Below are 71,354 nucleotides of genomic sequence, written 5' to 3'. Positions count from 1 at the left end.
CTACAACCAGGGCTTTAAAAGTTGAATAAACTGGGCTATGAAGTTTTGTCTCATCTGCCATATTCATCTGACCTCTCACCAACCAACTACCACTTAAGCATCTTCACAACTTTTTGCAGAGAAAACACTTACACAACCAGCAGAATGCAGAAAATGCTTTCCAAGAATTCATCGAACCCTGAAAGCATGGAATAAACAGGTTTATTTCTCATTGGCAAAAATGTGTTCAATGTAATGGTTTCCTTTTGTTTTTTAAGACTGAGTCTCACTCTGTCGCCCAGGCCAGAGTGCAAAGGTACAATCTCGACTCACTGCAACCTCTGCCTCCTGGGTTCAAGAGATTCTCCTGCCTCAGCCTCTTGAGTAGCTGGGATTACAGGCACATGATACCACACGCGGCTACTTTTTGTATTTTTAGTAGAGATGGGATCTCACCATGTTGGTCAGGCTGGTCTCAAACTCCCGACCTCCTGATTCACCCACCTCAGCCTCCCAAAGTGCTGAGATTACAAGTGTGAGCCACTGTGCCCAGTCCATTGTAATGGGTTCTATTTTGATTAATAAAGATGTGTTGCAGTCTAATTATAAAAATTTAAAATTCACAGTCCAAAACCACAATTACTTTGGCACCAACCTAATAATAGAAGAATTAAAAGAGGCCTTTATGTTAGAGAGCCCATGGATGATAAAATAATAAAGAATATTACAATCTCCATAACCCATAAACTTGGTAACTTAGACCAACTGGATGAATTAAAAGACACAATCTATTAATACTAAAACAGAGGAGAAATAGGTAATCTAAATACAATGATATCTATTTTAAAAATGAAATCAATACCTAATAACCTTAGAGAAAACCTGTATATTCCAAAAATCTGACATTCTGTCATGTTGTTCTAACTGGTGGGATTCAGGGATTTCCATTTTGATAAGAACATAGGTGAGTCGCACACACTTACTTTTAGTGCTCATTGGTCTGGAAACCTATGTCCACTATAGGATACTGCAGAGCGATGCGTTTTGGAGAATGTAGGCAAGATAATATTATTTTCAGATTTAAAGGAAGACAACTTGTTTTATGTACAGTAATTCCTCATAATATCGCAGGGGATACCATATTTAAACTTTGGGGTATCCCTAGATACAATTCTTATTTGAGCCACATGTGAATTTCAGACACGGAGGCTGCCGAACTTTGGTGGCTTTCAACAGATGTGGAAGGTAATTCACAACCTACTTTGTGAAGGCATAAAATTCAATGAGCCCTCATTTAGCATTTTATTTTAAATATTATTTTTGTAAACTTTGCATTTCCAATTAGGTGAAATTTTAAACCTGTTTCAGTTCTTATCCACTTTTTTTTTTTTCCCCCTGAGACGGAGTCTTGCCCTGTCACCCAGGCTGGAGTGCAGTGGCATGGTCTTGACTCACTTCAACCTTTGCCTCCCAGGTTCAAGCAATTCTCCTGCATCAGCCTCCCAAGTGGCTGGGATTACAGGTGCCCACTACCATGCCCGGCTAATTTTTGTAGTTTTAGTAGAGATGTGGCTTCCCCATGTTGGTCAGGCTGGTCTTGAACCCCTGACATTGTGATCTGCCCACCTCAGCCTCCCAGAGTGCTCGGATTATAGGCCTGAGCCACCGTGCCTGGCCTCTCCACTCTTTTTAGGCAGAGGGGAGTAAGGGTTGATTTAAGTTAGGAGGGACTCCTGTGTACCCAACCCATTTGTGTAAATTTCTTCCTTCAGAGTTCTTCAAATCAGCATCACCATTGTTAAAGGCCTCCCACATGGTAATAATTGTGCTACAGAGTTTTACACACATGAAGTTGATGTTTGGCTGAATGAACCTCCTTGCTGTGTTACAAGGGGGGCATAGGTGTTTTCACCAATTATGAAGCGGGTTCACTGTGCAATGGCTACCAACTTTTCTGAGTACAATGAGACCAAACACATTCATACATAAATTCCATGAAGTGAATTTATTACTTACAAATAGCAAACAAAAGACAACAGAAGTCTAGGATTCAATATGAACCGCTACCCCAAGATCAGGAAGGCTACCCAGAGCAGATGGATGGAGTTTTGATGTAAACGCTACACTTGCACTACAACTGAGGGACCCCAGAAAGCAGCCCACGATGTGGTTTGCTAGACACAAGCGTTAAAGGCCATTCTGTTTCGAGCAGGGATTATAACAGAGCCTGGGCTGTTCTGACCAATGTCACCTGATTATCAGGATATTGCCTTCCCAGCATATCATACAGTTATCTTGAGAACTACCAGTAAGAAAGGGAGGAAAATGGCCCTACACCCTTAAAATTGAAGGATCAGGATATTTGTTGTGACAGAAGCACAGACAGTAGCGACAGAGTGTTCTTGTGAGCCATCTACTAGTTCTCTTGAATGGAGCATGGCACCTAACTGCCTTTCTCTTTCCTTTCAATGGAAACTGTTTCAGAATATTTTGAATATTTTGAGTTTCGACATCTACAGAGTTGAGGCACAGGATCGCTGGCAGTGTAGACTCTCTGCATGGTTACAGGAAAGAGTTCAGGAGCCCATCAAGCCACATTGGAGGAGACCACCTAATCCTCCAGAGACTGTCACTCCATCTTCCTGGGGTTAGCTCCACAGGCAGTAAGGGCATTATGTCTAAGGCCGGCAAGACTTGCAGTCCGAAGATTCGACTTTTGACATGCTGATAAGCAGCAGTGATAAGAGAAGCCCACACACTCGCTAGGAGTTTTTCAATGAGAGCAGCTGAGACTCTTCTTCATCTGCTTTGATAGGGGCTAATATCAAACTCTTTCTTCCCATTTTCTTTACTCATCCGTGACTGAACCATGAGGCACCATAGATGTACACCTCATCAGGAGGGTGTAGGGGACAGTGGCAAGGGGAGCAGCAGCACAAGAAACAGACAAGGCCACTACTTCTGCCTACATAATAACTATTGTCTTGGAGTGTACAATAATTAATAATGTTCACATGGCTGCCCTGAGCATACAGAGATGGTGACCAGAGTAGATGCAGGGACTACAGAGATACAGCCTGATCCTTGCTAATTAGGACTTAAGTGTCGGCTTATGTGCTGCCCTTTTGTGCATTAATAAGCCAGGGCCTCAAAACTGCCTGCTAAGCACAGGCCAAATGTCATGCGGGGGTGCAAGTAAATATTCATGTGTAGGAGATGAGAGCAGTTTAGTGTGGGAGAAGATGACAACACCTGAAGACCACAAAACGTTGTGTAGACCAAAGGGAAGGCCCATCGTCAGCTCACGGTTCAGACTCAGGCGGCTGCTAATGTGTTACGGAACCGTCAGCCGACAGCAGGTAGGTCAAGTTGAGCAGGTGTCCTTCATGAGGGTTGGTCCATTCCACTTGTGTTGCCAATTGTTTCAATAGCGTCTCATGCAGCCCACTGGTAAGGAAGGAATGAGCACCCTACGTTTACTGGCACCGTGAAACACATAACATCTATTACTAAACAGATAAGCCAGACATCAGTTATTAATTACATATAGGAGGATGGTGTAAGCTCCCACAGGCCCAAACAGGGATTAATTTAGGAGCAGAGAGTGGTATAGCATTAAAAAGGTGAGGATGTTCCTTTTTTTTTTTTTTTTTTTTTTGAGACAGAATCTCGCTCTGTCACCCTTCCTGGAGTGCAGTGGTGTGATTTTGGCTCACTGCAGGCTCCATCTCCCGGGTTCACACCATTCTCCTGCCTCAGCCTCTCTAGAAGCTGGGACTACTGGCACCCACCACCACGCGTGGCTAATTTTTTGTATTTTTAGTAGAGATGGGGTTTCACGGTGTTAGCCAGGATGGTCTCGATCTCCCGACCTCATGATTCACCGGCCTCGGCCACCCTAAGTGCTGGGATTACAGGCGTGATCCACTGCACCCGGCCCAGGATGTTCCTTTCTTCCTACAGGAGTATGTGATTGGTTTGTCTATTGGCTGGTAGGGAACTGAATCATGTGACACTGAGTGGTAAGACTGTAATACTCTAAAATACAATATATAAGCTGTCGTATCATAATGGTGCAATACTATCTACTACAATAAGAAAGGCATCGATGAAAAGCCCAACGCTATCATACGTGACTGAGAGATTGAATGCTTCCTCCCTCAGATTAGTTACAACATATTGTCCTATCACAGTCCTCTCTCTTTCATTCAAAGTGAATGATCCAAATAATAGACAGAAATAATAAAGAATAAAGGCAACAAATGCAAAGAACTCACGAGATGATACTCTATGGTAAAATTTATGTACTTAGGAATTAATACCAACTCATTATTAGCAAAAAGTAAACATCTTTATATCAAGAGTAGTTTTTCCTTTAATAAAGAAAGGTGGAATGTGTATAATGAACAAGGGATAATCAAAATTTGCCAAATGAGGCTAGTAAGACAATCCCAACAATTCACAATCATTATTCACTGGTCAGTTAATCACAGGACAATACATACAAATGAAACTTACTGACCGCGTGCAGTGGCTCATGTCTGTAATCCCAGCACGTTGGGAGGCTGAGGTGGGCAAATCATGAGGCCAGGAGTTCAAGACCAGCCTAGCCAACATGGCGAAACCTGTCTCTACTAAAAATACAAAGAATTAGCTGGACGTAGTGGTGGGCACCTGTAGTCCCAGCTACACGGGAGGCTCAGGCAGGAGAATCACTTAAACCCAGGAGGCGGAGGTTGCAGTGAGCCGAGATTGCACCACTGCACTCCAGCCTGGGCAACAGAGTGAGATTCCATCTCAAAAAAAAAAATAATAATAATGAAATAAAAAAAATTAAACTTACCTACATTTTAGAAAAACATTAAAATTCAACCATGAATCCAGCACATTATCAAATGAATAGACAAAAATTCTACCAACAAACTTAGTATCATTATCTATGAAACTCAAGTACTACTGCTTAAAGAGCATTTACAGAACTCTCACCTCAAGGTTTCCCTGCAAAACAAGGTGAAATGCATACTCAAGACTCTTTAAGAATGAGCCACTGATAAAAACAATATACTTGTAACTTGTGTAACATTTCATACATTTTTTTCAAGCACTGCACCATAATTAATTGGCATCAGGCTTTTCAAATTAGAAAAGCTTCACTTACAGAACTTCTTTCCTGTGGGAATTTTAACATGACTTTTCAAATAAATGTTAAAACTGAAAATATTTTTGCAGTTTCTAAACTATTAGAGTTTTAATCCTGTGTACGTTCTTGTATTTACAAGGTCCAGGGAGCTACAGTGTGCATTTTCATATGTCCTTGAGTGGGTATGAGAGCAATGAAACATTCCCACATTCTGGACATTCATAGGGTTTTTCTCAGGAATGAGCTGATGTCTTCAAATGGAACTAACACAACTGAAGGCCTTACTACAAATTTAGATTCAAAAGGCTTTTCTCCACTCTGAGTCCTCCCAAATCTTCAAAAACAGGAAAATCTGAAGGCTTGACCACATTTCCTAACATTCTTATGGTTTCTATGCAGTGTGAGCCTTTTCATGTTTATGAGGGAATGGGAAAGAGTAAATGTTTTACCACATTTCTTACATTCAAGGGGCTTTATTTATTTGTTTGTTTATTTTCTTTAATTTTGAGAGGGAGTCTCACTCTGTCACCAGGCTGGAGTGTAGTGGCACAATCTCGGCTCACTGCAACTTCCACGTCCTGGGTTCAAGCGATTCTCCTGCCTCAGTCTCCTGAGTAGCTAGGATTACAACCATATGCTACCACACCCAGCTAATTTTTGTATTTTTAGTAGAGACGAAGTTTCACCATGTTGGCCAGGATGGTCTCGATCTCCTGACTTTGTGATCCGCATGCACAGGGCTTTCCCCCAATCCCCCGTGGCTTTTTATGTCCTTGAAAAAGAACTAAGACAACTGAAATGTGCCACCATGCCCAGTTAATTATTTTCTTTCTTTTTTTTTTTTTTTGAGATGGAGTCTCGCTCTGTCGCCCAGGCTGGCATGCAGTGGGGCTATCTCAGCTCACTGCAAGCTCCGCCTCCCAGGTTCACACCCTTCTCCTGCCTCAGCCTCCCGAGTAGCTGGCGTAAGCCAACGTGCCCGGCATTATTTTATTTTTCTAGAGACAGGGTTTCACCATGTTGCCCAGGTTGTTTCACATTGTTTTAATCCGGGCTAGTTATGAACTCCTGGGCTCAAGCAATACACACACTTTTGCCTCCCAAAGTGCTGGGATTATAGGCTGAGTCACTACACCCAGCCTCTATATCATGACTTCTTTCATGGTGAGTAAGGTGACTGGAACGAGTGTAGCCTTTACCGCATCTCTTACATTCATAGGGTTTTTCTCCAGTATGAATTCTTTCGTGGAGGTGAAGGGAACTGAGACGACTGAAGGCTTGGTCACATTGTTTACATTCATAGGGTTTCTCTCCAGTATGGTTACAAAGGGAACTCAAAGGACTAAAGACTTTGCCACAATGTTTACATTCATAGGGTTTCTCTCCAGTATGAATGCTTCCATGACAACGAAGGGAAGTGGAACAGCCAAAGGCTTTATCACATTTGGTACCTTTATAGGGTCTTTCTCCAGTGTGAGTCCTTTCACGCGTCTTAAAATAACAAGAAAATCTGAATGTTTTCCCACATTCCTTACATTCCTAGGATTTCTCTCCAGTGTGAGTTCGTTCATGTATTACACAACAACTGGAAACAGTGAACGCTTCACCACATTCTTTACATTTACAGGGTTTGTCTCCTGTGTGAGTTCTCTGATGTCTTTCAAATGAATTGAGAAAATAAAACGCTTTCTCACATATCGTACATTTATAACTGGATTTCCACTGTGCATTATCATGTGTCTTCTAACACCTGGAACAGAAACGAAGAATTTCCCACATTGTTCACATTTATATTGCTTCTCTCCATATGGTTTGTATCCTGAGTGAGCTAGGATGTGCCTATTAAGGAGGGAATGATATATAAAGACTTTTCCACAAACACTGCATTCACGTTGTTTTAATCCAGTAGAAACGTTCTCATTCAGATCAAGATTTGGAATTTGGCTGACAACTTGTCCATACTGTCTACCTTTTTTGCTTTCACACAGTCTCTGTAACACATGATTTCTGTAAAAAAAAAATGACAAGCACATTATTATTGGTTGGTTTAATAACTTTCTACTTATTAATAGGTCTTGGACTTACACTGCTACCAATACCAAGGAAAATGCATTATTATTATTTTTTTTTGGCCATGATTGAATTATTTGAAAGTAAATGGGTTACCACTGAAAACACAGCTACCACCTACGTGACTATGACGAAATTAGTAACATTCATATACACAATTTTGTAGTGTTATTTTCAAGTAAACTGTTTTCCAAACACTGACTGCTACACTGAAGTACGTTACATTTGGGTGAAATTTTTCTAAAACAAAATAAATTTCAAGTGACTCTTATTTGTTTTGATTACTTGTTTTTAAGTTCATATGACTTGCTAAGATTCCTTCAAAGGACTTTATTTCCTCTTCTCAGTGCAAGTTATCTTATATCTTTCCCAGGTTTTTCAAAGTGATCTTCAATATTCTGGTCTTTCCATTAGTTTCCTAAAATGCAGACCCACAAAATTATCACGAATTATTAAAAACTATAGAAACGTTACTAGATTTATGTTCATTGTACACAGTGCCCATGCCTGATTTCTTCACCAAATCATTCCCTTGCCACATTCCAAATCACAAATAGCACTGATGATAGGGAAATACTTCTGTAATTAAGTGAAATGTGTTGTCATTCTTACCTACAGAAGCCAGGTTCCTGCAGGTTTCCTGCATCACTTCTCTCTAGAGATTCTTCTGAGAAGAATTTAAGAAAGCCCATTCCTCCTGGGTAAAGTTTACAGCCACATCCTCAAAAGCCATGGAGTCCTAGAACATTCCACACATGTGGATAGAAGGACGGGTGAGACTGACAGCACTGGGAATTTATACTCAATCCATAAGCTCTTTACATGATTCTAAAATTTTCAAGCATTTCTTCTATGACGTGATTGTCACAACTCTTACTCTGTTCACACATACTCCCTCCCACACAGCAGTATTAATGCTGGAATTGAACTATTCAAAAAGGTAACAGCAAAGTAGAAACACCCATCTCATTAGAGAATCCAGGGAGTAAGATGTGCTGCTAGGAGTTACCTTTTAACTTCACTTTGTACATTTCTAGTATCTGTCATAATAAAGTCCTACCTGATGTGCATAAGGGAGTTAATATTATCAGTCCTGAGACTACTGATTCTTAAAAACACCTGCTGGCAAAGTTCCATCTTTGTATTAGTAACTTACATTTTGAAAGGGATTCCACCAACCCAAGTAATAAGAATGACCCACTGCATCTAAATGGCTTATGCAATATATTTGCCAAAACTTTTTCTGCTGAAGGTCTATTATTTTGTGTCACTGCAGTGGTGCTTAGGGAACCAGACACCAAAACACAGTCTGAACACTAAGTGTTCAATGAGTTTCCCTGGTAGACAATATTTTACATGTGCTGTCACTTGTTAACTGGGGAGTTGAGCCCATTCCATGTGATTACACCAAGACAGAGTATGCTTATTAAATTTAATTGAGTAATAAATAAAACCAATAATTGGTATTTAACAACATTAATACAACAATTTTTAAAATTTCTATTGCACAATGTCAAGGCAGAAAGGAATAAGAGGAAATATGACACATGGTTTTTAAAATGACATTAATGTCACCACTTCCAGATGCTATTCCTATGAAATCACATAAATTCCCAAATCAGGTTGTTTTAGGCAAGAAAAACTACTTTTTCATACGTAGTAAAAATGACAAATATCTAATGCTTTTTTGTCACTTAAAAAAAGAGTGATAGCTTGTCTAACATACTTCTAAGATTTTCAAATGAAAATACTCAGGACAGCACAGTATTAGCAGAGAGATGAGCAAGCAGACCAAGGGGAAGAAAAGTCTTAATGACCCAGCATTTATATGGAAAGTTGATGAATGATAGACTAGGCACTGTAGAATAGAAAAAGAAATCACATGCACTTTAAAATATGAGGCAAACCAGGCTGGCATCTACTTGGGAAAATGCATTGCATTCTTCTCTATTCCATGAACCATAATCAACTTATTATATATTCAAATATGAAAGACAAAACCAGAACACTTTCAGAAGTCACAGGAAGATTTTTTTTTTTACGAAGGATTAGGCAGAATTTCTTTTGTGTAAGAAAACAGTGATAAAGGAACAGACAAACTCAAACATGTTAAAATTTAGGGACTAAAAAGAAAATAGAGTGGGCCAGGCGTGGTGGCTCAGGCCTGTAATCCCAGCACCTTGGGAGGCTGAGACGGGTGATCACCTGAGGTCCGGAGGTTGAGACCAGCCTGGCCAACATGGCAAAACCCCGCCTTTTTGCTGGTGTTTGTTTTTTGAGATGAAGTCTTCCATTGTCGTTTGGGCTGGGGTGCAGTGGCAAGATCTTGGCTCACTGCAAACTTCACCTCCCTGGTTCAAGCAATTCTCTTGCCTCAGCCTCCCGAGTAGCTGGGATTACAGGTGCCTGCCACCAGGCTCAGCTAATTTTTTTGTATTTGTGGTAGAGACAGTTTTTCACCGTGTTGGCCAGGCAGCTCTGGAACTCCTGACCTTGTGATCCACCCACCTTGGCCTCCCAAAGTGCTGGGATTACAGGAATGAGCCACCGTGCCAGGCCTAAAACCCCGTGTTTACTAAAAATACAAAAATTAGCTGGGTGTGGTGGTGGGCCTATAATCCCAGTAACTCTGAGGCTGACACAGGAGAATCACTTGAACCCGGGAGGCAGAGGTTGCAGTAAGCAGAGATGGCGCCACTGCACTCCAGCCGGGCTACAGAGCAAGACAGTGTCTCCGAAAAAACAAACAAACAAACGAAAACCCCAGATATCCAGATAAAGGATGCAGATGTGTCCACTTTCATAAATTCTTCACCATGCTACAAGAGGGGAACTGACATTTTGGTGAATCTCTGTAAATCATCAATTTATCTATCACACTTTTATTTCACCAGTAGCATTGACAAAGCTAAGTCCTACAATTCCGTTTGAAATTACCCTTAAAAAGAACAGACCTTTAAAACCTACTACACTCACTCTGAGGAAGAAATAAATATGAATTTTTAGCAAATAAAATGCATCATTTTAGCTTGCCTCTTTGGAAATAGTATTTTTATCTTTCAAGCTGTACTGACAAAATGTATCTTACAGTCAATGAAAAACTGAAACTCAAATAAGCGGACAAGCCTTTTCAAGATAACAAACTCAGGGAGAGGCAGTGCTGACCCCAACACAGACCTTTCTAAGTGTCACGGCATTCCATTCTATCCCTCGGGACACCCATCCTGTTCAGTAAAGCACTCAGTCACCACCTAGGAGGCACTGGCACTGCTCTTTGTCCTCCTGTGTGCCTTAAAAGCATCTTCATATTCAGGTTCTTGCACATCCTCTCTGGGGTGGGTTTTCCTTGTTCTTTGGGACAGTTTTTCTCTCTTCACAAGTCTGAGACAATCTAGAGAGCTGAAATCATTTCTGCCTTTTCCTCTCAATATCAGTATTCCATTGGCAGACCGTCAATGTGTCTCCGAGGAATAAAAGCTCCGGCTGGAGGAACAGCTTTAATGACCTAGCTTTAATGACATTACGTTGTATTGTCCATTCATTTTAATGTCCTAAAATTTTAATAACCCTAAGGGGTCACCATTTTAGATGAAACTATACCAGGAGATTCCTCTAAGGCCAAGAGCATCCAGCTGCTCTCCTGAGAGACACTACCCCCTACCTCAGGCTGTCCTTGGGGATGAGATGATCCCGGGGCTGATACTCACTAGACCCTCCAATAGACATGGCCACAATGCGTATCCTGGGTCATCCCCAGACAGTTCTAAAATGCCAGGACTAGGAAAAGACAGGAGGGTGGCTGAGGACACAACACCCTGTAGAGTTTTCACGGGGGGACCTCAACCTAAAGACATTTTGGTAATATGTACACTTAGGAAAGATGAAAAGAAGAGAGGCACAAAGATTTTTTTTACAGTAGAGTGTTAGATGATTTATTCTCTGCATTCCTCTCATGTAAAATGTTTGGAAACAGAAAAATAGTTTGGCCACGGTGGCTCACGCCTGTATTCCCAGAGCTTTAGGTGGCTGAGGTGGGCGATCAGTTAAGATCAGGAGTTCGAAACCAACCTAACCAACATGGCAAAACCGTGTCTCTACTAAAAATACAAAAATTAGCTGGACGTGGTGGTGGGCGCTTATAAGCCCAGCTACTTGGGAGGCTGAAGCAGGAGAATCGCTTGAACTTGGGAGTCAGAGGTTGTAGTGAACTGAGACTGTGCCATTGCACTCCAGCCTGGCGACAGGGCGAGACTCCGTCTCAACAACAACAACAACAACAACAAAATTATAAATATATATAAAATATACATTTAAAATTATTACATGTAGATAGTATTTGAAGTCATGGGACTGACTGTAGATAGAAACAAGAGAAGGCAAGGAAAGTTTTCATATTTATATTTGTATATATTATATAAAATTAATATACATAATTATAATATATAAATATATCATATAGGCTGTGCACAGTGGCTTACACCTGTAATCCCAGCAATTTGGGAGGCTGAGGTGGCAGATCACCTGAGGTCAGGAGTTCGAGACTAGACTGACCAACTTGGAGAAATCCCATCTCTACTATAGATACAAAAATTAGCCAGGCGTGGTGGTGCGTGCCTGTAATCCCAGCTACTCAGGAGATTGAAGCAGGAAAATCACTTGAACCCAAGAGGTGGAGGTTGCGGTGAGCCCAGATTGTGTCATTGCACTCCAGCCTGGGTGACAAGGGTTAAACTCCATCTCAAAATAAATAAATAAATAAAACAAGAAATAGATATTTATGTCAAAATATATAATTATAATACATAAATGTGTATATATATACATTTATTATAAATTTATTAATATATGAAATATATTTATTTCTGAGACAGGGTCTGGCTCTGTCACCCAGGCTGGAGTGCAGTGACACTATCATAGCTCATTGGAGCCTTGAACAGATGGCTCAAGCGATCCTCCCACCTCAGCCTCCTGAGTGGCTAGGATTGCATGCACACACCACCATGCCTAGCTAATTTTAAAATTTTTTGTAGAGACAGGGTCTTCCTTTTTTGCCTAAGCTGGTCTTGAACTCCTGGGCTCAAGTGATCTCCCTGCTTCAGGCTTCCCATGTGTTAGACGTGGGCCACTGCATCTGGTCTAATGCATTTTTTAATTTGCAAGTTTATATTATTTAATATTTTGAAGTACCGAATGTGTTGAACAACCAACTTGCAGAATTCCCGAACAATGGACGGTCAGCTGTCATGTCCTGGTTCAAATTGTCCCAGCACACCAAGGCTAGAAACCTTTCGGCCAACTTCCACTTATGTCTCCCGGGGCAGGACAATGTCACTTGGCCAATCCCCACTAAGAGGGACTCTGGAAAGGCAAGAAACTATTCTGTTCTCTCTAATGGAATGTGACCAGAGAGAAGGCAGTTGGGAGGGCCAGCAGGGCCCTCCAACCAGCAGCGTCCACCATCGACTAACTGCCCTAGAGCTACACCGTGCTGGGCATTTGGGGCACTGTTATGAGCAAGAGTTTCCATTTTTCTTCTCATGGGACCTTCATGCTAGTGGCAAGAGACAATTCTTTTTTTTTTTTTGAGACAGTTTTGTTCTTGTCACTCAGGCTGTAGTGCAATGGTGTAATCTCGGCTCACTGCAACCTCTGCCTCCTGGATTCAAGTAATTCTCCTGCCTCAGCCTTCTGAGTAGCTGGGATTACAGGATTGCACCACCACATCTAGCTAATTTTTGTATTTTTAGTAGAGATGGGGATTCACCATGTTGGCCAGGCTGGTCTGGAAATCCTGAGCCACTGCACCCAGTCAAAAGGGAGATTTTAAATCAATAAGTATAATTGTGATGAATGCCAGAAAGAAGAATGTGTGTGATGGGGAGGGGACCTAAGTTATTGTCTCATATTTTACCACTTTCATAGGCAATAACTAAACACTTAGAAGCTTAAAACAACACACACCTTTAAGCCAATTTTGGCAAGCTAGGAGTTGAGCTCATTTTAGCGGGTCCTGTGCTTGGGATCTCACGCTAAGCAGCTGGGCTGCATCCTCATCTGAGGCTCCACCAGGGCAGAATCCATTTCCAGGTCCGCCGAGGTTACTGGCATAATTCATTTCCTCGGACCCGCTTGGCAAGGACCCAGTTTTTTGCTTCCTTGCCTACAGGGCCCCTCCGAAGGTCCTTTCTCAGCACAGCATCTCCCTCCTGTAGCGCCTGCAGGCGGAACCTTTCTCTCTAGTGTGCGAAGGTGATGCACTGTGACAATGACATCCCATTGCTTTTGCCAGGCTCTATGGGTTAGAAGCCAGTCACCGGTTTTGCTCGTACCCAAGGTCAGGAAGACTATGCAACGGCATAGGTCATTGGGGGGGTCAGTCACTTTAGGGTGTGGCTGCCACCACTGAACTTGGTGAGACTTTAAGGGTTGGTAGGAGCTGGCCAGGTACAGGGGTGAGGGTGTGTCAGGCAGGGGTGAGGGCATGGAGGGGGATGCAGAGGCCTGCACCCTGGAATGTCCTTTCACTCCCTGAGGTTTTGTTCTCCTGATCCCTGAGTACATCCCAGAACACGGTGGGGCCCTAGCAGGGGAGAGGTAGGGAAGCATGTGTTGTTCATCCAGGGACCTTGTTAGGCAAATCAGATTAGGGGCCAGGCTTTCAGTGGTGGGTGTGAGCGTGGGAGTGATGAGTGTGCAGGTGTGTGTGCGAAGAGCGATGGGGATGGGGTCAGCCCCAGCCACCATGAAGACCTGAACTGTGCATCCACCCATCCCAGCAGCCTTCCTGAGTGAGTGCCTTCAGGGCGCAGGTCCTGTTTTACACATGGAAGTGAATCAGAGTGGGACACTGCCTTGCCTTAGAGAGGTCACACTTCTTCTCCTTCTTCTTCTTCTCCTCCTTCTTCTTTTTTAAAATTTGTGACAGAGTCCCGCTCTGTTGCCCAGGCTGGAGTGCTGTGGTGTGACCTTGGCTCACTGCAACCTCTGCCTCCCAGGTTCAAGCAATTTTCCTGCCTCAGCCTCCTGGGTAGGGTAGCTGGGATGATAGGCATACATTACCATGCCTGGCTAATTGTTGTATTTTAGTTTCACCATATTGGCCCGGCTGGTCCCAGTCTCCTGGCCTCAAGCGATCTGCCCACATCAGCCTCCCAAAGTGCTGTGACTACAGGCATAAGCCACCACACCGGGCGAGAGGTCACACTTCATGCCAAGTGGGTGGCAGCCACTCAGACAGCACCCCAGCTGGCACTGGGAGTGAGGCGTGCTCAGTGTCCTAGGAAGGCAGAGGGCTGCATGAGAGGTTCCAGGAGGAAGGACTGGAGGAGGATTTGAGATTTTCACCTGAGCAGCTGGGTGGATGGAGGGGCTGTTCACTGAGAATCACAAGAATGTGGATGAGCAGGTTAGGGCACTAATAAAGCACTCTGTTTGGCCCGCGGAAAATTTGAGATGTTTCCCTGTGTCCAGCTGGGCCTTTGGGAAAGGTCAGGGCTGGGCATCTGACTGGGATGGATGTCTCTGGCAGGCAGCAGAGCATGTGGATGGTTTGTGAAGCCTGGAAAGGCATGAGATTTCTTGTGGCAGTGCCCACTGCAAATGGAAGGGCATTTGGCCTGAGTCCAGACATATACAAGTTGGGCAGAGAAGGGGGTGGGTCCCCAGGACCCACCGAGGAGCAGCTATGGAAGTACAGGGAAACCAAGGGTGTGGGGTCACATGGAGCAGGAAACTCAAATAAGATGAGGAAAGACGTTTTAAAGACGATCAGGGCTGGGACAGTGGTTCATGCCTGCAATCCCAATACTTTGGGAGGCTGAGACGAGAGGATAGCTTGAGGCCAGGAGTTTGAGACCAGCCTGGGCAACATAGGGAGACCTCATTTCTATAAATAAATAAATAAATAAATACCATTGGTACTTGACATTTCAGGCGGGGAACAGCAAACACATGAAAGTTCTGAGGTAGGAAAGGGAAGTGATTAGCGCTTGCTCCTGGTTCCTTTATCAGACCTTAAAGAGATGCAGAGACATTTCAGGTACTCCTTGGCCGAGCTCCTTCAGGGAAGGCCTAAGTTCGTTTTTACTTCCCCTCTATTAATTTTTTTTTTTTTTTTTTTTTTTTTTTTGCAGACAGAGTCTCATTCTGTCGCCCAGGCTGGAGCGCATGCAGTGGCACCATCTCAGCTCACTGCAACCTCCACCTCCCGGGCTCAAACGATTCTCCTGCCTCAGTCTTCCCAGTAACTGGGACCATAGGGACGCGTCACCACGATCGGCTAAGTTTTTTTATTTTTAGCAGAGATGGGGTTTCATCTTGTTGGCCAGGCTGGTTTCGAACTCCTGGCCTCAAGTGATCCACCTGCCTCCGTCCCACAAACTGCTGGGATTACAGGAGCGAGCCACCGCGCCTGGCCCTACTTCACTCCTAACGCCCACCATACGTGCTTCCAAATGTTTGCTGAATGACAAGGTGAACGAGTGAATGGGACTACGTGACTTCGGGCAGCAGGCAATCCTATTCCTTGAACCTCAGTTTCCTTTTTTGTAAAGCAAGCCTGTCTCTCGCTCTCTGCCCTAAAAGCCTGAGTTCTGGGCTTGAGATGAGCGCGTCCTGTAGGGCAGACTGCAGGTGGACGTTGAGCTGGGTCTTCTAGGAGGCCAGGATCCGGCCAGCTCTTGGGTCCGGTCCTCCCGCGGGACACCGCACGCCCAGTCCCAGCGCCGCCCCGCCCAACCTGCCTTTGTTCCCCCAGGCCCCGCCCTCTCCGCGCAGCTCGCTCCCCATTGCCCGGGGGGCGGGCCCTGGGCGCCCGGCTCCGCTGGGGGCGGGGCTGCGGGCGGCGGGCTGGGCCGTGTGCACCTGCGCGGTGTGTTTCCCGGCCGCAACCCCGCGCCAGCTGCAGCTCCTTGATCCGAGCCGGATCCTGAGCGGGGAACACGGGCTGAAGCGGCGGCGGCGGCCCCGCCCCGGGGCTCCATTGTTGAGGCTGCCGCGGCTCTGTCGGCTGCTCAGCTGCGCTCCAGTCGGCCCAGGCGCCGCGGCGAGGAGCGAGCGCTGCGAGGCGGCAGCCTGAGGTGAGAGGGCGCGACGGGCGACGGGGTCTCCGGACCGGGCGTGGGTCTCTGCCCCGCGCCTGGCGGCTCCGAGCTGGGCTCCGCAGGGTCTGAGGTTGGGATCCGGGGTCCTTGCTCCAGGGCTTTGTCTCGGCCTTGGGCGGCACCGGGGGCTTAGCGCCTGCTGCGGTACCTCGTGGGCCCGCGGGGTGTCCTGGTCGCCCTGCGGGTGAGGGCCGGTCCCTACTGCTCCCCGGCTCCCCGCGTCTGCCGCGGAGGGGACTGCATGGACCCAGGCGCTGGCTTCTGCCCGGTTCCCCGCAGCGTGGCTGGTCCCCGCGTGCAGCAGAGGGGGCCCTGCGAGGGCCCACTCGTGGGGCGGGGTCCGGGCCACCGCGAGAGGGAGACTCCGCCGCCCTCCTCGCCCTCCCTCGCAGCGAGACTGCTTCCCTAGACTCACCGAGGGGACTGCGCGGACCTTCGGACGAGGGAGTCCGTGACTCTGCGTGGGGGCTCTTTCCCGGCCCCGCATGAGGGCTTCCTGAGTGTTTTGTCACCTATATAGGTGGCTGCGTGGACCCGCGCGCGTGGGTAAATGCGAGGTCCTTTTTCAATACCGTGAATCCAAGTATTCGTGCTATTTTAAATCTGCAATTCTTTGACTCTCCAGAGGGTTTTTAGATTAATTTTTTTTCTATTACTTCCTAGCGTTTGTTGCATAGTTCAGAGTACTTGATTAAAACTTAACAGGTCTGCCTGGTACGGTGGCTCACGCCTGTAATCCGAGGACTTTGGGAGGTCTAGGCAGGCGGATCACTTGAGGTCAGGAGTTGGAGACCAACCTGGCCAACATGGTGAAACCCTGTCTCTACTAAAAATACAAAAATTAGTTGGGTGTGGTGGTGGGCGCCTGTAATCGCAGCTCCTCAGGAGGCTGAGGCAGGAGAATAGCTTGAACCCAGGAGGCGGAGGTGGCAGTGAGTGAAATGGCTGCACTGCACTCCAGCCTGGGCCATAGAGTGAGACTTCCTCTCAAAACAAAAACAAAAACAATGTACTGGGTCTACCTCTGGCTCTGGAATTTTCCTGGAAGGCCTTCTCTTCTGGGCTTCATTTTTCTCACTTTTGAGGATCGTAAACTACATAATTTCCAAGAATTTTTGCCCTACACCTTTAATTCTTTCAAGCAAATATAGCAGAGAAAAATTCTCTTCCCCGCAATGGTGTAAGGAAGTCTCTCACAGAAGGGGACACATGGGTATGGAGAAGACAGAGGGTATATATATATATATATATGTTTTTTTTGTTGTTGTTGTTGTTTTTTTTTTTTTGGTGACGGAGTTTTGCTCTGTTGCCCATGCTGGAGTGCAGTGGCAGGATCTTGGCCCACTGCAAGCTCCGCCTCCTGGCTTCACTCCATTCTCCTACCTCAGCCTCCCAAGCAGCTGGGACTATAGGCGCCTGCCACCATGCCCGGCTAATTTTTTGTATTTTTAGTAGAAACAGGATTTCACTGTGCTAGGCAGGATGGTCTCCATCTCCTGACTTCGTGATCTGCCCGCCTCGGCCTTCCAGAGTGCTGGGGATTACAGGTGTGAGCCACTGCGCCTGGCCGACAGAGGATGTATTTTTGAGCTCTACATTTCAGAGTTCTTTTCTCTAGCCCTGGCCTGGGTCCCAAACAGGGAACTTAATTCACTCTATCCCGAAGTATACTCTTGCTTTGATGCCATTGGTATGTTGTCCTAGAGATTTGCTGTGGCTGCTAGGAGTGTTTCAGAGTTAAGAACTGATGCAACCTCTCTTTTGTCAGTTTATGAGTCTATAAACCATCTTGTTTCCTTTAGCGTTATCTCCCTGGAACTGGAAGGTCAGAGATGAAGTTTTCTTAGATTATAAGTCTCAGTCTTTGCTATCTACCTTCGTCTGTCTCCCATGTCACCTGCTGGTTTTTTTCCCCCTGTTTTTCGTTTTAATGTTTTTATTGGATAGGTGTCTATTATTGCAGGCTACCTGAAAACATTTTTGGATATTGACAGGATATAAGTATGAATAATATGTAAAAGATAACTTATTCTAGTTCTTTTGAGCAGAGGATTTGGTTTTGATATGTGGCCCTATTAAAGCTTTTGTTAAGCCCAAGTACTTGCTGAACTTCAGTTCCCTTACCTGTAAAATGGAGTTAGTTGTTAATAATACCTGTTCTGCCTAACTCAGGAGATTGTTTTGAGGATCAAATGAAATAATGAATGTAATGGAATTTTGTAAATTTTAAATGAAATATTGTATTACCTAAGATTTTTTTTTTTTAACGCCATATTAAGAATGGAATGAATCTGGGTTTTCCTTTGAAATCCGAAATATTTAATGTATAGAGAAGTTTTAATGTGTCTGTTGGGGAGCTGCATTAGGATTGTTTTCTATCTTTAATTGGCCAGTATTTTTTTATATTTTAGCATTTTTGGGGAACATCAAAATTTGTGTTTCAGTTATCATTAATATTTTACAAAGTTATTGAATGTGCATGATTTAATCTTTAACAATCTTCAATTATTTACATTCCCATGTAAAAAATTCAGTAATGAACGTCCATGTAAATAACATTCCCATGCTTTAATGAAGCATAATTTCTTGACATTGCAGTTTCTAAGTGCCCTGTGTTGAGGTTGGGAAAGCTAAAGGGCAGTCAGAGGTCAAGGTCAGCAAAGCGTCACCTTTGACATTTGAAATCCAGCAGCAGATATCACAGTGAACCCCATTCCAGCATCCAGGAAGTTTCTCTGCCCTGCCTCTCCTCCGGCCACCTCAGAATCTGTGTCTGCGGTGTTGGTCCTGCTTTCCTGTCTCTCCTCTGCCTTTTCTTTCTCTTCACCAACTTCTACCGAGTGCCTCTGATGTCTCAGACAGTGGCAGTGGGATTACAAAGGCTAATAAACCCAGCCCTGGTCCTCAAAGAATTTATGTTTTCTGTGCAGATATTAAGTGACACTGTCATATATAGTGTTGACAAACATTGATACAGATTTCCTGTGAAGTGCAGAAGCACCATCCTAGAAGCAGAGATGCAGAGGCAGCACTGGTGACTCACACGTGGAGAGCTGGAGTTCTTGGTCTAGTGGGATAAACTGACCTGGACATCATTTCAGTGCAGCGGAGAGTGAGTGCTGGGATGGGCTCCCTTGGGGCATCTGGGGCTGGGTTTGTCTGGTGTTTAGTCTCCTGCCTGGTACTTAGAGTTTATCAGTAAGATGAGCATTGGGAGGCTTCTAAGTGAAAAGAAAGGCAATCACTTACCTGAAACCTAAAATTTGTAGGTGTTCTGGGCCATTTATAATTCACTGAATCTGTTTTGTCAGAACAAGTCTATCATTTATTGTTTTGGATGGAGTGTGGCCAGCCCTGCCTTGCGATGTAAGGAAATCAGGAAACGCTTGTCAGGTGTCAGCACTGTGCCAGGAACTCTTCTAGGGGTTTCCACGTGAATCACTGTATTCATTTCTGTTGCTGCTTTACCACATTTCCACAAATTTAGTGGCTTAAAACAATTGAAATTGTATCATCTCACAGTTCTATGGGGCAGAAGACTGACGTGGATGTGACTGGGCAAAAATCACCATGTGGGCTGGGCTGCATTCCTCACTGGAGAATTGTTTCCAAGTGCTTTTGGCCAAATATAGTTCCTTGTGGTTGCAGGACTGAGGTGTCTGTTCCCTTGCTCTCCATCTGTTGGGAGCTGCCCTCAGCTCCTGAGGCCTCTATCTGGTCTTTGTACGTGGTCCCATCAGCTCAGGACTAGGTAGGCCAGGGACCTGGTCAGGCTCTCCCGTTCCCCTTTGTGCATTTCTCTTCTTGCACTCGGAGAAAGTTCTATTCCCTATTTTAAAATATTTTTTTGAGATGGAATCTCGCACTGTTGCCCAGGCTGGAGTGCAGTAGCATGAACTCAGCTCACTGCAACCTCTACCTCCTGGGTTCAAGTGATTCCCCTGCTTCAGCCTCCTGAGTAGCTGGGACTACAGTTGCCCGCGATGACACCCAACTAATTTTTGTATTTTTGGTAGAGATGGGTTTCACCATTTTAGCCAGGATGGTCTCCATCTCTTGATCTCGTGATCTGCCTGCCTTAGCCTTCCAAAGTGTGGAGATTACGGGTGTGAGCCACCGCGCCTGGCCAGTTCTATGCTCTTAGAGGCTCATGGGATTAGATTGGACCTCCCTGGATAGCCCAGGATACTCTTCCTAAGGCCTGTGGCCAAGCCCTTTTGCTGCACGACATAGTCACAGGTCTCGGGGGTTGGAATCTCCCACCACAGTTACGGATCCACTTACTACAGCAGCCTGGGAGGTGCTTTTTGTCACCTCTGGTTAACAGATATCAATTATTTATTTATTTATTTATTTAATTTTTTTGCAAATTGGCAGGAACATGAAGGTCCTTTTTTTTTTTTTTTTTCTTTCGAGACGGAGTCTCATTCTCTTGCCCGGGCTGAAGTGCAGTGGTGCAGTCTTGGCTCACCACAACTTCCACCTCCCAGGTTCAAGCAGTTCTCCTGCCTCAGCCTCCTAAGTAGCTGGGACCACAGGCACGTGCCACCAAGCCTGGCTAATTTTTGTATTTTTAGTACAGACGGGGTTTCAGTATGTTGGCCAGGCTGGTCACCAAATCCTGACCTCGTGATCCACCCAACTTGGCCTCCCAAAGTGCTGGGATTACAGGCGTGAGCGACCACACCCAGCCATGAAGATCCTTCTTAAATGAAAAAACCGTTCCTCTGACTTGATGTGAGGCTGTTGGTGAGACTGATAGCAGTGGAGACAGGTCCATCAGAAATGGAGCTAAACTTTGTTTTCTGGAGTATTTTGATGGCCTGCCCTGATCATGTAAGTTTTGCTAAGAAGTCATTAGAGTAATTCCTCTACTGGAAGAAATACCATATGGGGAATTTGGGACCTTCCCTTTTCAAGTTTTGCACAAAGGACTCTTCATGGGCGAAAAGTACATGATTCCAGGTCCATTTCTAGAATGGAAACAGCTGCATCAACCCAACAGCGATTCACATTCCTGAGTTTGAGAGAATCTGATTGTTTCAAGGCTGAAGCCAAAAGCCCAATAAACAATGTTTGTACCTTTATTCATAGTTAGGAATTAGGTGCATCCTGTGGTCAAGCAAACAACTGATGGTGGTCACCAAGTAGTTTAAAACCAAGTAGGACCTCATTTTATCATGTGGGTGTTTTTGATTTTCTTAACTAAGTTTTTATTTTCCTGTGCAATAAATGACAAACTCTGACTTGAAATGCATTTCCTTTAATAAACCAGAATCTAGGGCCGGGCGCGGTGGTTCACGCCTGTAATCCCAGACTTTGGGAGACCGAGGAGGGTGGATCACGAGGTCAGGAGATTGAGACCATCCTGGCTATGGTGAAACCCTGCCTCTACTAAAAATACAAAAAATTAGCCGGGCATGGTGGCGGGCGCCTGTAGTCCCAGGTCCTCGGGAGGCTGAGGCAGGAGAATGGCGTGAACCTGGGAGGCAGACCTTGCAGTGAGCGGAGATCACGCCACTGCACTCCAGCCTGAATGACAAAGCAAGACTGTCTCAAAAAAAAAAAAAAAGAAAAAAAAAGAAACCAGAATGTATAGTCCTAAGGTTTTTAACCTGGCTTTCAGGACTTTATGAAGTCCCCAAAATCCTGTGCAACAATTTTGTGTATCTGCATCCATGTGTGTTTATGGGGAGATGATTTATAGCTCTCCATACTTTTTCAAAGTGGTTGGATTCCAAAAAATTTTAGAAGACACCACTTTGGCCTGGTGTGGTGGCTCACACCTGTAATCCCAGAACTTAGGGAGGCTGAGGCAGTAGGATCCACTGAGGTCAGCAATTTAAGACCAGCAACATAGCAAGACCTCCACCTCTACCAAAAAAAAAAAAAAAAGAGAGAAAGAATGCTGGGCATGGTGGTGCACACCTGTGGTTCTAGCTGCTCGAGAGGTTGATCACCTGATCCCAATAATTTGAGGCTGTAGTAAGTTAGAATTATACCACCGCACTCCAGCCCAGGCAACAGAGCAAGACCCTCTCTCAAACAAAAACAAAAAACCATATCACTTAATATACTATTGTTGTTGGTCAAATATCAGATTTTGTTTAAAAACTAAATACTCTTTTTTTTTTTTTTTTTTGAGATGGAGTCTCGCTCTGTCGCCCAGGCTGGAGTGCAGTGGCATAGTCTCAGCTCACTGCAAGCTCCGCCTCCTGGGTTCACACCATTCTCCTGCCTCAACCTCCTGAGTAGCTGGGACTACAGGCGCCTGCCAGCACGCCTGGCTAGTATTTTGTATTTTTAGTAGAGACGGGGTTTCACCGTGTTAGCCAGGATGGTCTCGATCTCCTGACCTCGTGATCCGCCCACGTTGGCTTCCCAAAGTGCTGGGATTACAGGTAAATACTCATTTTTAGCAAAGTTGTACAGGCCTACAGTTCTAAGAGTCAGAAATTAACAAGGCTTAGGACAAAACCCAGCAATCCCCCACCTTACCCTTCTCCACTCTGATCCCTGCTCCTTGGAGGTTACTGTGTTTATGTTTTAGCTCGTTCTTCTAGATTGTGTGAAAGACAGGGAGGTGTCCTACTATGGAAGACAAGGATTCAGGCTGCTTACCTTCCCCGCTCCTCCTGTTGCCCACGTTTTTCTCCCCCATCCTCTCAGTATAATTATTGTGCTAGTGAGGCCAGGCACGGTGGCTCGTGACTTATCCCAGATTTTTGGGAGGCCGAGGTGGGCAGATCACTTGAGGCCAGGAGTTGAAGGCCAGCCTGGCCAACACAGTGAAACCCCGTCTCTACTAAAAAATACAAAAATTAGTCAGTTGTAGTGTTGCACACCTGTAGTTCCAGCTACTCAGGAGGATAAGGCACAAGAATTGCTTGAACCTGAGAGGTGGAGGTTGCAGTGAGCTGAGATCGCACCATAAGCTGAGATTGCACCACTGCACTCCAACCTGGGCAACAGAGGTAGACTCTGTCTCAAAAAAAATTATTGTGATAGTGGGATACATAGTATAATAGTGTATATATTTAGTATTCTTCCTGGTTTTTGGCCCACAGCTTCTAAAACCCTTGTAATTTCCTGAGTGATAGGAACATCATTGGTTATAATATTTGGTCTTAGGTTTCAATACCTGACACAAGAGCTTCTAAGACTTTGGGAATCTCTGGGGCGATAGGAGTGTCTTTTGTATGATAATGAGATGACAGGGGGCTTCGGCCCCTAGACAGGTTCAGGATCAGGGCTGGTTGCCAGAAAGATGAGTCATGATTATAGAGTTGGACATGTCAGCCCCACACCTACCTCTGGGAGGGGAGATGAGACAGGCTGGAGATTGAGCTAGTCACGGGTAGCCAGTGACTTAATCATGTTGATGTTATTAAAACTCCATAAAACCCTCTAAATACTGGGTTTGGGGAGCTTCTGGTTTGGTGAACTCATTTGGTGCTGGGGAGGTGGCACTTCCAGGCATGGGAGCCTCGACCTCTCTGCCCCGTGGTGTGCCCTGTGCCTCTCTTGCATTTGGCCGTTCCCGTGTTCTCTTCTTTGTAATAAACCAATAAGAGTAAGTAAGTGCCAAGCACTTTGCGTCTGTCACCTCTCTTACTTTTTCAGCAACACTGTGTGGCAGATAATGTCCTCATTTTGCCGGTGACAAAATGAGACTGATGCATTGAGTAACTTGCTCAAGGTCACATAATAAGCGGAATTCAAGCTCTGACTCCGAAGCCTGTGCTTTTAACGAGCATGCTGCATACGCGGCCTCTTTATTTGTTAGGAGTTTCGGTGTCTCTAGGGCCTGACACCAAGTTGACCGTTGTGGCCTAGAGCTGTTATAAGGGAGCTTTTAGCGGCCCTGCTGAGAACAGAGCCAGCACCTCCGGATTGGCAGGGCAGGGGCTGTTCCTGCTGGGAGCTGCAGGTCACTCCCTGTAGCCCTTGGCTGATCTTGCTCATCCACTCCCTCCCTCATTCAGTAGTTCCTGAGTGCCGCCTCTGTGCGGAGGAGAAGGAGGCAGCCTTCCAGCCCAGGTGGGGCCTGCAGGTACACAAAGGGAGAGGCAGCTGTGCGCTGAGCTGGCTGTAGGCTGGGACAGTGTGGCTCCAGAGGTGGGGATAGAATGCTCTGGGACTGCAGAGAGAACACATGCTTGTGAAAGGGAGGAAGGGGCAGTCACCGCAGAGGAGGTGTACTTGAGTTGGACTTTGAGGGAGGAGTTGGATTTCCACAGTGGAACCGAGCAGCTGAGGCTTTCTCAGCAGCTGAAGATTACAGCCAGCCAGCCTCAAATGTTCAGTTTTTCCTGAATTCCCTTTTTTAAGAGAGCGCAGTAAGTTTTCAACAGAGATAAAGCAGTCACCTCCATGTCATTCATGTTCTGCAAATCCTATGTGTAGTTGTTGATGCTTAGCAGATGGGGGCAGCCTGGGCCATAAGAGAAGAGCCTGTGTGTCCACTTGTTTGGACATCAGTCAGGTGTGGCACAGGGCAGTGATCACTGCCTTCCCCTGAGGACCTCAGTTGTACTTTTATGTGGAGAGGACAAAGAAAGCTGTTGTACAGGGGGCAGGAGACATTTCAACTGCAAAGCAAGGCACAAAATACACATAGTCTGTGCCCTGCATGAGAAACCTAGCAGAACTGTGTGCTGATTCCACCCCTGCCTCCCCTTCTGAGAGCGAACCGTCCATTGTACCATGGTGGAAGGCATTTCTGAAGCCTCTGCAATCGGAGTGATCTGTTACTTGCCCATTGAGCCTTGGGGCAGCAACCAGATGGTGTGGCTGAAACACAGGCCTCGGCCAGACGTGGTTGGTCATGTTGGTTCTGCCACTGATTGTGAATTACAAAACCTTGGAGAAGTCATTGTCTTTGTGTGTGCCTCTCATGTAAGATGGGGAACACTGTGGCCATTGCAGAAAAGCAGATAGGTGGAGCGAGTATGGAGTGCTTTGTGTGTGTGTGTCATACGGTGAATGAAATGGCACTGATTGACGTTATTGATAGTAATAACAGGTTTAATTCAGGAATAAAACTGGTAAAGTAGGCCAGGGGCGGTGACTTACGCCTGTATTCCCAGCACTTTGGGAGGCCAAGGCGGACGGATCATGAGGTCAGGAGTTTGAGACCAGCCTGGCCAATATGGCGAAACCCCATCTTTGCTAAAAATACAAAAATTAGCTGGGTGTGGTGGTAGTCCTGGGTGTGCCTGTAGTCCCAGCTACTTGAGAGGCTGAAGCAGGAGAATCGTTTGAACTCGGGAGGTGGAGGTTACAGTGAGCCGAGATGGTGTCACTGCACTCCAGCCTGGGCTAGAGAGTGAAACTCCATCTCAAAAAAAAAAAAAACCTGGTAAAGTATTTTACCCAGCCTAGGTACATGTGGTAGAGCCGAATGAAAGCTTAGAAAAAGATGACTTGAGAACTAGCCCAGCAGAGGAATCAGGTGGGATGTGTTGTTACTGAGTAAGTGAAATTTGCACCTGCTTTCTCCCAGGCCTCGCTGAGTTGTGTACAACAGAGAGCTCAGGTGTTGGGGGCAGTTGACCGGTTGAAGAATGCATTGCTATTATGTGAGGAACATTGGGCTTTGAAAAAGCAGAACTGGATCCACGTTCTTGCCTGGTAACTCTAACTATCATCTAGTTTGTAAAGGGGAATACAGTTCACTGAAAAATTCTTATGACCGTGGGGAAAGGATTGGGGCGTCTGCATTGGTGTGTGTAATATAGGTCATATGAAAGAGCATTTAGGCTGGAGGGAGACTTTTCATCTCTATAACTTTACTTTCACAGGACAATTCCATCATGATTTGAAGATTTTTGAGTCAAAACTACATTGTTCTGCTATGTGTTTTGGGGCAAATTTATACATACAATTTGCTTAAATATTTCAGATGATACAAGAATATATGTGTAGCATAAAAAGCTGAAATTTGCATTTCCCCTTCTCTAGAAGTAACCATTGTGAACAGTTAAGTCTGTATTCCGCTATTTTGTGTATTATAAATACACTGTGAATATATGAGTCTATATATACATATATGTTACAGAAACACATTTTTAGAGATGGAATATTGCTGTGTTGCCCATGCTAGTCTCAAACTCCTGGGCTCAAGTGATCCTCTCGCCTCAGCCTCCCAAAGTTTTGGAATTACAGGCGTGAGCCACCGCGCCTGTCCTGGATGAGTATATTTATTAATTGCTAAGTTACTCTGTTCATTACGTGTCTATTGAACTCCCCCATGTGCCAAGCATTGTTCTGAATACCTTATATGCACCAATTCACTTAATTTTTAGAGAAGCTCTATTGTTGTGTCCCTTTTACAGTGAGGAAACTGAACCACAGAGAGGCTGGGGACGTTGTCTAACATCACACAGCCAGTGCTGTTGGAATTGAGGTTGGAACCCAGACAGCTGGCTTCAGATCTCTTAGCTGTGATCATAGATGGCACACCCAAACCTTAGGGCCACCTCCCAAGCCTTGCCTGAGCTCTGCCTGAGCTCTGCGAGAGCCGTGTATGTGAGGTTTCTTTCCTCTTTAAGAACACAAGTCTTGGAATTGTCCCAGACCCTGGTAGGAGCTCTTGAGGACCAAAAAACAGGGGTTCTTCAAGCCTGCCCCAAGGCCAGATCTCTGATTTAGCTACTTGGAAGGCAGACGTGGAAGAGAGTAATTTTGCCAGAACAAAAAGTCAAGATGTCTGGGCTGACTCGGCCAGATGCGGTGGCTCATGCCTGTAATCCCAGCACTTTGGGAGGCCGAGGCAGGTGGATCACCTGAGGTCGGGAGTTCGAGAGCAGCCTGGCCAACAAGTTGAAACTCCATCTGTACTAAAAATATAAAAATTAACTGGGCGTGGTGCTGGGCGCCTGTAACTCCAGCTACCAGGGAGGCTGAGGCAGAATTGTTTGAACCCGGGAGGCAGAGGTGGCAGTGAGCTAAGATTGCACCACTGCAGTGCAGATTGGGTGACAGAGTGAGACTCCATCTCAAAAAAAAAAAAAAAAAAAAAAAAAAGAGGGAAGGGGAATGGCTGGGCTGTCTCATCCTGGGGAAGAGGCCCTACAGCAGCCGTAGGACCTTGGCCACTTGGTTGGAAAAGAAGGAAGGAAAAGCTTCACCCATGGCGGTGACCTGGACTGCAGAAACCACACTAAACAGTCCACGTCCTGGAGCCTGGCCACCCCATTTGCTTCTCTTCTCCTTGGGTAGAGGGTGTGGGGAGCTTTCTACCCTGAGCAGTGCAGCTTCTAACCAGGGTAGGCGTTTGTCTGTTCCTGGGAATACAGACAGCATTCTCATAAGCAGCCCAAATACTCCTGAACAGCTTTTTGTAGGGTGGGGTGGAGCGGGGCAGAGGGTCATTTTGACTCATAGGTACCTTTTCCACTTTCACGGCTGATAACTGTGTTACAGATTAAAGTTTTGTTTTTGATACTGAAGAGGGCTTAAGAGAGTGAGCTATTACGGCACATCTAAGTCTGCTAAAATAGAACCGCGGGGTAGTGTAGGAAAATCTCTTCTAAATTATGGATCATATATGGTGAACGTTAGAAGCCATGTGTACCTAAGTTGACAAATCAAAACATGGCTTGTCTTTGGGTGACCCAGGTAAGTCTGGATGCCACTGCGCCTTGTGTGAACACAGGATGCTGAGGTGTAGGGATCAACAGGCTTTTTCTGGACATCTTGCACTTCTCCCTTGGGGTAAAGTGGGGCGGCAGTAGGAGCACACAGCTGTTGGGCCCCTAATATTTGTCAGCTGTTTTACATGTGGGATTCCATTTAATGCAATCTTAGAGGTAAAATTATTTTATTGAAGATGAAGATAGAAGCTTAGAGAAGTTAAGAAAATTGTTCAAGGTCACGTCATTTGTTTTTTTTTTTTTTTTTTTTTTTTTTTTGAGACAGAGTTTTGCTCTTCTTGTCTAGGCTGGAGTGCAATGGCGTGATCTTGGCTCACCACAACCTCTGCTTCCCAAGTTCAAGTGATTCTCCTGCCTCAGCCTCCCGAGTAGCTGGGATGACAGGCATGAGCCACCACACCAGGCTGATTTCATATTTTTAGTAGGGACGGGGTTTTTCCATGTTGGTTAGGCTGGTCTTGAACTCCCAACCTTGGGTGATCCGCCCAACTCGGCCTCCCAAAGTGCTGGGATTACAGGTGTGAGCCACCACGCCTGGGCAGGGCCATGTAATTTAAGTGGAAAGATGAAGTACTTGATGAACTCAGAAGTTTGACTTCAAAGCCCTTGATCTTTCCATAACACATGGTTCCTTCCCCGGTTAGTGGGGAGTGACTGAAGAACTCAAGGAAGTTGTGTTTTGTGGAAAGAAGACCTGAGGGGTGTATGGTCTTTCCAGGCTTGGAATTGCCATGCTGGGCTTCTGAATTGTGTAGCTGGGCCATAGAGAGAGAAGCCCCTCATTTAAGACTTATTCTTTGGGGGAAATAAAGGAAGGCCGCCCACATGAGACAGGCAGAGATGACTTTCTCAGAGCTGCTGTGGCAAGGGAGTCGGCACCATCACTTGCGTGTGGCAGAGACTGACATGCAAGTGAGTGGCAGATGAGGAGTGGGGAAGCTTCAGGATGGAAAAGAATGGCTCTCAGTGGAGGCTGTTGTGGGGGCTGGAGGCGGCTGTGCAGAAGTGGGGTGTCCTATGTGATTCGTTAGGGGTGTATTTGGCTTTCTTTGAATTATCCTAAATGGAAATAGGGGCCAAAATTAGGGTGGCTGTCAGTTTTGAGTCAAGTCCTGGCCACGGACAGAATCGTGGTTTAGTTTCTGGGTTGTGGAGAGAGAGCAGTCTGGCTTCCTGTCTCATGTGCTAGCCTGGCTGGCCTCCTAGCTGTTTACTGTAGATAGGGGATTGGTTTCCTGGGTGGGCAGCTACAGGTTGTGGTCTGAGTTCTGTCTTTATACATATGATCAGGCATGTTCTGTTTGTATATTCAGTCCCTCATTTTTCTTGTCAGTAAAAATATCAAATGACAAATTGGATACATTGGGAACTTTTTAGATGTCTGTGTCCCCTGGAGGAAGTTTTCACGTTCACATTTAATCAGAATGAATATAAACAATTGGGCCATTTATCTTGAAGTTGTAAAATAGGAAATCTTCAACAATACTACCTCAGCGCCATTTCCTGTCTGTCCATCGTTAGGGAATGTGTTTTTATCCCCCGCCGGCTCATCGTCCACCAGTTTGTGGTTGATCCACTTCTCTATACGTCTTGTCTTGTGTGCATCTCATTGTTTGCTAGTGTTAGCTTTCCCCTTCGTCAGTGTAGTTTATTTGTGTAGCCTCTGTTGGTAGGAAGTTATTTGTGGAATTTGTGAATGGAAGGGACCTTGGAGGTCTGCTAGGTCAGCCCAGTGATTTTCAAGATAAACAGAAATACAGGGAAATGTTCCAGCTTCTTTGGTGGCAAAACCAGGAATAGAAAGCAGTGTTCTTTGTGCCACAATGTCATTGGAAGACAACTCAAGGTGGGCCTAAAATGCAGAGTAACTAACTTTCATTTATCTCTGCTTCTGACTCTTGTTATCAGACATTTTAAATTGACCTTAATGTGTTCGCAGAAATATGAAAAGTTCTGACTTGTTTACATATAAGGTACTTCTTTGCCTACTCATTTGGTTGTTTTTTTCAACAGGATTGAAAAGACATTGTTATAAACTGAATGTTAATGTCCCCTCCAGATTCTTGTACTGGAACCCTAACTGCCAGTGTGATGGTATTAGGGGATAGGACCTTTGAGAGGTGATTAGGGTTAGATGAGGTCATGAGCGTGGGCCCTGGTCTGACAGGATTAGTGCCCTTAGAAGTAGAGAAACCAGGCCGGGTGTGGTGGCTCACACCTGTAATCCCAGCACTGCCTAGCTAATTTTTAAATTTTTTGTAAGGTCAGAGTCTTGCTGTGTTGTCCAGAGTGGTTTCAAACTCCTGGCCTCAAGCAGTCCTCTCACCTCAGCCTCTCAAAGCACTGGATTACAGGCGTGAGCCACACGCCCAGCCCAGTGATTTTTTGTTGTTAAGATCAAGGACGGGTTCCCTGGCTTGGCATTCAAGGCTCATGATCTGGGCGTGATATGCAAGTTGGGTTGCAGTGTTTCCATTCCCGCCATCAGCCTTGCATTCCAACTTGTTGCCTAAGCGCTGTTCTGAAGCCCAGCCTGAGAGCTGCATTTAGAATTTATACCTTCTCATCTCTTCATCTTCTTTGCCTATGTTCTTATCTCCATCTGGGACATCGTCTTCACCTGTGTTCTTATTTCCGTCTGGGACATCGTCTTTGCCTATGTACTTATCTCCATCTGGGACATCGTCTTCACCTGTGTTCTTATTTCCGTCTGGGACATCGTCTTCGCCTATGTTCTTATCTCCATCTGGGACATCATCTCCACACTTCTGCCTCTTTAAATCTTCTCCATCCTTCAAGACTTGAAATACTCACTTCCTTTACATGATCCCCGCTCTGACATCCAAGCTAGAATTAATCTTTCTTCCTTTGAACTCTGATAGTGATTAATGTTTTTCATCCTTTAATTATGCAGCAGTCCTGTGTGTTAGATATTATTATTTCCCCAGTTTTTCATAGTTACTCTGAAAATATTTACTGTAGTCATATATTTTGAGTATGTAATATGAGCGACATTCAAAAGGTCCTGGAGAGTGAAAGGCAGTCCTACTCCCATCACTGCTCTGTGACCACTGTTGCCAGTTTTGTTTGTTTGCTTGCTTGTTTGTTTTTCCAAGATGGAGTCTTGCTCTGTCACCAGGCTGGCGTGATCTCAGCTCACTGCAACCTCCACCTCCTGGGTTCAAGCGATTCTCCTGCCTCAACCTCCTGAGTGGCTGGGACTACAGGCGCGCGCCACTATGCCCAGATTATTTTTGTATTTTTAGTAGAGACGGGGTTTCACCGTGTTGGCCAGGATGGTCTGGATATCTTGGCTTCTTGATCCACCTGCCTCAGCCTCTCAAGGTGCTGGGATTACATGTGTGAGCGACTGCACCCAGCCTATGTATCTTCTTTTTAAAACACAGATGTTGGCATAAGATAAACAGTGTTCTCCATCAGTTCCCCACTGGTAAATATTTAGGTTATTCCCAACCGTTTGGATTAATCAATGCTGAGTTGTACGTAATTCTTCCATATTTGCATCAATATGTTCATAGGATGCATTGCTAGAAATGGAATTGTGGGATTCAGGGTTCTGCACATTTTAAATGTTGATGGGTGTTGCTCGATTCCCTTCTGTTAGGGCCATACTGTTATCTCACTGTCAATGTGTAAGGGCGCCTATTTCTATTTCCTTGCCAACAGTTTGTTCTGACATCACACACACACATAAAAATAGCCCTTTGTTCCAAAAACATGGACATTTTACCTTTCTACTTAAAGTGTGAGCACACTGACTGAAGCTCTGTGTTGCAGTGCTATGTGCTGCTAGGATTGTGGCTCTGTTTTGAATTTGCTAGCCAGGCTATGGCTTTCCAGTCAGTTATTTTTTGTTTTCTTCATGTTGTTCCTGCCGTTGGGCTGGGGTAACCTGTGTGAATTTCCTTCTACTGCCCAGCCAGATTTCCTTTCCAGTGGATGGGCTTAGTGTCTCATATGGCAGTCCTGTTTCCTGGTGATCTGGGCTTAGTGTGTCATCCGGCAGCCCTGTTTCCTGGTGATCTGGGCTGAGTGGCTCCATGAGAAGTTGCACCCATCTTCTCCAGTAGTGCGTCTTTTCACAGCAAGCAAAACATTTTCACCACTTTTCTAGCGGTACAGGCACTAGCTCTTTTCTGGGCATCAGGAGACCTGGCTTTGTTCTGGTTCAAGCAACAGCTGGTGAGTTACCAAAGACAAGTCGCATCTGGCCCCTGGTCCTTTGCTTTATAAGTGAATCGCAGTCCGAGTGGGCATCACTGCCCTGGTCTCTATGCGGTGCTGAGTGTTGTGGGGATGATGGCTAAGTGTCAGGATGCATTTCCACTGCTAGGGGATTACAGGCCAGCCAAAGACACAGGAGGAAAGCTAACAGCCCTGGGCAGGTACACACAACGAGAGGAGTTTGAAAGGGTGGTTCCAAGTTCCTTGGTGTGATTGATGTGATCACAATAAACATTTTATCTCTAAGTCTTGGGCCATTGGACCAAGAGAAGAGAGAGCTGGTGTTGAGTTGTAGTGAGAGGTGTGTGGTTCGTGTGCCTGCTGAGCCTGGCTGGGACTCAATTCCATTGAGTCCCATTCCATTTTACCTTCTGTTTCCACCTTTTTCGTGCTCCTGCTTGTTTCTCCAGAAAAAAATGCAATAAATTGCTTTCAAAAACTTTACAAAAGCCATAGATGCTTATTGAAAATAGTTCAAATGATATGGAAGACAGAAAGATAGTGAGTGTTTTTCTGTTGTGTGTTTGGATGAATGTGTCTTTGGGGTAGTCACTATTAACACTGGGTGTATTTCCTTCCAGATCTTTTCCAGTGTACCTACAAATATATATGTACACTTTGTAAAAAACAAAATAGTACCTGATAAACATTGAGTTCCCCTACTCCCACTGCACAGTCTACATGGACATCCTTTCATGGTGATACGATGAGACCTGATCGACTCCTTTTGTTCGCTGGAGGGGCAGGTAATAATAGCTACAGATAACTCACCTTCAGTGGGCATTTACCATGTGACAGGGTCTGTGCTCCGGGCAGGCTACATGAAGTGGGTCTTAAGGCTTTTTACAACAATGCTATGGGTGAACACAGTAATTGTTAACATTTTGCAAATGATAGAATTGCAGTAGAGAGAAGCAAAGCTGCTTGCTCAAACTCATGGCATGATTCCTGAGAGAGAGAGAACACTTTTAAAACAATTGTTGCTATAATCAGGTGATTTATGATCATTTCAAGAAATAGTGCATTCAGCGAATACATTTCAGGGTCTGGTACAGTCTGGGAGCTGGTCCTGAAAATGCACTGGGCTAGAGGTAAGGGAGCGGTCCATTGGCCCTGGACCGCTAGTGCAAGGAGGGAGGTCCCGGGGAGAGGGGGTATGGAGAGGAGGTCTCTGAACAAACCTTGCAACATCCATTTCTGCTGAGTCTGGTCCGAGGTCTGGGTCTTGACATGCACACTTTTCAGAGATACTTGGTTTTGATTTTTATCATGGCTCACCTGAGCAGCCATGGTTTCAAACTGCCTGGAGATGTGGTCTGGAAGGCCAGTGCTATGCCCATCCTTCCCGCTCCTGCAGGAGGGGAGTCATCCTGGACTAGAGGGCTTTGCCTGTAATCAGCTATCTCATAATAAGTGGATTTGATGCTGGTTTCGCTAGGTCAGGAAATTTCCCATTTGGAAGGAAAACTGATACTTGTTTTTGGGTTTTGCTGAGGAGTCACAGGGTTTAGAGCAGGGACTGGAGGTTTGTTGAGACACACGTGAGTGCACTCAAACATCTTCCATGAAACGTGGAAATAAAGACAGTGTTCCAGAGAGGTCCCTGGCTTTGGGATATACATATTTCAGTAACAGAGTGGCACTGGATGTCTGCTGAATTTTTTTCATGCTATTTTGGCAAATTTTATTTGGGTGTGTGTCTCCTTTACAGACGGTATGACATCAGTTTTTGCCACCAAGTATTTACAGCCATTGGTCCCTCCTATGTGGGTCACTTTTGTGCCGTGGTTTCTTTGGGTAAATTGTAGGTCTCCTACCCAAAGCACATTGCCCATTTCAAGGTGCTCCTGGTTTCTGAACACCTGTGGCAGTGCCTTCCCTGTAGGTGAATCCAGCGGAGAAAGTACCCCTCCCCAGGAGGTGGGGACTGGTGATTGCCTGAGTGAGGAGGCCGGGGATGAGCCCTGGACTAGAATTTGGGACTGGCTGCTTTTTCCTTCCCCTCCTCTCCCTCCTATTTTGCCACCACCCCCACTTTTTAAAAATTTCTTATTAAAAATTAAGCAATTATTTTGGTTTCCTTTATTCGCTATTCCTTTCTAATCGCATGCAGAGTGAGCCTAGGACAGTGGAAAGGAAAGTTGTACTTAGCTTCAGATGATCCTACCAGTCCCGCATTGAGGGGCTTCCGCCAGGCAGCATCGTCAAGTGGCGTTGAGGTTCTCCTTTCAGTCCTCAGCGTTAACCAGCAGAGGCAGGTGGTACTTATTCCTAGTTAATGTTGAGGAAGTTGAGCTCAAAGTGGCTAAGGGAACTTCCCAAAGTCACATAGGAAGTAGCAGAGTAGAACCAAACACAGATTGTCTCTGAATCAGGCAGGTCGTCCGATTCCAAAATGGGCTCTTAATTTTTGGAGGTCAAAAAGCTGAACAGACACAGATATTTCTTTTTTTTTTTTTTTTTTTTTCTTTTTGAGCTAGGGTTTTGCTCTGCTGCCTAGGCTGGTCTAGGCTCAAGCTGTCCTCCTGCCTTAGCGTTCTGAGTGCTGGGCTTACAGGTTTGTGTCACCACACCCAACCGAACAGACATTTCTTGAAAGAAGACATACAAATGGCCAAAAAATATGTGAAAAAAATGTTCAGTATCACTTACAATCAGAGAAATGCAAATCAAAACCGCAGTGAGGTATCATCTCACCGATTAGGATGGGTATTATCAAAAAGACAAAAAATAACAAGTGCTGGCAAGGATATGGAGACAAGGGAGCTCTTACAGGGTGTAGGGGGGTGTAAACTAGAGCAGCTGGCTGGGCGCGGGGTGCACGCGGACATCCCAGCACTTTGGGAGGCCGAGATGGGCAGATCACCTGATGTCAGGAGTTTGAAACCAGCTTGGCCAACATGGTGAAACCCCGTCTCTACTAAAAACACAAAAATTATCTGGGCATGGTGGATCACACCTGTAATCCCAGCACTGTTGGGCGACTGAGGTGGGCGGATCACTTGAGGCCAGGAGTTCAAGACCAGCCTGGCCAACGTGGTGAAACCGCATCTCTACTAAAAAATACAAAAATTTGCCAGGTGCAGTGGCAGGCGCCTGTAATCCCCGCTACTCAGGAGGCCGAGGCATGAGAACCACTGGAACCCGGGAGGCGGATGCTACAGTGAGCGAGCCGAGATTGCACCACTATACTCCAGCTTGGGCAACAGTGAGACTCTGTCTCAAAGAGAAAAATGAAAAAGAGTAAGAGTAAGCTAGGGCACCCACTATGGCAAACAGTATGGAAGTCCCTCAGAAAACTGCAAATGAAATTACAGTGTGATCCAGCAGTCCCACTACAGTGTAGATACCCAAAGAAAAGGAAATCAGTGTTGGAGGGGCATCCACGCCTCTGTGTTTCCTGCAGCACTGTTCACCATAGCCAAGGTATGGAATCAGCCTCGGTGTCCAACAGCAGATGATGGATAGAGAAAATGTGGTCTTTATACACAGTGGAGTACTAGTCAGCCATAACACAGGATGAAGTCCTGTTATTCTCAACAATGTGGATGGAACTGGAAGATATTATGTGAAATAAGCCAGGGACAGAAAGTTACACAGCATATATTCTCTTATGTGGAAGGCAAAAGGAGTGGATCTCATGGAAGTTGAAAGTAGACAGAGGATCCTAGAGCGTTGGAAGGGTGGGGGAAGAGGGAGATAGGGAGAAATTTGTTAAAGGATGCAAAATTAGAGCTGGATAGGAGTAAGTTCTAGTGTTTTATAACATAGGACGACTATAGTTAACAAGAATATATAGTTTCAGGCTGGGCACCATGGCTCATGTATGTAATCCTAGCACTTTGGGAGGCTGAGGTGGGTGGATCACCTGAAGTCAGGAGTTTGAGAGCAGCCTGGCCAATGTGGTGAAACCCCATCTCTACTAAAAATACAAAAATTAGCCGGGCATAGTGGTGGGTGCCTGTAACCCCAGCTACCAGGGAGGCCGAGGCAGGAGAATAGCTTGAACCTGGGAAGCAGATGTTGCAGTAAGCTGAGATCACACCACTGCACTCCAGCCTGGGCAACAGAGCAAGACTTTGTCTCACAAAAAAAAAAAAAAAAAAAAAAGAATATATAGTTCCAGATAATTGGAGGAAGGGTATTGAACGTTACCAACACAAAGAAATGATAAATGTTTGAGATGGTGGATATGCTAATTACGCTGATCACATAAATTACATGTAATATAACATCACTATGTGTACTCCATACATATGTAGAGTGCACAATTATGTGTCAATTTAAAAAGAAAAAGCTGAACTTAGATTGCAATGGCTAAGTAGCTAGCTTTTTCATATTTTTGATATAGACCCGGGGCATTTATTTTAAGTAAACTACCCTTGGCTTCAGGAAATGTTTAGTATTTGAATTTTAGCCTTGCATTTTATTATACAGAGAAGTAAAACTGTAGGCTTGCTTTAGATACAGTCACAGGGGTTTGCCGTGATGACTTTTTGTGTAATGAGGGGGAAATATACCTTAATTAATAGGCATACATGCTCATTTTTCTCCCTCGTACACATTTTTAGTTGTTGTCCAGGCATTGTGATACTTATGTAAACAGTATGTGATATCTTAGGTAGGAATCAGAATTTTAAGGTAAGAATACTTAGAGTTATATATTTTTCAAGCTTTCAAAGTGGACATTTTACATGTCTATTATATAACTGTAATTAAATTTTCAAAAAGACAATACCTGTCTCATATGGGTGATGCTCTAGCATGTTTTGTTTGTTTGTTTCTTTCTTTTCTTTTGTTTTTTTTTTTTTTTTTGGAGACAGTGTCTCACTTTCTCCCAGGCTGGAATGTAGTGGTGCAATCATGGCTCACTACAGCCTCAGCCTCATAGGCTCGAGAGATCCTCCCACCTCAGCCTCTCAAGTAGCTGGGACCACAGGTGTACAACACCATGCCCAGCTAATGTTTAAAATTTTTTGCAGAGACAGGGCCTCCCTCTGTTGCTCAGGCTGGTCTGGAATTCCTGGGTTCAAGTGATTCTCCTGCTTCATTCTCCCAAAGTGTTGTGATCACAGTCATGTGCCACTGCCTGGCCGCATATAAGTGGGATGATGACTTTAGCCTAGGAGTTCCACACCAGCCTGGGAACATGGCTCAAGACCCTGTCTCTACAAGAACTAAAAAAATTAACTGGTCGTGGTGGTACCTGCCTGTGGTCCCAGCTACTCCAGGAGGCTGAGGCAGGAGGATAACTTGAGCCCAGGAGTCAAAGCTGCAGTGAGCTCTGTTCTTGTCATTGCATTCCAGCCTGGGTGACAGAGTGAGACCTTGTCTCTTAAAAAATGTTAATGGCTACCTGATTATTCATAGGAAAAAAACCTGAACTCTGATCTAAACCTTATACCTCGTACAAAAATTGACTCAAAATGGATCATGGACTAAAATGTACAGTGCAAAATAAAGATGAAAAGAGGAGCTAGAGACTGGGAGAAACTATTTGCAAACCAGATGTCTGATAAAGGACTCATATCTATAATATATAAAGAACTATCAAAATTCAGCAGTGAAACCAAATCATCTACTTTGAAAATGAATAAAAGACCTGAAGAGGCATTTCAGATAACATATAAGCACAGGAAAAGATGTTCAACATCATGAGCCATCAGAAAAATGCACACTAAAGCCACATCACTATACACCTATCAGAATGCCTAAAATAAAAGGTAGTAACAAGACCAATGCTGGTGAGGATGCAAGGAAATGGGATCACTCACACTTGGCTGGTGGGAATGGAAGATGGTACAGCCATTCTGGAAAACAGCTGACAGTTTCTGAAAAAACTAAATGTGCAATTGCCATAGGATGCAGCAGTCACATTCATGGGCAGTTATCCCAGAGAAATGAAGACTTATGTTCACACAAAAGCCTTTATGTATCTGTTCATAGCAGCATTATTTATAAAGGCTAGAAACTGGAAACAGCCTGGAAACTGCTCAGCAGGTGAATGGTTAAACAAACTGGTGCACCCAGGCCCCAGATACCACTCTGCAGTAGTTAATGACATCGTTGTTCATCAGTCTTTCAAACTAGAAACCACTATCATGCTTAATCCCCTTTTTTCCATCCTGGGTCTGAGTGGACTTCATTTTGCATTTCTTTCCAATGCATTTTCCCTCTGTCCTTTCTGGTTGCGCCTCATGCCTCATTTGAACTATTGTAAGAGCCACTGAATTGTTTCTCTGCCTCATCATGGAATCCCTTCTACACTTGATGCCCCGCATTGTCATTGGAACAATCTTTCCAAAACATGAACAAACTAACTTAAAGGAATATCCCACGTAGCCTTCCAAATAAGTATAAGCTTTCTGTTAGAAGTTTTACTTCTTGTCTATAGGGAACCCCAGAACTCTAGAGAGACGGATTTGCTGTCTGCATTTTAAGATCAGGCAGAAATCCCTGGAGGGGCCCATGTGGAATATTGGCACAAATACTGGTTGTAGAATCAGAAGCCCTCATATCCTGGTTCTAACACCAGCTGGATGTTCTTGGGAAAGTTTTGGTTTCATAACCTCAGAAACTCCATTTCTTAAGAAATGGAGATGAGGAAGCTTACTGAAGGGATCACACAAGGCTGCTGGGAGGAGCGGATGAGGGGCTTGGTGAAAATGCTGTGTAATCCATGAAGCCCGTTATATGTGTGAGAAGTGGAGCTGTGTGAATAGCGGTTCTGGAATCACTGTATGAAAACGATGGAAAGCACATTCCTATTTCTGCCTGATGATACCACTGGGCACCTGTGTTGTACATGCCTGCAACATGAGTGAGGCCCGGGTCAGTACGGCTCACAGTTTGGTTTTCATGCAGTTAGAAAGGCCCGAGAGGACCCTTCCCCCCTCCAGCTGTAGGAAGGAGGTGGCTGTCTCCTGCCTATATTTGGTGGAATTGTCTGTGGTTCCTTAGGGACAGGAATGCAGGGAGTGGGGGGGAGAAAGCCGGCCTGACTGCTCGCTAGTCAGCCTTCCCCCAGGGAGGAGTGGAGGGGTCATTTCGTGGTAACCTGCCACGTCTTTCTTAACCCATCTGCTCTTAGAAATGACCAGCATGACAAGTAAAAGACCCGTTAGAGATAGTTGGGCTGTGTGTCCCCTGCGTTTATGGCTTTGTGGCCTCAGAGCTGTCAGGACTCGATAGCTTTCTGGGGAATGCTGGGTCAGCCAAGGGGCTGAAAATAGTGAGAGGAAGAAAATTCCCCCTCGCTGCTCTGCTCTGGGAGTGGTTACTGAGGAGAGCAGCATGGAGAGCCCAGCCGTGGGGTCCCTCTCAAGCACGCCCTCACCGCAGTGGGAATGCAGGTCTCAACCTCCCTAGGCCTCCGTGATTTTCGTCTGTCACATACTCACCTCCAGCAGGGATGTCTATGGTGATGAGATGAGGGAGCATCATAGCAGATGTGGCACTTAGTAGGCTTGCGATGAGTGGACGCTGGCGTCAGTGGAACAGGAGACTGGGCGCTGCGTGTGGACGCACTCACGTGCTGGTGGCATGGGTGGACAGAGGAGAGAGGGACGCTCTGCCATTCTCCTTTTGGCCTGTCACCCCCGCTGTTTTGAACAGAATCCGTGAGTGTATTCTGTTGCCCCAGTCAACTTGGTAGGCTGATTGCTCAGTTTTCTGCTTCCACATTTGATTTCTTATGAATGGGAAAAGGAATACTTCAGTTACTTTTCTGGTTGATGGCATATATTCCTTGATATCACCTTAATGCTTTTTAATTTCTATGTATTTTGGATGCTGGAGCTTGCCTGACATCTGTGGTTTTATGCCTCACCCTCTCGCGTAACTGTTGGCCACACCAGGACCAGAGAGAAGTGACCAGACCGATTGGTAGCAGGGCTAGGACTGGAATTCCTCAGCCTTTTGGCACCCAGCAGGCTCTGTTTTCTGTATTGCACTGCTCTTCCCTATTTCGACCCCTGTTAGGACAGTGGATGTGAAATGTAGCTGGGCACTTTTGGGGGTGTGTTAGGAGTGTGGCAGATGCCTCAGACTGGCATTTTCCCCTGATTCTGAATTCTCATGGCTCAGAGTCAGTCTCTAGGCTACGGACCGGAAAGATACAGGAAGTTGTTTTGTGTGGCAAACTTTGCCTGGGCATTTTCTTCACCCGGCAATTTATTTGGTTTGGACTGGAATAAATCTCTGATATTGGTTTCTTTGCCAATATTATTAGGGAGTCGAGCCTGACTTGTTAACTTAGCCCGATTCGTAGTGCTTAGAATCTCAGTGAGTGTGTGTTGAACTGAGCGGAAGTGTGAGAACATCTTGGATAGTGGTTTGCAAACCTAGCTGCATCTGGGGGGCTGTGAAAAAAGCATGCGTGCTTACTCCAGACCAGTTGAAATAGAATCTGCAGGAATGGAGCCTGGGCAGCTATAGTGCTGTTAAAAACTGATATACCATAAAGGTTGAGATCCACTGATCCACAGTGAATTGGAGTCCTGGATCATAGACATGCCTTATGCTTTCACCAGCTTAGAATGGTTCTTGTGCTTTAGAACTGTGAAAAAAAGTGTTATGCAAACAAATGTGGAAATAGCCTAAATGCCACCTCCTGTTACTACCTGCCATGAAGTATATTTACCAGTTATTCACTCTATTCTGATCTCTACCCGTTCCACCTTTTCTTCATGGAACAATGATTTGACAGTTGGTTATGCAGAACCAGAGTAAGTGTAGTTTGATTGGCGGGAAACAATTTTGGGTATGAAGTACTCTTTAGGCATTTATTGAACTCTTGTTTGTACCACTGCTGTGCTGGACAGTTTATAAATATTCCTTCTTTAAACAAGGCCTATGGAGTCAGGCTGCCTGCGTCTTGCTAACTAGCTGTGTCATCTGGGGCAAGTTTTTAAGCTTATATAAACCTGACTTTCAGCTATGAAATGGGATGACAAGGAGTCATTATCATCTCACAGGATTGTGCAAATGTGTGTGTAAAGTGCTTAGTTTGGTGCCTAACACATAGTAACTACTCAGTAAAGTTATTATTACACCATCATCATCATATTTAAATGTAAATATTAAGAGCTAATAAATTTGTAAAGGTAGTATATACCCTTACGCCTTGAACCAAAGACTAGTTTAGTTTTAAGTGGTTGGGTTAATTTATCACTTAAATATTAGCCTCTTGAATACCTTGAATTTCAATTGAACGTAGCCAGAGGATTTCATAATTGGACTGTTGCCTCTGGAAGTTGGAGCTTTGTTTGGTTGGTTGGTTTCACTTCCTACACTAAGCATGTGGCTGTGTGCATCTTTATGGTGACTTCCGGTACTGGGGAATCAAAGCTTCATTCGCTTCTTTGGAGGAGATGATCTTATGCCATATGAAGCACTCAGACTTCGTTAACTATGTACCATCCAGACAAGACCAGGTGCTTCCCATGGCAGCCTGTCCTTTTCTTAGCTCTCTCATCAATCTAGCCTGTTCCTTCTATTCCTCTTTCTATTAGAACTCCTCTTCGAACAAGGAATGTTGTTTTGTCACTGCTAGGTCCCCAGCAATTAGTAATGCCTAGCACATACTAGGTGCCTCCTGAATGTTAATAGGTGATAATCTAGCAGAACACAAGATAAATCCGCAGGTTGAGATTTAAGCTGTGTGGTATGAACGCTGCATTGGCAAACTTATTGAATCAATTTTGTTAATACAAGTTTAACATGTCTTAGTAACTGACTTAGTTCAGTAATCACTTACTGAGTGTCTTCTAGGCCAGACATTTTTGTTAATACAAGTTTAACATGTCTCAGTAACTGACTCAGTTCAGTAATCATTTACTGAGTGTCTTCTAGGCCAGACATTTTTGTTAATACAAGTTTAACATGTCTTAGTAACTGACTTAGTTCAGTAATCATTTACTGAGTGTCTTCTAGGCCAGACATTGGGGACAGAAAGGTAATAATATATGATCCCTGCCTCATGCACAGGAAGTCTAGTGTGATGGACAGACATGTGCCAATGGCTGCCATGGAATATGGTGAGTATTAAGATAAAGGGGCACCCTGTGTGCCCTTGGAGCACAGAGCAGGGCTTGTGTTATGGGAACATGGGCTGCATGTGAAAACACAATTTAAATTAATTTTCTTTTTTCTTTTTTTTTTTTTTGGACAGAGTCTTGCTTTGTCATCCAGGCTGGAGTACAGTGGTGTGATCTTGGCTCACTGCAACGTGCTCCCCCCAGGTTCAAGCGATTCTCGTGCTTCAGCCCCCCGAGTAGCTGGGATAACAGGTGTGCACCACCATGCCTGGTTAATTTTTGCATTTTTAGTAGAGATGGAGTTTCACCATGCTAGCCGTGCTGGTCTTGAACTCCTGACATCAGGTGATCCTCCCATCTCGGCCTTCCAAAGTTCTGGGATTATAGGCATGTATGTGTTCATCCTTTTAAATATCTGCGGGTAGCACTTAACTTTAAATGGGTACTAATTAAACTATTGAATGACTTTAGTATGGGTTGAATGACTTTGCTCGGTCCTCATTTTTAATTTCCTTCATTAGAGGAAAAAAAAAAATGCAGGTTGAATATCCCTCATCCAAACTGCTTGGAATCAGAAGTGTCTCAGATTTTTTTGCATTTTTGGATTTTTGAATATTTGTATTGCACTTGCTGGTTGAGCATCCTGAATTCAAAAATCCAGAATCTGAGCTGCTCCAATGAACATTTCTTTGAGCGTCACGTCGGCACTCAAAAAGTTGTGGATTTCGGAGTTTCTGGTTAGGGAGACTCATCCTATATGGGTGCTGGATTGTCACAGGATTTCTGGACCAGAGGTTAAGTGACTAGGCTTTGGTTTCCGCTTTGTTCCTAAGCAGGCTGTTTTCTTCCATAATCTCAGCTTTAGATCCCCTGGTTGTCAAAGAAGGGGATGGGCCATTGATGTTTACGGCCTCTGTTAGTTCTGACTTGGAGACACCTGGCTTCAGTTCACCTTCCTTAGGAGTGGACAAAGAATATGGGAATTTTGAAATTGTTAGTCAACATCTACAGGGTCATTGCAGCCTGGTTTTAGGTAAAGGCAATCTTTAGTGAGCCCAGGGAGAAGCACTGGTTTAGCTGTCAGCTGAGAGGGGTAAGCGGTCCTATTAAATTTTCTCTGTGTTAGTGAAAGCATTGTTAAGGGTCACAGCATTAGTGGAGCTCGCTGGAAAGAGGAGGGGAACTCACTGTTACAGGTTATATTGAATGTCTTTTCAGTCACTAAATGCTTTTTATGATATGTTTTTCAGGATTTCAGTGTTGTATGATTTCTCTGTATTAAGCACAGGAAATTAAACATCAGCAAAAAAGAATGCTCTTTCTTTATTTTTTTTTTCTTAGAGATGGAGTTTCGCTCTTGTCCCTCAGGCTGGAGTGCAGTGGCGTGATCTCAGCTCACTGCAACCTCGGCCTCCTGAGTTCAAGCGATTTTCCTGCCTCAGCCTCCCGAGTAGCTGGGATTACAGGTGCCCGCCAGCATGCCCGGCTAATTTTTGTATTTTTAGTACAGACGGGGCTTCGCCATATTGGCCAGGCTGTTCTTGATCTTCTGACCTCAGGTGATCCTCCTGCCTCGGCTTCCCAAATTGCTGGGATTACAGGCATGAGCCACCACGCCTGGCCTTGAATGTTCTTTCTATGGGAATCTACAAAAGCCAGCTTTTGAGCCTAGTAGCAGAAAACCTCTTCTTCATTGTTTAGCTGTGCTGTGAGCTTGGAGGAGGGCTTCAAGCCCAGCTGAAAAAGCTGTAGTATTTTATGTCAGTGGCTGTCTTGGAGAACTTAATGAGCACTGGGCTGGAGTGATACTGTCAGAGTTCCTGAGCTGTTTGAGGCTCTCAAAGCCTAGATACTGGGGTTGCCCAAATACATCAGCTGGACTCACTATTTCTCTCGGGAGTCGGGGGGTGGAAAATGCTGTTGTCTTAACTCTGCTCTTAATTTTACAGTGCTGTTATTAATGGTAAGAATGATTTCATACGTTTGTATTTTGCTTCGTAATTCACAGAGAATTTAAAAATCCATTATCTGATTTTATTCCCTCAGCAGTTCTGTGAAAAAGGCAGAGCAGTTTTCATATCTTCTGTTTTCCCGTGATTCTCTTGTGGCTCACAGAAGCTAAGAGCCTTCACCAAGGTCATAGGGTGAATGAGTTGCAGAGCTGGGAGTAGAGGCTCAGGCTTCTAGTGACCCTGTTTCTTCCTTGATAGCTCGCTCTGGTGGCGCTATGCTCAGGTAACTGCGCATGCTCGGTTTGGTCTTTCGTAAATCCCTGCCCCATTTTGGGGGAGGTTCTTGGGATGCTTCTATTCATTTTGGAGCATTTAAGTATCTTGTCCTCTCTCCCTCCTCCCAGATGCATGGGCATTTCTGCAGGCCCCCAGGCTGGCCCTTGTGAGTGGGAGTGTCTCCTGCCTGCACGTTGCTTGCATGCCCCCTTCTGAAGGTGCTCTTCCCCGCATGGAGCCCCCTCGTGCCTGCCTTCACACTGCAGGCTGTTCGGTAAATGTTACTGACTCAGCATCGTTGTTTTCTAGAAATGAGACGGGGTATGGAGGCCAAGTTCTTTTCTGTTTGAAGGCTGCCATGGTATCATCTTGCCTTCCCCGTGTGTGCTCCTTGAGGGTGTCGCTGTGCTGCCGTCATCTGTGTTCCCTAGGGTGCCTCCCTTGGAGTCCCAGCCGTAGCAGACATGCAGTCAGTGCTCATGGCCTAAATAAGAGGAAGGCCAACGGAGCCATTAAATCTGGAAAATGACAAGTGAGGGAAAGGAATTTTTATTGAAGGCTTGTGAAAAAGAATCTTTTTAGAAAAGTTGACCTGTTTCTTAGCTGGAGCTGAATTTCAGCTCAGAAAAGCAGCTGTGTGCCCAGAGGGCTTTGGGATTTCAGTTTGGACAGATGAATTTAATTTGTTGTTGTATTATCCTTTTGTAGTTTTATTAGACCTTTCTCCCAAATGGAATCGATTTTTCTATAAAAGTCTCACTTCCATTTTGAGAAGTGTAACACTAATTGTATGGGATGGTCTCCCAAAAGATTACCTGCCAGGAACCAAACACACTGCCTCAGACTCAGGCCCCTGGTTTCTGCCTGTGCAGCTGCAGGGGAGAGACGCACGCTCGAACTGAAATCAAGACGCATGTCTGCATCTTCTCTTTCTTTACTGCTGTTTCGGCTCTGAGCTGGCCTGCCTTCAACATCTAGGAGCTTGGTGGGTGTAGACACATTACGGTATGGAGGAGGGATATGGTGTTGCAACAGCCAGGAGACTCACTGAAGTCTCTGTTCTCTTCCTGCTCACTGCTCTGACTTTGTACAAGTCGCATTTGTAGGGCTGTGCACAGTGGTTTACACCTGTAATCCCAGCACTTTGGGAGGCCGACCTGGGAGGATCTCTTGAGCCCAGAGTTCGGAACCAGTCTGGGCAACATGGTGAAACCCCATCCCTACAAAAAATAAAAATTAAAAAATTAGCCAGGTGTGGTGGCTCATGCCTGTAATCCCAGCTACTGGAGAGGCTGAGGTGCGAGAATCACTTGAGCCCGGGAAGTCGAGGCTGCAGTGAAACATCATTACGCCACTGCACTCCAGTCTGGTCAGAGCAAGACCCTGTCTCAAAAAAAAAAAAAAAAGAAAAACAAACAAACAGAAACCCATTAGTAATAGTGGCAGTAGTTAACTTTTGAAAGTTTGGAGAAAAGTTCCTAAATAACCTGTGACCATGGACAACTTACTTAGCCTTTCTATGACTCAGTTTCCTCATCTATGAAAAATGAGAGAATATGGTACTGATCTTACCGGATTTCAATGAGAACTAAACGAGATCAAACTCAGAGCCTGGCACCTCGTGAGTGCACACTCAATGTTATTATTTCAACATTTTAGAGGAAAAAGAATGCTAATGGGTCATTATGGCTAAACATAGTCTATCACTGGTGTTACTCATGGTATTGGAAGGAACTTGAATTCCATATAGATAGTGTGATGGAGAAAGTATTTTGGGCATTGGCAGCATTTATTCAAAGAACAAAGGACGTGTCTGTCCTGTGTGGAGAGCTGTTTCCGCTTGTTTCTTTAAATGCTATGGGAAAAGCAGTCGGCCCTGTGCTCTCTGCCGGACAGCTTCAGTCTCCATGTATTGATTTGGCCAATTGTCGCTCGCTGTCATCATGGCAGCAGCAGTTGAAGGGACAGCTTGTCTTGATTTGCATTTTTGTGTGTTCGTGCTATTTATAGACAATTAAGACATGGAAGCCTGTTTATGGCAAGCTGGCAAATTCAGCAAAACATGGAAAAACCTGTTAGCACAGTTTGCACGTGTGCGGGCACAGAGCAGCCAAATAAACACACACGTTTTCCTGTACTTTAAAAATCCTCTGGGAAAAAAAAAAAAAAAAAGACATTAAACCATTGCCCAGATGGCTTACAGAGCTAGAGCTTTCTCCTTGAAGTACATGAGTATGGCTGTCAGATATCTGAAACCCAAAGCCATCTTAAAACATCACCATAATTTTGATGCTACCCCTACCCACCGTTTTTTTCCATTTGTAAGGTAAAAGGATCCAGGAAGGAAAGTATCAGCTTACAAAGGCTTTTGTTACAATTAATCGTTCACGTTCTTTCTTTTGGTATCTTATTCTCTGTTTACATTTTATTTTTATTTTTACTTTTTTTGAGACAGAGTCTTGCTCTGTCACCCAGGCTGGAGTGCAGTGGCACGACCTCGGCTCACTCCAACCTCTGCCTCCCAGGTTCAAGTGATTCTTGTGCCTCATCTTCCTGAGTAACTGGGATTACAGGTGTGTGCCACCACGTCCAGCTAATTTTTATGTTTTTAGTAGAGACAGAGTTTCGCCGTATTGGTCAGGCTGATCTTGAACTCCTGAACTCAGATGATCTGCCTGCCTCAGTCTCCCAAAGAGCTGAGATTACAGGTGTGAGCCACCGTGCCCGGCCGCTGTTTCCATTTTGTAACGCTAGCATCACCCCAGTGTAGGGTGGCTAGGGGTATTCTTCTTTCCTGTTTCCTGGTGTATTTTCCTCTACAGCATTGATCACTCTTTAACATACTTTTTGGTTGTCTGTCTCTACCTACAAAAATATGTATGTTCCTTGTTATATCACCAGTGCCTGGCACGTAGTTAGTCAGTCAATATTTGTTGAATGAATGAATGAATGAATGGGCTAAAAGAACCTTCTTCTTCTTTCTTCTGGCACTTCACACCAAATGCTTTTGGAAAATGCTATGTGAACAGGGATCATAAGCAGGAGAGGTTACACACATTGCTGTGGGATCGCCCATCATCCTCAGATACTTGTCTGGAAGGAGGTGGAGTACTTGAGTAGAAATGATACAAGATAACTTCTTCAGGAAATCAGCCAAGTGTCACAGCTTTTCACATAGGCGTGTGATATTTGCGTATGTGTGTATGAAGAGCTGTCGTGGCCTAGAATCACGGGCCTTTAGATCCCTTGTACAGATAGAAAAGTAAAGGCCGAGGCCCAGGAATGCTGCAGGCCACCGAGGTAGAGTCCCTGTCTGCCCTTCTCAGTGCCCGGTCACTTCTCACTGCACTCCCCTCTTTACTGCTAAAGCCACTTTCCCTGACTCTGAATGTGTAACCACGAGGGAGAAAAATGTACTCCAGGCTCACAGTTTGTGGAGAAAAAGCCCAGCAGCTGAAAATCATGTTGACGAAGTTTGTACCTAGAAAAAGTGGCCATTTCTATAGTGTCTTTAAATTTCCCTGTTTCTCATACATTTTATAAACAAGACAGTAGAAGGAGATTTGGGGACAGCAACTTTAGAACAAGGGGGAAAAAAATCAAACCTAGAACATTCCAGTTTCTGTTTTCTTCTCAGTTTAGGGCTGAGGCACTTTAGCTTCCTGTCTAAGGGACCACTCAAATCTGATTAGAAGCCATTGTGGGCTGGTAATTATCCGTAATTTTAGGAAGACAGATGCAGCACCAACTCTGTTCTCTAATAGCAGGCTTATTAATTTTATATTTGCATGGCAGGAGAAGCAGATGGCAAGGTGGGATAAGCGTCCAGATGCTTGGTCATTGATAGCTTTTTACTTCCACGTATCACATGGGGATTTGGGACCCAGGAGGCCTGCTGAGAACTGATGATTATCTGTCCCTTAACCAGCTAGGTTCTTTTTAATCCTGAGCTCAGAAAGATTGCTCCTACTGCAGCCAGGGAAGACAGGTGGTTGACTGGTTAGAAATCATGGCAGGTTATTTTCTCCAGTTGGCAAGCAGAGCTATCAAAAAGTTGTCTTCTCTATTGTATTTCAAATCTGGGTGTTAAAAAAATTGTGTAAGCAAATTAAGCATTTATTTAATGGTAGTTGTGTGTGTTCTTGATGCGAATGAGAGGTGCATTCCCTTGTAAAATCCCTGGGACACTGTAGGAGGACGTGAGCCTTAGAACTGAAGTTGGTTTTCTAGATAATCATGTAGACATGATGATGCTGAGCACCAGACAAAGATGTTGATTGAAGTGATTTAAAAAAATTTTCTGAGTTCAGAGTTTACACCAATATTTAGAAAATCAGCAAAGGAACTTGGAGGAATGTTCTCAGGCATCCAGTTCAGCCCCCTACCCACATTGTCATAAACTCCGAGTGTGTGTACAGGGAGGCGCATTCCTTTCTGGTCTCATCACAGATCCTTCCCTGGCTCTGCACCTGCCTGTCATGTACGTCCGTGTGAAGAGACCACCAAACAGGCTTTGTGTGAGCAATAAAGCTTTTTAATCACCTGGGTGCAGGCGGGCTGAGTCCTAAAAGAGAGTCAGTGGAGGGAGATAAGGGTGGGGCCATTTTATAGGATTTGGGTAGGTAAAGGAAAATTACAGTCAAAGGGGGGTTGTTCTCTGGTGGGCAGGAGTGGGGGTCACAAGGTGCTCAGTGTGGGAGCTTTTTGAGCCAGGATGAGCCAGGAAAAGGAATTTCACAAGATAATATCATCACTTAAGGCAAGAACCGGCCATTTTCACTTCTTTTGTGGTGGAATGTCATCAGTTAAGGCCGGACAGGGCATTTGCACTTCTTTTGTGATTCTTCAGTTACTTCAGGCCATCTGGGCATATATGTGCAAGTCACAGGGGATGCGATGGCTTGGCTTGGGCTCAGAAGCCTGACATTGCCCTCTTCCCTACCTTCCCTACCTTTTCCCTCCTGTGCGGTTCTCTCACAAAGTGAATGGCCTCAGCCACAGCTTCTCTGCAGCTGCATCAGACTGTGGCAACTGGAGTGGTGGCTGCTGCAGGGCCTGCTGTCCCCACGGAGCCCAGTCTTGCTTGCCACTACAACCTGGTCACCATTTTGCCCTGAAAGTATGTAATTCTACAGAATGTGAGCCCACATGCTGGGGATGGAGGCGTCTTTATCACGGTGTGCTCTGCATATTTTAATCTTGGGTGGAAAGTATGGAAAAGTATGTGATACCTGTGGTTTGATGTCAGAAGGACGTTGTGAACTTGATGTGGACTGAGGATGTTAAGGTGCAACAGGCACCCCGGCTTCATTAAATGAGACTTCCCCATCTCCCTGCCAGGCACACACAGGTGTATGGCCATGCCTTATGTGTTATCCTTATCTAGAGTGTGCCTTGTTGTCATGCTTAAAATTACATGATGATATTCTGCCTCATAGAGTAGGTCCCAAACCGCATTCAACACAGAAATGTACTCTTGCTATTGTACATAGAAAGTGCTTTCATATACCAAGTGGGAGAGCAGTCCTAAAATCTGGGCTGGAATCGCAGAAGGAAGGCATTGGAAAGCAACAGATTCCCTAATCCGAAGCTGATTTTTGATGAACCTAGAAACAGGACCAAGAGAAGTGAATTTGCCTAAGGCCCTGACAGTGTCTCACGGTAGCATCTGAACCTAGCAGTTTCTTGACCTATTTCTTTAAATGATTAGTCATGCTTCCTCTGATTCCTATATAAACATTCATTTATATAATGTTCATTCTTCATTCATTCTTTTATATTCATTTATATAATGTTCCTCATTCATTCTTTTGTTTCAGTGAATTATTGCAGTGCTACCACGAAACAGTATTTGAGTCAAAATGTGGCAGTGTTGATCCCTTTCCAAGGATTTTAGTTGCACAGTTTTTCAAAGCTGTGCTAGCAGTTTCTTGTTGGTTGCAAGGTGTCCTTTCAGAAGCCAATTGTGTGGTGTATTTATGTTGATTGTTGGAGGTAGTTTGGTTAGAACCTACTTCGAGTGGCTGGCGTGGGCCTGGGGGACAGTGACAGCTGCCTGCTTCATGGGCAGAGATGAAGTAATTGCTTCCTGGGAAGTACCATCCTCCTGGCCACACTCTCCAGCCCATTTCGTTTGTGTTGGTTTCCTTGGCATCTGCACGTTTCTGGCTTCATGTGAGTCTCATTTATTTTAGCGTATGACTTCAGGCTGTGGGGAAGAATGGCCATTTTAGCAAAGAGATGCACACAAAGGAACAACTGGCTAAATGTGAGTGAAGACATTCTTAGGGGGGGTTACATTTCTTTTATTCTGTGACAGGCAGTCTGGGAAGCCGTCTGGACACGTGGCCTGCGCTGTCACAGTTCCTCCTTGCAGGATTGCAGATGTTTGGAGATTGTAGTGATAACTGTTATTGAGAATGTCATTCTCGCAGGCTCTAGTAAGTCAGGATTTATTCAGTGTTAATTTGTTAAAGACAACTGTATTTCTAGCCAAATCCATGTTAGACGTTTCTCCTGGCATTGTTGCTGGGGGTATTCCCGTGGCTTAGTCTTAGGGAAGCACACGCCTTTGAATACTGCTGAAGCTGTGAGTACCCAAAGCGCACCGGAGTACTTTTGCCATATGAGGTGTTAGTCACTGATACACATCTCAGTCAGACCTGATGGATTCTTGACCCCTTCCTTTTTTAATTTTTTAATTTTTAATTTTTATTTTTGTTTTTTAAGAGCACAACCCCTCAGGTGGCCACCATGAATCTCTGGTGTTTTCAGTTGGCTGCAGCCTATTTGCCATCTCTGGTTCAAACATATTCAAAGCCTGATGATGCTTCCCTCTGTTGTTCTTCTGCTGTGACCTCCGCACCCGCAGGGTTCAAGACTGTCAGAGCTGGGAGCCACCTTCACAACTACCAGGGTTTCCAGAACCTCCTTCTTCTAGCCCTGGGGATGGAAGAGATGTCATCAGAGGTGAAGGCTTATTAGGTTTCCATGCCATTGATAACGAATGAGGAGGTTTTCTTTTATATAAGGGGAGCTTCTTATAACGTGCTTTAGTAGGGTAAAGAAGCTTTTGAGGTTTGGTTTCTCTGGAAAGATAATTTGTGAACCTGCCCTTGCTTTCAACAAAAATATAGTTTGCATACCAGTGCATTTTGTATTACTGAGCACTGGCTGACAAATGGTTCTTAACTCGTCATTCACTCAGCCACTGTTTCTTGAATGGCATATGTGTGCCAGCTGTAGTAGGAACTTGCTAGGCTCTAGGACTAACCCTTATGAAACGGGGGTCCTGGGGGAAGCAAATGCATATAAATATAAACGTTTGAGGGGATATCAGAGGGGGTGCCTATAGGTGCAAAACTTCGTTCATTCTTTGCCCCATCTAGGAGGTTTTGTGTCTTAGCAGCATGTTCCATAGCAACACATCCCTCTATCAAAATATTCATCTTATTATTTTGAAATTCTCTGCTTAGGTATGTGTTTTTCTGACTAAGTTTAGAACTGGTTAAGGACAGCCTATGGGGTATGTATTATATATATCTAAACACACACATATATTTATATATATACACATTACCATTATAAATTTACAATATATTTATATATATACACACATATATATTTCTCCCTTTCTGTATATACACACACACCACACACATATATGTACACACACACATATATGAAATTCTACTGCCAAGCACAGAAAGTCAAAACTAGGCAAGGATTCTTTTAGTGTTCATGAAAAAATAGATGTGCTTAGTTGAGAGCATCCTTCAGTTGCCAGGGGAAAGACAGGATGGATTCACAAATGGAGATAGTGTTTTGTTTTTGTTTTGGTTTTTGTTTTTTCTTTGTTTAACTCTTGAATTCAAAATAATCCAGACTTATGGAAAAGTTGCAAAAATAGTACAGAGAATTCCCATATACTCTTCCCTCAGATTCCCCAAACATTTCACCCCATTTGTACTTTCTCTTTCTCTCTCTGTGGATATAATTTTTTTTTTTTTTCTGAAATGTTTGAGAGTGGAAGGTAGAATGCAGGGTAGGGTGAAAGGTGGAAGGAGAGAGGTAGGTTGGGAGGCTTTTTTTTTTTTTTTTAAACCTTCTGAGATGGAGTTTCGCTCTTGTCACCCAGGCTGGAGTGCAATGGCACGATCTCGGCTCACTGTAACCTCTGCCTTCTGTGTTCAAGTGATTCTCCTGCTTCAGCCTCCCGAATAGCTGGGATTACAGGCACCCACCACCATGCTTGGCTAATTTTTTGTATTTTTAGTAGAGGGGTTTCACCATGTTGGCCAGGCTGGTCTTGAACTCCTGACCTCTGATGATCCACCTGCCTTGGCCTACCAAAGTACTGGGATTACAAGCATGAGCCACTGTGCCTGGCGATTGGGAGGCTTTTGCAGTAACCCAGAGCGCTGTGATGAGGGCTGGACCTGGTTGGAAATGATGAGAAAGGTGAGAAGTGGTTAGGTCTGGCATATAGTTTGAAAGGAGAGTTTAAATGGGTTAGATGACAAGAGAGAGACGTGGCTCTGAAGGCATAGTAGCCCTTGCCCTGCTGGGCCGGATGAGACAGGCAGCCTAGGGCTACTACCGCACCCTGCGGGCGGCTCAGGACCTGGGCCAGCGGAGGAACCAGGCAGTGGTGCTGGCCAACTTCGGGACCCTGTGCCTGCACGCGGGTGCCAGCAGGCTGGCCCAGCACCACCTCCTGGAGGCCGTGCGGCTGTTCTCAAGGCTGCCCTGCAGGGAGTGTGGCCGGGACTTCACCCACGTGCTCCTGCAGCTGGGCCACCTCTGCACCCACCAGGGTCCGGCCCAGCAGGGCAAGGGCTACTATGAGTGGGCCCTTCCAGTCGCTGTGGAGATGGGCCATGTGGAGAGTGAGTGCCCCGGTTCCTCCTGTTCACCTTCCGGGGCCACTCGCATCAGGGCACACCTGGGGTTTGTGATTCAGAAACAAGTGGTGGTTTTTCCACCATCGAAAGTGCTGAGTCATGGCCAGCAGCAGATGTTGGCAAGCGCCCTGGAGACAGGCGGTTCCCATGCAAGGCCAGGCCCTCTGCCCTACTGGGGCAGCCAGCTCTTCCCAGTTTGCCCAGGGACCATGCTGCCTTGAGCACGGAAAGTCCTGCGTGCTGGGAATCCCTAGCCATAACCCTGGGATCAAGACAGGCTCTGCTGAGCTGGGACTTGGGGCCCCTCCATGAGCCAGGCCCTGAACGCCGGTTCTTGTGCCCGTCTTATCTGCTTGGTGTGTTGGCAGGCTGAGCACCTGTCATCCCACTTCACAAAGGACACGGGGCGGGTGATTGCCCGAAGCCGCAGAGCAGTTCATGCAAAAGCAGCTCGTTGTGCAGTGTGTGCCAGGCCCCACCCATAAATGGGGCTTGTGGGGTCCTCGGGTGGCAGGGACTGAGCGTGGGAATGTGAGTTTTAGGCCAGAGAAGCCACAAAAGGGTGAGTGGCGTGATGGCGGGGCAGCACTTGGCCCCGGGTTAGGGAAGCCTCTTAGTCTGGGACCAGAGGGTTGAGAGGATTTAGTCAAGTAATAGGTGGTGGTGGAGGGGCTGGTGGTGTAGCCTGTGTGAAGGACCAGGGATAAGCTAGTGGGGGTGAGTGGTGGTGAGTGAGTGGGGGTGAGTGAGCGGGGATGAGTGAGTGGGGGTGAGTGAGTGGAGGTGTGATGGGGGTGAGTGGGAGTGTGAGCGGGGATGAGTGGGGTGTGAGCAGGGGTGAGCGAGTGGGGGTGAGTGAGCGGGGACGAAGGGGGTGTGAGGGGCGGTGAGTGAGTGGGGGTGATTGAGTGGGGGTGAGTGAGTGGGGGTGAGTGAGTGGGGGTGAGGGAACGGGAGTGTGAGCGGGGATGAATGAGTGGTGGTGAGTGAGCGGAGGTGTGATGGTCAGTGAGCGGGGATGAGTGGGGGTGAGTGAGCAGAGGTGTGATGGGAGTGAGTGAGCAGGAGTGTGATCCGGGATGAGTGGGGTGCGGTGGTGAGTGAGTGGGGATGAGTGAGCGGGAGTGTGAGTGGAGATGAGTGAGTGGGGGTGAGTGAGCGGAGGTGTGATGGGGGTGAGTGAGTGGGAGTGTGAGCGGGGATGACTGAGTGGGGGTGAGTGAGCGGAGGTGTGATTGGGGTGAGTGAGCGGAAGCGTGAGCGGGGATAAGTGGGGTGTGAGCGGGGGTGAGTGAGCAGGGCTTATGCAGGGAGGTGCAGAGTTAGGAGTGCGTGGGTTGGGTGCTGGATGGTGAGAAGCTCTTCTGGAGAGCTAAGCAGGGCCTGGGGCCTCAGGCTGTGGCTTGGCCTTTTCCCCAAGAGCACTGGGGAGCCATGGAGTGCTATCCAACAGTCACTGCAGACTGAGCAGTGAATGGACAGTAGGTGGGCAGGGCTGTCCGAAATCTAGGCCGCAGAGGATAGATGAGGAAGTTGAGTCCAGGGAAATGGCCGAGACAAGGGATACTGTTGTGGGTCCCCTCTGCCTTGCAGTGCTTTGTCATGGCATAGTGAGAGCACTCAGAGCTGCCTCCTGTGGCCTGGACCAGAGCCCCAGGGGCTGTGGCCAAATCTGCCCATTTCCCAGCACAGGCCTGGCACCCACTCCTGGCCCTAGGAGGGATGAGATTTTGGGAAGGACCGTGTGAAGGGGCCCCGGTCCCACACATCTGCCCAAGGAGGGGTGGGGGTTCAGACCCAGGCTTCTTCCCCAGGGGCATTCTCTGACTGGAAGGAGATCCTCCAGGAATCCAGCGCCCCAACCCCCACTGCAGCCTCCCGTGGCTCCTGGCACAATAGCCTGTGGCACCTCCTCCTACGAGCCTGTCCCCAGGGTGCTGGGGTATTCAGACTTGGAAATGCAGGCCAGGGAACGGGGATCATGCGTCCCTATCTCCCCACCCTGCGCTGAATGGTCGAGGAGACCGAGGGCGGCGCTGATACCCCACATGCTTACTTGGGGTCATTTTTGAGTCACTTTTGGTAGTTTGTGTCATTTTAGGAGTTTGGCTGTTGTGTCTAGATGGTCTGATTTGTTGGTGTAGAGTTGTTCGTAGTGTTTTCATGGAATCCTTTTATTTCTGTCAGGTTGGCAATAATGTTTCCTCTTTCATTTCTCATTTTAGAAACTTGGGTTTTTAATTTTTTATTTATTTCTTTTTATTAGAGATGGGGTCTCATCATGTTCCCCCAGGCTAGTCTTGAATGCTGGCCTCAGCGATCCTTCCACTTCGGACTCACAAAGCGCTGGGATGACAGGCGTGAGCCATGGTGCTCAGTCTCTGATTTCGGTCATTTGTGTCCCTCTTTCTTTTCTTGGTCAGTCTGGTGAAAGATTTGTCAATTTTGTTATTATTTTCAAAAAACCCACTTTTGGTTCTGTTGATTATCTCTTTTGTTTTTCCATTCTCTGTATTTTTACTTCCCATTTCCACTCTCATGTTTATTATTTTCTTCCTTTTATTTGCTTTGGGTTTAGTTCATTCTTTTTAGTTTCTCAAGGTGGAAGGTTAGGTTTTTGAGATTTTTCTTCTGTCTTTGAATGTAGACATTTACAGTTATAAATTTCCCTTTCAGCACTGCCTTAGCTGCATGTTGGAATTTTTGATACACTGTGCTATTTTTTTTTTTTTAAAGACAGAGTTTTGCTCTATTGCCCAGGGTGGGGTGCAGTGGTGTAATCTTGGCTCACTGCAACTTCTACCCAGGTTCAAGCCATTCTCATGCCTCAGCCTCCCGAGTAGCTGGGATTACAGACATGCACCACCCTACCCGGCTAATTTTTATATTTTACTTTTTTATAGAGACGGGATTTCACCATGTTTCCCAGGCTGTTCTCAAACTCCTGGACTCAAGCGATCCTCCCGCCTCGGCCTCCCACAGTGCTGGGATGACAGGCGTGAGCCACCGCGCTGGCCCGGGCTGTGCATTTCTTTGCATTCTTCTCAAATTAGTTTTCAGTTTCCCTGATGGTCTCTTTGACTCACTGGTTGTTTAGGAGTGTGTAATTTCCACATATTTTTGAATTTCTCACATTTCCTTCACTGTTGATTTCCAGTTTCATGCCAGTACAGCTGAAGAACACCTCTGCTTTGGTCTCAGACCTTCTCCATTCACTGAGGCTCATTTTGTGGCCTGGCACATGGTCTGTCATGGGGAATGTCCCATGGGTGCTCGAGAGGACTGTGTATTCAGCTGTTGTTGGGTGGTGTGTGTAACAGCTGTCCATTTGGCGTACCTGGTTTCCTGTGTTAATCTCCGGAATGTTTCTGGCACTAGAAAATCAGAAGCTTTCCACTGTTCCCAGCGCCCTGGCTTTGGGAGAGGTCAGTGAGCCTGTGGCTTGGGAGCCTGGATGCATGAGAGAAGCATGTGTGGGAACGCCAGGGCCCAGCTTTGAACCCCGTTCCCCCAACATGATGCCGTATGTGGCAGACATGACGCTTGGCTTTGCTCTCTCAGGGTTCCATCTGCGACAGGGGCTACTTGTGCCCCTGGCCTCATCAGCTCAGGCTGAAGGCGGCCCTGGTCCTGGCCAGAGAGGCTTTGTGAAGCAGAAATAGATGGCCTGGTGCAGGGGCCGAGCCTGGCCAGGACCTCAGCCCTGGGAGTTGTAAAGAAGGCCGGCCTCTACCATGAGCATCTGCACCAAGGTGTGCCCATGTAACTGTGTGTTCGGAATCTGTCCTGAAATGGGTGCATGGCCTGTCTGTGCTCAGTCTCCCCACCTATGGGGCCCAGGCTCACAGAGGTGTGAAAGAGGCAAGCATGGCGCAGGGGCCTCCGAGCCCAGCCAGCCTCGCTTCAATGCTGGGAGACTAACGTCTTCCATTTTGTCTTCTGCCCAGGCCAGCTGCGGTCCGTCCAACGGCTGTGCTACTTCTACGGCACTGTCATGCCCAGTGAGGCCCAGTGTGTCATCTACCATGAGCTCCAGCTCTCCCTGGCCCGCAAGGTGGCTGACAAGGTGCTGGAGGGGCAGCTCCTGGAGACCATCAGTCAGCTCTACCTGTCCCTGGGTACCGAGCGGTAAGGGCTGGCTTTGCAGTGGTGGAGGTGGGGACGGGCAGGGCAGGGAGGGGGGCACAAGAAAGCTGGCCCAGGACCCCAGCAGCCCCTCTCCTTTTGATCATTTGGTTCCTTGGCATCAGATGCTTTGAGCTGGTGGGCCTGGGGTCGTTCCAGGGCTGCTGCTGGCCCGTGAGTCCCAGCTTGAGCCTCCCTTGTTGGGTCAAAGGTCATCTCCACCCCAGCAGAGGCAGTACGTGCACTCGGGCTGTTCTTCCTACTATGGTGGCTTTTGTCATCTGACCTCTGACTGCCCCGAATCTTCACTCCTGGCCTTCATCTGTCCCCTTAAATGTGACCACAGCAGCCACCTGTGGCTTCTCTCCCACAGAAGACAGAGCCAGTTGTGTCACCTGCTTCCCTGGGGCAGGGTTTCAAGGTCTCACATCCCATATGTGGCCTACTCGGCTTCCCCCAAGCATCCTGACCTGGTGGGGTAACCATGGCCCTGGCCACTCCACCCACAGGGCCCAGTGACATTGCTGCAGTCACACCCCCTCGAGTGTCAGACTTACTGAGAGAGCAGGGAAGGAGCCAGATTCCATGGGGACCTGGGAGACTGGCTCCAGTCTTGGCCTCAGGTTCACAGAAGGAAAATGGGCCAGTGTGCTAGAGCCATGCTTCTCAAAGTGTAGTCCCTGGACCAGCAGAGCAGCATCCATGTCACCTAGGAGCCTGTGGCAAGTGGGAGTTCTAGGGCCTGCCCCAGGCCTGTGGAGCCGGAAGCTCTGTGGGCAGGGTCAGCAAGCTATAGGGACAGGCCTCCGGGTGACTGTGATACCTGCACACCTTGAGAACCATCGGCCCAGATAGCCTCTGAACACTAACGGCTCCTGGTGCGTCTGGAGAAGACACAGGCCATGTCTGGGAGGCAGGGGAGATGGACTAGCACACTCCTCCTGCCACAGGGCAGCATGATGCTCAATTCCCTCAGAAGGATGTCCTTCATCTTTTCCATGCTGTGTGTGTTCACCCTGGCCCTCCCAGTAGCCTGGGAAGGGCAGAACACTGCACACACAAGAGGGCCGTTCCCAGTCCGCACATTCCAGATTCATCTGTCACCAGACCCACAGGAGGAGGCAGACTGGTTCCAGGAGGATGAAAGCCCTTGTTCTGACACCTGTGTCTGATTCCAGGGCCTACAAATCCACTCTGGACTACACTAAATGAAGTCTGGGGATTTTCATTGATCTTCAGAAGAAAGAGAAGGAGGTGCGTGCCTGCCTGCAAGCAGGGAAGATCTATTACAGCCTGCAGCAGAGCGAGCTGGTGGACCTGTACATCCAGGTGAGTGGCAAGGGATGCAGGAGGACCCCTGTGCTGTTCACTCTCTGTCCATCCACCCATCCATTCATCCTTCCATCATCTATTTACCTGTTCATCCATCCATCCATCCATCCATCCATCTGTCCATCCATCCATCTGTCCATCCATCCATCCATCATTCATCCATCCTTTTCTCATCCATCTATTCACCCATCTATCCATCCATTCACCTGTCCATCCACCCATCCATTCATCCTTCCATCATCTATCTGTTTACCTGCTCATCCTTCCATCCATCCATCCATCATCCATCCATTCTTCCATCATCTTCCCATATACCTGTGGGTCCTTCCATCTATCCATCTATCATCCATCCATCCATCCTTCCATCCTTCCATCATCCATCCATTCACCTGTTTGTCTTTCCACGCATCCATCCATCCATCCATCATCCATCCCTCCGTCCATCCATCCATCCCTCCGTCCATCCATCCATCTATCATCCATCCATCCTTTTATCATCCATCCATTCACCTGTCCATCCATCCATTCACCTGTTCGTCCATCCATCCATCCTTCCATCTATCTTTCCATCATCCATCCAACTGTTCATCCTTCTATCCATCCATCCATCCATCATGCTTCTGTTCACCTCTTCGTCCATCCATTCACCTGTTCGTCCATCCTTCCATCCATCCTTCCATCCATCTTTCCATTATCCATCCAACCATCTTCCATCCATCCATGATGCTTTCATTCAGCTGTCCATCCATCCATCCATTCATTCATCATCCATCCTTTTATCATCCATCCATCCATTGAGCTGTTCATCCATCTCTCTGTCCATTCTTCCATCCTTCCATCATCCATTCACCTGTTCATTCTTCCATCCATCCATCATCCATCCATCCTTCCATCATTCATCCACTCGCCTGCTCATCCTTCCATCCATCCATCCATCCATCCTTCTATCATACATCCATTCACCTGTTCATCCTTCCATTCACCTGTTCATCCTTCCATTCATCCATGTATCGTCCATCCATCCATCCATTCATCCATCCATCATTCATCCATTCTTTTATCATCCATTCATTCAGCCACCATCCATCCACCTGTTTGTCCATTCATCCATCCATCCTTCCATCATCCATCCATTCACCTGTTCGTCCTTCCATCCATCCATCATTCATCCATCCATCCATCCATTTTATCCATTCATCCATTTATTCATCCATCCATCTATCATCCATCTATCCTTCCATCATCCATCCACTCACCTCCTGTTCATCCTTCCATCCATCCATTTATCCATTCATCCATCCATCCATCCTTCCATCATCCACCCATCTTTCCATCATCTATCCTTCCATCATCCATCCATTCATCTGTTCATCCTTCCATCTATCCATCATCCATCCATCCATCCATTTATCCATCCATCCATCATCCATCCAGCCATCATCCATCCATCTGTCCATTCATCTATCCATCCTTTTATCATCCATCCTTTTATCATACATCCATTTATCATCCATCCATTCACCCGTCTATCCATCCATTCACCTGTTCATCCATCCATCCGTCCATTCATCCTTCCATCAACCATCCATTCACCTGTTCATCCTTCCATCCACCCACCTGTTCATCCTTCCATCCATCTACCATTCATCCATCCACCATTCATCCATCCATCATTCATCCATTCATCCATTTATCCATTCATCCATTTATCCATTCATCCATATATCCATCTGTCATCCATTCATCCTTCCATCAACCATCCACTCACCTCCTGTTCATCCATCCATCCATCATTCATCCATCTATCCATTTATCCATTCATCCTTCCATCCTTCCATCATCCATCCATTCATCTGTTCATCCATCCATCCATCATCCATCCATCCATCCATCCATCCATCATCCATCCATCTGTCCATTCATCCATCCATCTGTCCATTCATCCATCCATCCTTTTATCATCCATCCTTTTATCATACATCCATTTACCCGTCTATCCATCCATTCACCTGTTCATCCATCCATCCGTCCATTCATCCTTCCATCAACCATCCATTCACCTGTTCATCCTTCCATCCTTCCATCCATCCACCTGTTCATCCTTCCATCCATCTATCATTCATCCATCCACCATTCATCCATCCATCATTCATCCATTCATCCATTTATCCATTCATCCATTTATCCATTCATCCATATATCCATCTGTCATCCATCCATCCTTCCATCGACCATCCACTCACCTCCTGTTCATCCATCCATCCATCATTCATCCATCTATCCATTTATCCATTCATCCATCCATCCTTCCATCATCCATCCATTCATTTGTTCATCCATCCATCCATCATCCATCCATCCATCCATCCATCCATCCATCCATCATCCATCCATCTGTCCATTCATCCATCCATCTGTCCATTCATCCATCTGTCCATTCATCCATCCATCATTCACCCATCCATCATTCACCCATCCTTTTATCCATCCATTCACCCGTCTATCCATCCATTCACCTGTTGTTCCATCCATCTGTCCGTTCATCCTTCCATCATCCATCCAATCACCAGTTTATCCTTCCATCCATCCATCATCCATCCACATATCCTTTTATCCATTCATCCATCCATCCATCATCCATCCATGCTTCCATCATCCATCCATGCTTCCATCATCCATCCATCCTCCTGTTCATCCTTCCATCCATCCATCATCCATTCACCCATCCATTCATCCATCCATCCATCCTTCCATCCATCCTTTCTCCCATCCATCCATTCACTGTTCGTCCATCCATCCATCATTCATCCATCCACCCACCAATCTACCTATTAATCCATCCCTCCATTCATCTATCTGTCAATTTGTTTATCCATACATTCATCCACCATCTATCCATCCATATGCACATACATCATCTACCCTCCACCCATCCATACATTATCTACCCACCCATACATACATACAGACATACACACATCATTCCACCCAGCCAGCCAGCCAGCCAGCCATCCATCCATCCATCCATCCATCCATCCATCCATCCACTCATCCACCCATCCAACCATCCACCCATCCACCCATCCATCCACCCACCCGTCCGTCCATCCGTCCGTCCATCCATCCATCCATCCATCTATCCATCCATCCATCCATCCATCCATCCATCCATCCATCCATCCATCCATCCATCCATCCGTCCATCCATCCATCCCAGCATTAATCTATCCACACACTCATCCATCCATCCATGTGTCTACATCTCCTCATCCATTCATCCATCCATCCACTCATTCCTAAGCCACTGCTGAGCACCTGTTGTGTGCCTTTTTCCTCCCTCCAACTGGTTCCCTCTTATCCTCCCCCAGTGGCCAGCATCTTCTCCTTGAGGGCAGAGGCGCAGCCCCTCACAGTGCCCAGCACCTGCTCAAATACAGCACATGCTCAAATAATGTGACCACTCAGTTAACACACAGAAGAACTTGCTCCAAGCAACACATGGCACATCTCCTTACACAATGAATCTATCATAGTGGCTGTTTTCAGAGGCTTTCCCAAACACAGTGTGATCCGGAACAAATTGTGAAGCCCACGAGCCTGGTGAAGCTTTCATTACTGAGCACCTGCTGTATACCTCCTTGAGCTGAGGAGAGGGATCAAGAGCTCATGGCCAAGAGGGGACCAGGCCCACCCACAAACACTGTTGATGTGGCAGGGATGTGGCAACGCAGAAAGGAGCCAGGGGATGGGCTCCCAGCAATCTGGGGGCCACGGAGACTGGTTTGAGTGCAGGGGGAGTGGGCTAGGGCTAGCCCTGGTGGTAGGATTCACAGGTGTCGGGCTCCTGGGCTGCAGCTGCTCAGTCATCTCCTGGCACTCAGGTGCATCAGTTCATTGTCCTCATGCCAGTGGTGGGGGCAGCCCTAATGCACAGGGTCTGAAAAATGCTCAGGTGTACCTGTAGTGTGTGAGAGGAAGGAGGCTGGAAAAGGTGGGCATGGCCACCTCACCAGGTGTGGGTCTTGAGGGAACTTCTGTCTCCTTTCAGGTGGCACAGAATGTGGTCCTGTACACAGGCGACCCCAACCTGGGGCCGGAGCTGTTTGAGGCAGCTGGAGACATCTTCTTCAGTGGGGCCTGGGAGCAGGAGAAAGCTGTGTCCTTCTACTGGGTGAGCTGGCCTGTGGGCTGATGTGGGTGGGCCTCAGGGGGTCACCTGGAGGGCTGAGGCACAGGTGTGGCAGGGCAGAGGCCTCCCACCTGGAGGCAGGGCCACCCATGCACATGCTAGTTTCCAAGTGGTCTCACCGGGCATGATATTGACCGTGCCCCTGCCCGGGACAAACGCTCGGGGCCTGGATGTGACAATGGCTCTACCCTTGTACCTGATGATCTCAAGCAACCATGAGCGGGAAGTTCTGTCCCCATCTTTCAGATGAGGAAACTGAGGCTCAGAGAGGCACAGGGACATGTCAGAGGACACACAGCATGTCAGTGGGAGGCCCGGGTCTGCATGCACCCCGAAGTGGGACGGCTTCTCCCTTCCTCTGAGCTCACGGTGTGGCTCAGCCCTGGGCACAGATAAATGTGGTGTTTTTAGAGCAGAGAGGAGTGCTGGCTCCCCCGAGTCAGACCCCCGGTGACCAGGTGGGAAATACGGGTCTGAGGCTGCCGGGTGTAGCTGGATGGGCCTCAGGTGACTCTTCAGCCCCCAACTTGGGTGTCTGAACTGTGTGTTATCCCAGAGCACAGAGCTGTGTGGAGGTACAGGTGTAGCTGGGGTGTGGGAAGCTCCAAGCACATGTTTGAGCTCTGAGGAGGGCGCTGGGCAAGGTGGGTGCTACGGGAAACCTGACCCCACCTGCCTGTGTGGTAGGACCGGGTCCTGGCCCTGGCAATGACTACAGGCAACCGCAAGGCGGAGCTGCAGCTACAGCTGTGCAACAAGCTGGTGGCACTGCTGGCCACACTGGAAAATCCCCAGGAGTGCTTGGAGTTTGCCTACGTGGCCCTAGCACTCAGCATCACTCTGGGTAAGTCCCCTGAGCCCCACCCTGCCAGGACCCACACTTTGCCAGAGCCCAGCCTCCAGGACTGCAGGGCAGGAGCTGAAACAGCTGCTGGATTTTCCTGGTCTCCTGTCCAGGCAGGCAGATCTGCCCAACTGGCTTCCCCGTCCAGCTGTGCGGCACAGCCCGAGGTCTCACGCAGTGCAGAGCTCCCTGCCTGACTGAGCTCTGTTTCCTCTGCCTGTTCCCGCTGCTGACCACAAGGGCCGCCCAGTGTGCCCTCTGCCTTCCAGACATGCCAGGCATCTCGTTGGTCCCTGTATGTGCCAGGCTGAGTGGCATATTCCCTTTCTCTTGTACCCTTCCCACCCTCATCAACCACCCAGCTCTCTGGCTGATAAAATCCCAATTCCCCTTCCAACAGTCTGCCCCTTAAGGCCGGGCATCCCCTGGTGCTGTGCCAGGGTCGTCTGTCCCCCTCCAGAGACAGGGAACCCTAGGCAGGCCGCATGCCCCAGCGCCTTGTGCCCTGTGGCCCAGTACACAGTAGGTGTGCAGCTGACTCCCCAAAGTAGGGGGCTCCGATTGTGACACACCCAGGAGGAGTCGGATGTTATGTCTGTGGGTTGCCTGGAGCCGGGGTGCCTGGGAGCACCTGGACTGCATGGCTTTTGGGCTCCCCTGGTTAAAACCAGTGAGCATAGGCAGGTGGCTATGTGTAGGCACAGAGCTGGGCCATCCAAGTCCGACTTTGCCAAAGCCTCACAGTAGACAGGGGCAGGCCTTATTAATTCTGCTTTGCAGATGGGAAAGTGAGTCTGGGAACCCAGAAGGGACCGGCCAGAGCTGCCCAGGTGACCGCAGGTGCCTGCAGGCAAGCCAGGTGTACTGCCTGGGGTCTGCATACCTGCTCCAGAGGGGCCTGTGCCCTCCCTGCCCCAGGGAGCCACATCCTCACACCTGCCCCTTTGGCCTCCACCCCAGGGGACCAGCTGAATGAGCGCATGGCCTACCACCGGCTGGCCGCCCTGCACCATCAGCTGGGTCATGGCAAGCTGGCAGAGCACTTCTACCTCAAGGCCCTATAGCTCTGCAACTCGCCGCTGGAGTTCGACGAGGAGACCCTCCACTACGTGAATGTGTACCAGGTGCTCGGTGACATCATCTTCTACGACCTGAAGGTGGGTGGGGAGGGGCAGGGCTTGGGGTGTTCCCGGCCCCCTTGGAGTGGGATCTCCACCCAGACCCCAGAGGCCTGGGTTCCAGCCTTCCTTAGGAATGGCCCAGTGGCCTCCATGGAGCTCTGCAAGTGGCTGGAGGAGCCGGCAAGGTCAGCAGATACAACCTAGCTCCCAAGCTGGCCAGGCCCCACCCTCAAGAACTCAGTCTCAGCCAGGGAGGCTGACACATGAGTGGGCAATGGTGTCCTCTGGATAAAGAAGGAGGATTGCAGTCGGGGGGCCCTCCTGGAGGAGATGACACCAAAGCTGATTCTTGACAGTCAAGTGTCAAGTTGCATTTAACAAAGAAAACAGGGTCGGGAGAAGGACATTTCGGAGGACGGCATCATCCTCACATTGAATCAACGTTGCAAGATCCAACCCAAATCCTGGCGCCTCGTCTAGGAAGCCTGCCCAGGGTGCCAGCCTGCACTGGGCAACTCCTTCCTGGAGTTCCAAGACACCTTGAATTTTCACATCACCCAGGAAGGGTGGGGTGGGACCAGTGTCTTACCATTGGGTTCACAGACAGGGAAACCCCAGCTCAGGGCAGGTGCGGTGGGGCGGGGCCCCAGCCAGCCAGGCTGAGGCCTTGCTGGGTCGGGTCTGTCTCGAGGGGAGGTGCTGTGCTCCCTCTGCCCCCAGCCCTGCAGGGGTGGAGAGCTGGGACTGTCAGACTCAGACCTGGGGTGTCTCCACCCCTCTGCCCAGCAGGCACCGCCCCTCCTCAGCATCGCACCGGCACCGCGTCAGTGCTCCTTATGGGCTGAGGGGCCAGGGCACTCCAGTCCTGCGGCCGAGATCTTGGGGGCCTTAGAACAACATGAGGAGCTGGGGCAGCCCTAAGACCCCGCCGCATATCCCCCACCGCAGGCCTGGGGCTGCCCGGAAGGCCCCCGCCCAGTGCTGACGACACCTGGTGGTCAGAAGTGGTCCCTGTGGCCTCCCAAGTCCCAGCCAGACAGGGAGGTGCCAAGTGTCAGACCTAGAGGGACGCTGCTCACCGCTCAGGGGCTCGCCTGGGACCCAGGTGGACGGGCCTCCCAGAAGAGGCCTTTCTCTGTTTTGGTCAAGCCTGCCGCCCACTCCGCCTGCCCAGGAGGAAGGAAAGGGCCAAGTAGTACCTGAGAGGCCAAAGTCCACGGTTGGGGTTGAGGGGCAGAGGCCTCCTTCACCTCCTTCCCATGCACAGCCCTCCTTCCCATGCACAGTCTTCCTTCCCATGCACAGCCCTCTGGGCCTCATCGTGACTATGCTGTCAGCGCAGGCCAGCTTCCCACAGGGAGGCCCCCTTGGAATTCCCCAAGGGCGGCTGTCTTTCCAAGGCTACACCCTCCTCCTTGTGTAGTAGGCTCTGGACCCAGGGCCCAGAGGAGTAGGAGAAAAAGCCGGGCTGCATGGGGCCTGGAAGGCTGGCAGAGAGGCAGGGGTAAATGGGCATCTTTGCCGATTGCCTCTAAAAAGGGGTCCCCTTTAGTCTACACGTGAGAGCGAGCCCTGGAATAGGTAGGATTAGGTGTGTCCTGGCTCAGCCTGCCACTCACTAGCTGCTGCACACACTACAGGCACATGGAAATGCACACGCAAATGCACACGGGCACAGGCACACGCACACACAGGCGCGCACACACAGACACGCACACACACACAGGCATGCACACAGGCACACAAACACGCACAGACACACAGGCACCCAAATATGCACAGACACATGCACAGGCACACGCAGAGACATATGCATTGGCTGGCTCCTTCCTGTTTAGTTGGGATGCCCCCACCCCTTCAGGAAGCCTTTGCCTTCCACCCCTGGCTGAGTCTGGGGCCTCCTGGGCCCCCCACAGGCTCCTGGGCTTCCCTCTGCCACAGCCCGGGCCACCCTGTGTGGTCAGTGTTCACTCCCAGGTCCCTCAGACTGGGAGCAAGGACATTAGGCTCAGCCACGTACCCAGCACAGAGTCCAGTGTTCGGCTGGGCCGGGGGGCATTGGATGAGCAGTGGCGGTGACTCGGGGCCTTCTCACGCCCCTGCGCCATGTGTGGGGCGGGGCAGTGGGGGAATGGACTGCTGCATCTTGGACTTTGTCCTTGGCCCTGGGAGTCATCTTGAGATGGTAAAGAGGGACAGGCTAGGCATGGGTCTTAGAGAGGTCCCTTGGGTGACCCCATGTGGAGGAGGCGCCTGGGGAGAAGCCGGGTGGGGGATGGGAGGGTCAAGGAGGAGGTCTGGGAGACGGCATCCCAACCCAGGGATGGTGAGTTTGAGCCAAAGATGCATTGAAAATGGGAGTGGATGTCTGGGGAGTCACACTCCGTCAATATTTCAGGGAACATTGCCAGAGAGAACACCTGTGAGATGGTTTTGTACCTGGCCTGTCCCGTGGAGGGCCTGGAAATGGTCAGCATGGACAGGGGCCAGAGGGGAGCCTGGGTCACTCAACGCTGTGCCCCTGCTGTGGCTTGGAGCCACGGGCCCTGCATGGAACTCTCAGAGCAGGCAGGATCTGCCCTGACCTCAGCCCATGGGGAAAGCAGCCACTGCCTGCAGAGAGGGTGGCACTGGGGCAGGAGACTTGGGGTGAGTGGGGCGTAGGGGCAGTCAGGAAGGCTTCCAGGGGTGTCAGGGTCATCCCCACCTCCTGCAGCTGAGACCACAGCAGTGTCACAGGCTTCAGGGATCATGGGGTGAGCCAGCATTGGCTGGACATGTGGAATGACCTGGAGACAGGAACGGCCTCTGGGAAGACGGGCTCCGAGTCCCCCTTTTGCTGAGCATGACCTGTCCCCTTCAGGACCCGTTTGATGCAGCCAGGTACTACCAGCTGGCACTGGCAGCCGCCGTGGACCTGGGCAACAAGAAGGCACAGCTGAAGATCTACACGCGGCCGGCCACCATCTCCCACAACTTCCTCCTGGACCGTGAGAAGTCGCTCCTCTTCTACCAGAAGGCCAGGACCTTCGCCACAGAGCTCAACATCCGCAGGGTCAACCTGCCTCCTCTGCCACTCTGCGGGTGGGCCCCCTGGTTGGCCCCCAGCCACCCTCGCTGAGGACAGCATCCGAGGGAGTGGGTTTTGTGCAAGGAGGATGGTCTCCTCCCTCTCCTGGTGTCTCCCGTGGCTCATTTTCTGGGAAATGGAGGCATGAAAGCAGGGTTCAAATAGCAATAAATGGTTTTTTTTTTGCAATAACATACCGAAGTCCCCAGGGCATCCTTCCCTGTGTGCTTCCTGGGCTGTGTCTGGGGGCCATCTCCTTCCCTGGTGGCAGCCCGCTGATCTTGGGGATGAGAACAACTGTGAGTCCAACAGACCTGGGCCAGGTCATCATGAGCCTCGGTTTCCTCGGCGGCCAGAGGGGAGATGGTGGTGGAACTCTGGGCAGCTCCTTGCTCTCCCTGCTCAGAGCTCTTGCTGTAGGTCTCGTGCCGCCCTTGCCTTTAACCTTCAGGCCACTGTGCCTGGATGTGGGGGCTGCTAGTGTCCCTGTTCGCCATTGAAGAAATAGAGGCACAGAGAGGTTAGGTGTCTGGCCCAGCGTCACACAGCAGGTAGGGGCGGAGACGCAGAGCCCAGTACACTGACCACCACACCACCCTGCCAGCCTGCAGCCAGGAAGATGTCCCCCATTAGGACCCAAGGTCAGCTCCTGGACCTCTCTTGTGGTGTCAGGAGAGCCACAGGCCAGTGAGGGTGGCCCCAGGGATCCCTCACTCAGTGTCCTCTGCTCCCAGACTTGGTTGGGCCGGGCCTGGCCAGTCCCACCTCTGACCACTGGTCAGCCCTGCGGGAAGTGAGATGCGGGGATCTCCGCCTGTGTAGACGCTGCTACCCAGTATTGAAAGCCTTATCTGGGCTGCCCCCCAGCCGTCCCCACATACCCCTCCCCTTCCAGCCTCCGGCCCTCATCCCAGTCCCTGGAAACCCAGGTTTTCCTTCTTGGAATCTTGGCCCAAGGAACACAGCTCACACGGTCTCTGCCAGTTTACGGCAAGGAAACCGAGGTTAGAGACTGTGGGTGTCCCACGTGATTCTCACATACACTGCACTCTCCCAGGCCCCTCTTTTAAACACTTTAAATGAGGTGACTTTCACATCGCATGCAATGAACTATTTCAACGCAAATAATGTGGCATTTGTGCATTCACAGTCCTGTGCAACCACTCACGCCATCAAGTTTCATAAATGTATTCATCTCCGCAGAAGAAACCTCCCATCCTCACTAAGCTGTTACCTCTCCTTTGTATCCCCCAAGCCCCTTGTTTAATGGAAGGGGAAACTGAGGCCCGGAGAGGGACTTGCCAGTGGGCGGAGCTCTGATAATAAGGAATCAGGCACCCATCTGCTGCTTCAGTCCTGGGTTGGTGTTCCACCGAGCAGAGGTGACAGAGCCAGGAGGTTCTGGGAGCGCCACAGGTGTCACTGGTTCAGTCCTGGGTTGGTTTGCCACCCAGCAGAGGTGACAGAGCCAGGAGGTTCTGGGACCCCATGCTTGCAACCAGAGCCCTGCCCCGAGCCTCCCCACCAGGGGACAGCAGAGAGTTTTCCAGAACGGGCCGCGGGGCTGGCGGGAAGCAGCGGGTCAGAGCTGCTGACAAACCTCACGTTGACCCCAGATCGTTGTCTCTGTGGGTTGGGCTTGGGAATTGGAGAGGAGGCCGCATGACTGGAAACGTGAAGACGGCACGGCCTGGCTGGAGGAGCGGGAAGCGCCGTCAAGTTGACTGAGGACACAGACCTCCTGTCCGCTGGGCCGGGCCTGCAGCTATTCTTCTCGGGGTGGGGTCCGCAGGTCCGGGTTGCTCTCGGCCCCCGACCTGCCTCAGAGTCCGGGGGTCTTTGGAACTGTGCCTCCTCATCTCCACCCACCCTGGCTGGTGCCATGAGGGGCCTGGATCCTGGGATCCTGTTTCTCCTGGGCAGCAGAGACTGGGGGACCAGAGGAGATGATGGGTCTTCAAGCCCCACATTCAAACCCCAGCCCACCACGCACAGTCTGGGGGTTTGGGGTGAGGGAGTTGATGTCTCTGAGCCCCAGTTTTGTCACCACTAAAATGAGACCGACATACTGGGGCAGAGTGCCAGCCCCAGGGCTAACCGAGGCCTGTTTCCTACTGACAATCCCTCTTACTCCTAGGAACAGCTCCAACAACCACACACTAGGGGACACTCAACCCAGGCCAGCTTGTCAGAGGCACGTGAACCAGAGCGACTCCATCTTGAATGGGGGCTGGGTAAAAGGAGGCTGAGACCTGCTGGGCCGCATTCCCAGTAGGCTAGGCATTCTTCGTCACAGGATGAGATAGGAGGTCCCCACAAGATACAGGTCATAAAGACCTTGCTGATAAAGCAGGTTGCAGTAAAGAAGTCGGTCAAAGCCCCAAACCCAAGATGGCCACGAGAGTGACCTCTGATTGCCCTCACAGCTCATTATGTGCTAATTATAATGCCTTAACTGCTACAAGACACTCCCACCAGCGCCACGACAGTTTACAGATGCCATGGCAACATCTGGAGGTTGCCCTACACGGTCTCAGAAGGGAAGGCAGAAACTCTCAGTTCTGGGAATTGCCCACCCCTTTCCTGGAACACTCATGAATCGTCCAACCCTTGTTTAGCGTATGATCAAGAAATAACCATGAAAATGGGCAACCAGCAGCTTTTGGGGCCACTCTGCCTGTGGAGCAGCCATTCTTTTTTTTTCTTTTTTTTTTTTTTGAGATGGAGTCTTGCTCTGTTGGCCGAACTAGAATGCAATGGCATGATCTTGGCTCACTACAACCTCCGCCTCCTGGGTTAAACGATTCTCCTGCCTCAGCCTTCCTAGTAGCTGGGATTACAGGCACCTGCCACCACACCGTTAATGTTTTGTATTTTAGTGGAGACAGGGTTTTGCCATGTTGGACCAGGCTGGTCTCGAACTTCTCACCTCAGGTGATCCACCTGCCTCGGCATCCCAAAGTTCTAGGATTACAGGAGTGAGCCGCTGCGCCCGGCCAGAGTAGCCATTCTTTTATTCCTTTTCTTTCCTCATAAAGTTGCTTTCACTTGATGGACTCGCCCCGAATTCTTTCTTCTGTGAGATCCAAGAAACCTCTCTTGGAGTCTGGATCGGGACCCCTTTCCAGTAACAAACTTGCTTAACCTCTCAGACCCCTCGTCTCTTCATCTGTAACCAGAGATAAAGCCTCCCCCGAGGTTCCAACAGTGAGGAGAGAACGCATGGAAAAGAGGGGCACAGAGTTGGTGTGCAGAACCAATATCACAGACTGGGTGTCAAGCCACTGTCATATTGGAAGTAATATCACGCTCT

General features: G+C 47.6%; 1 protein-coding gene and 1 pseudogene across 12 annotated transcripts; one reads left to right on the top strand and one right to left on the bottom strand.

Moving 5' to 3' along the window:
* Positions 1-15,724: 15,724 nt before the first annotated feature.
* Positions 15,725-16,897, bottom strand: LOC135971333 (uncharacterized; annotated as a pseudogene).
* LOC135971334 (SH3 domain and tetratricopeptide repeat-containing protein 1-like) lies at positions 16,061-68,235 on the top strand. 12 transcript variants are annotated; one of them, XM_073993903.1, is made up of 8 exons: positions 16,061-16,266; positions 42,364-42,481; positions 57,308-57,488; positions 58,664-58,814; positions 62,866-62,988; positions 63,694-63,850; positions 64,811-65,007; positions 67,835-68,235. In XM_073993903.1, the coding sequence occupies exons 6-7, from the start codon at positions 63,715-63,717 to the stop codon at positions 64,912-64,914; spliced, it is 240 nt and encodes a 79-aa protein (XP_073850004.1). In that variant the 5' UTR covers positions 16,061-16,266; positions 42,364-42,481; positions 57,308-57,488; positions 58,664-58,814; positions 62,866-62,988; positions 63,694-63,714; the 3' UTR covers positions 64,915-65,007; positions 67,835-68,235. The 12 variants fall into 12 exon arrangements, with proteins under 12 accessions (XP_073850004.1, XP_073850002.1, XP_073850003.1 ...); XM_073993901.1 differs by lacking the exon at positions 42,364-42,481 and adding an exon at positions 19,286-19,402; XM_073993902.1 differs by lacking the exon at positions 42,364-42,481 and adding an exon at positions 19,268-19,402.
* The last annotated feature ends 3,119 nt before the right edge of the window (positions 68,236-71,354 follow it).

Source organism: Macaca fascicularis, chromosome 6 (genome assembly GCF_037993035.2).
Source record: "Macaca fascicularis isolate 582-1 chromosome 6, T2T-MFA8v1.1".
Classification (NCBI taxonomy): Eukaryota; Metazoa; Chordata; class Mammalia; order Primates; family Cercopithecidae; genus Macaca; species Macaca fascicularis.
The sequence above is the reverse complement of the archived record's forward strand: the minus strand, read 5'-3'. Positions and strand labels throughout refer to the sequence as shown.

What these genes read in the sequence shown, in the direction of transcription:
- LOC135971334 (XM_073993898.1), top strand. Translation starts at nt 42,203, where the DNA reads ATGTGCCAATGGCTGCCATGGAATATG. An exon ending in AATGGCTGCCATGGAATATG is followed by an intron (nt 42,230 to 42,363) that starts GTGAGTATTAAG and finishes TTTTTTGGACAG; the next exon opens with AGTCTTGCTTTGTCATCCAG. An exon ending in TCTTGAACTCCTGACATCAG is followed by an intron (nt 42,575 to 57,307) that starts GTGATCCTCCCA and finishes TCTTCTGCCCAG; the next exon opens with GCCAGCTGCGGTCCGTCCAA.